Here is a 72,089-nt window from a genome sequence, read left to right on the forward strand (position 1 = left end):
GTGTCTTCCCACAGTGTAGGTACAGTAGTAATGGTGAAAAATTTATTTATCAAAGTATGTGATAAGTGTAGATACAAGCATCGAGGACCAAGTCTGGCTTGAGTTAAGCTGTGCTCCAAGCGTTATGTTTGGTTTTTGTTATATTCCTCCGAGCGATTCCCCTTACTTTTCAAACACTTCATTTCCATCTATCCAGGAAAAACTATCGGACAATGAAAGTATTAAGAAGTATGTGATAATTGGTGACTTTAATGCAATATTTGGTGATTCTGTTAGTGAGTTCCCTGCCCGTGCTGGGATACCTGACTCAGATACTCATACCCCTATATTCCTGACCAGGTACACAACCCAAATAATAATGCATATGTGCTCTCAACCTTTTGTGTGGACAATAAATTAGTTGTGGTTAATAATCTAATGATGAGAGATAGGGTTTTTGCCAGTAATTTAACATACAAACAAAGGGACAGATGGATTTCGGAGATGGATATATGTATGGTGTCATATGAAATGTTAGATTATAAAGATAGTTTTTGTGTACATCAATCTGATATCTTACCTTCAGACCATGCTCCAATATCTTTAAAGTTATTCTTGCCAGGGATAGATATTGATCGTCTCTTTTCTCAAGCCTCTCTCCTTGGTGATTGTGCAGTGCCATAAATTCACACCAAACCTCACAAACTAAGAAGCCTATAAGATTTGCCGGAATTGACCAAGAAAAACTTCTTAACACTATTTCTGATGTAAGACTGAATGATAATCTCACGGATGTAAATGTGTTCGTTGACCATGTAACAGAAGTATTATATGAAGCTCCAAGGCAAGTAGAGTCAATATAGCCACGAATATTGTAAGTACAGTATGGACCGATGAGACACAATACTTCGGGACAGAGACGATGCAAGGGTGTGGCAGGCTATTGAATGGAAGGGAAAGCTCCATGATGGCCGTACTAAGAATGTTGTACCCAGTGATCAAGAATTTAAAGATTATTATATGAACGCCCTTAACCCTATATTAGATGAAAACCCTGACGAAAACCTGAACTCACAAACAAACATTCCCATTCTTGATGAGTATATAACTCCCACTCAAGCAGAATCGCAAATAAAGAAAATGAAAGCAGATAAGGCGTGCGGCCCTGATGGTTTTCCCAGGTTTAAGTTGCTACCTGTCCATTGGGTCGTAACTGTCACTACTTTGTTTAACTCTGTTTTCACATCAGGGAGTTTTCCTATAAACTGGACCGGAGCTAATTTATTTACTATTTACAAGAAAGGTGATAAAATTGAACCCAGGAACTACCGAGGGATATCTGTAATACATAGTATTACTAAACTCTATGACATGGTTTTGTTCAAGGTTAGAAAGTTGGTTTAAACCGTACAGAGAACAAGCAGGGGCACAGAAAGGACGAGTGTGTTTAGAGCATAAAGTAACCTTACGACTTGTGACTGATTTTGCATGGAAAAAGAAGAAGACTTTATTTGTGACTTTCGTCGATTTTTCCCAGGCACATGACTTAGTACCTAGACGAATATTATTTATGATATTAAAGAGGTTGGGTTGTGGAGCTGTGATGCTGACTGCCCTGATTGGAATGTACCGTGTTACTGATAGCATTCTTGGGACAACAATTATATCAGCTACAGTTGGTGTACGTCAAGGGTCGCCCACTTCCTGCCTTTTATTTATGTTATATGTCAATGATTTGATAAAACTTATTAGGGAGAACTGTAGAACAGATGGATTCCTGTCATGGTTGCATCTACTTGTCTTAATGGATGATACAGTCTTACTGGCTACTAGCAGAGTAAATATGATAAGGAAATTACAACACATAAAGGATTTCTGCGATGATTATGGTATGGAAATTAATGAATCTAAGACAATTTTTTCTTTTTTATTTATGGCACCGTAGTAGACAAGCAACCATTATTATTGGACGGGATTGTGGTAGAGTCGTGCAGGCAGTACGTATATTTAGGTTCACCATTCACTTGCGATGGTTCTGTATCTTCTGCAGTCAAGGTTCATGTCAGTACTAGGATGGCTCATGTTAATAAATTTGTCTCATTTTTAAGAAAAAATAACGATATCCCATTTACAGTTAAAAAACGAATTCTGGATGCTGCACTTATGTCGGCCATCTTGTATGGGTGTGAATCTTGGCTAAATGCAGACCTAAGGCCAATTGTAAAACTGTATAATTGGTCAATTAAGAACTTACTTGGTGTCAGGACAACAACTTGTGCTATATAGAATCCGGATATCCTCCACTTTAAGATTTAGTAAGAAGTAAGGAAAGGAAATTTTTTAGGAAAGCGTGGTATGAGCGCTCACTTATGAACGATGAGCCCTTAAATTTGCTATTACCTTAACCCTTAATACTAGATATTCTACAAGCATCTATGTGTCAGAACTTATAGATAATGATGTAGATGACATAGCTGTGGCAATGGAAACCCTTAAGAATAACATATCTCAGTCTGTTTCATCAAGAAGATGTACTTATAGAGATATGAACCCGAACCTAGGCGTACATGATATTTATACTACTAGGCATACAGTGCGAGAGGACCATAGAACTGCTTTCAGTCGTTTTCGGCTGTCAGCACATTGGCTAGCAGTGGAAGTAGGAAGGTGGAGTAGGAGGGGGCAAAGCCGCCTACCCATTGAGGAGCGGCTATTTACATGTGGACAGGTGCAGACAGTTATGTAGTACAGGACTGTCCACTCTCCCAACATATTCGTGACACTTATCAGTTTACAACCCATAGTGACTTATTTACGGGTAGATTTGATAATGCATCCGTGTGCTCAATAACTAACTCAATCCTAAGTCTGTATTCTGCCTCAAATTACTAGCTCTCCCTGTGTAGGCATTTTAATTATTTTACTCTTTGAAGCGTATGGCGCGTGGATATACTATCTTTTTATTATTCCAGTTATTTTCAGGCAATTTTCCTTCAGCTTGTGTAGCATTTGTGTAATATAAGACCCATACACATCCTTTCTGGGATGATAGAGTCGTTTACGAGTAGACGAGTAAAACCTGTGGGCGAGTTGCTTGCTTTAGGGGTTAATGTTCCCTTAACATAAAAATCAGATGATATTTGACGAAAACTTGATCTGTGACAATGCAACCATTTTATGTCAGTCAACGTTGCCATAGACAGTACTGATACTTTTTTATTGAGTTAATACCCCCAGTGGTGAGGGGGACACAATCTGGCCGCACTATGGAGTGGTACTACTACTCTGCGGCCAGGTTGTGTTAGGAAGAATACTGCCACCGTATTCCCTGTGTGCCGTAAAAGGCGACTAAAAAGGGCGGGGTGAGGGGACTAGACCCCCTCCTCTGTTTTTTAGTTCCTAAAAAGAGACAGGCCAGAGAAAGGGATGGGTGATTCAGTTATCCCCGTACCCTGAAGATTGGGTCTATGGATGAGCGTGGATGTAGTACGACTGAGGCTAAAAGGGAGGAGATTGGGAGAATGTTTGTGAGAAGAAAGTTAGACGTGTTAGCTTTGAGAGAAACGAAGATGAAAGGGAAGGGTAAGTCTATGTTTGGAAGTGTGAATGGAAGATTGTCAGGTGTTGATAGAGGAAGGGCAAGAGAAGGTGTGGCGTTGTTAGTGAGTCCAGAAGTACAGCAGTGTGTGATTGAATGGAAGGAGGTGTCATCGAGACTGATGTGGGTGAAAGCGAAATTTGAACGTGAGTTGTGGGTGTTTGTGAGTGCATATGGGCCTGATAGTGAAAGGGATGAAGAAGAGAGGGAGTCTTTCTGGAATTATGTTGATGAGTGTCTACAGAGTTTTGGAGCGAATGTGAATGTGGTAATGATGGGAGATCTGAATGCTAGAGTGGGAAATGTAGTATTTGAAGGTGTAGTTGGTATGAATGGTGTGCCTGGAAGAAATGAAAATGGGGAACGAATGATAGGGATGTGCGTTGAGCAAGAGATGGTGATTGGAAATACCCTGTTTGAGAAGAATGATATTTATAAGTATATATGAAACAGGAGGATGGAAGGGCTGTTGATAGAGCTTTGATGGACTATGTGGTTGTGTCCAGGAATGCAATAGGAAGATTGTTGGATGTGAGAGTTCTGAGAGGGGAGGGTGGAGGTATGTCTGACCACTACCTGGTGGAGGGAAAGTTAAGAGTAGGTAAGAGATGGGTGAGAGCTGGAAGGGTTAGGTGTGGCAGGGAGGTTTTGAAAGTGAGTGAGATGGATAAAGGAGAGAAATTGATAGAGTATCAGAAGAAATTGAAAGACGAGTGGAACGCAGTGAAAGATCAGAAAAATGGCAATGTGGAGGAGGAATGGCAGTTGTTTAAGAGTGCTGTGGTGGGGCATGCAGAAGAGGTGTGTGGTGTGAGACGTGTGAGTGGTGGTGTAAGAGAGGAAGTGAATGGTGGTGCGAGGAAATAAGTATGGCTGTGACTGAGAAGAGACGTGCATATGAAGTGTGGTTGCAGAGGAAGGATGAGGTGTCATATGAGAGGTATAAGGAAAAGAGGAATAGGATGAGAAGGGCTGTGTGTGATGCTAAAGTGGCAGCAGATGAGAGGTGGGGTAGGCAGCTGACTGAGAATTTTCAACAGAATAAGATGTTCTGGAAGGAGGTGAAAAGGGTGGGAAAGAGAGAGTCTGGGAAGGAAGAGCGAGTAAAAGCAGAGGATGGAAGGATGCTAATTGAGATGGATCCAGTAAGGAAGAGATGGGCAGAGTATTTTGAAAGATTGGTAAATGTAGAGGAGGAAAGGGTGGCTGAGATTGTGGTGGATGGAAGGGTGCAAGAAATACATGTGTTGGGAGAGTTGAATGATTCTTTGATCACGAAGGAGGAAGTGGAGAAGGCAGTAAAGGAGATGAAAACAGAGAAAGCTGCAGGCATGGATGGGTGTGCTGTGGAATGCCTGAAGGGTGGTAGAGTGACTATTGTCGACTGGTTAGTAAGACTGTTGAATGTGTGCTTTGTGAAAGGTATGGTGCCAATTGACTTGGCAAGCGCTTGTGTGGTCCCGTTGTATAAAGGCAAGGGTGATAAGTATGAATGTACTAGCTTTAGAGGTATAAGTCTGTTGAGTGTTGTAGGTAAGGTGTATGGTAGTGTTAATTATGAGAGTTAGAGAGGGTACAGAGGAAGTGATTGGTGATGAGTAGTGTGGCTTTAGGAGATGGAGAGGATGCGTGGATCAGGTGTTTGCTGTGAGACAAGTATGTGAAAATTATTAAGCGAAAGGCAAGGATGTGTTTTGGGCATTCATGGATTTAGAAAAAGCGTATGATAGAATTGATAGGGAGACTTTGTGGACTGTTTTAAGATTGTATGGACTTGATGGTAGGTTACTAAAAGGGGTGAAAAGTTTTTCTGTAAATAGAAGAGCGTGTGTAAGAGTGGGAAATGCTGTGAGTGATTTCTTTCCTGTGAGAGTGGGGCTGCGACAGGGATGTGTGATGTCGACTTGGTTGTTTGATGTTTATATGGATGGTGTTGTAAGGGGGGTGAATGCAAGAGTTTTAGGTGGAGGTCTGAGTCTGGTGAATGTTGATGGTGGAGAGTGGAATCTGAAGCAGCTGCTGTTTGCAGATGATACTGCACTTGTGACTGATTCAGAGGAGAGATTGAGACAGTTGGTAGAGGAATTTGGAAGAGTGTGTGAAAGGAGGAAATTGAAAGTAAATGAGAATAAGAGTAAAGTGATGAAGTGTACGAGGTTGGTAGATGGTAGGGGAATGAATATAGTTTTGAATGGTGAGTTGCTTGAGGAGGTAGAGTGTTTTAAATATTTAGGGTCACATGTTGCTGTGGATGGAAGAATAGATGCAGAAGTAAAGTTTAGAACGAATGAAGTAAGATAGGTGCTGGGAGGAATGAAAAAGGTGTTTAGATGTCGTTCGCTTAGAATGGATGTAAAGAGAAGGCTGTGTGAGGGTGTTGTGGTACCGACTGCGTTATATGGGGCTGAAACATGGAATATGGGTGTAGCAAAGAGGAAAAGTTTGAATGTAATGGAGATGAGGTGTCTGAGGAGTATGTGTGGAGTGACGCGTATGGATCAAGTGTGAAATGATGAAGTGCGAAGGAGAACTGAACTTGTTCGGGAGATGGCTGATAGAGTTGAGCAGAGGGTGTTGCGATGGTTTGGGAATATGGAGAGAATGGATAATGAGCGATTGGTGAAAAAGATAACTAGATCTGATGTGAAAGGTGTAAGGCTGAGAGGGAGACCACGAATAGGATGGATGGACAGTGTGAAGAGAGCGCTGGAAATGAAAGGATTGTCTGTTGAACAAGGAAGAGTGGCTGTGTGTGACAGAAATAAATGGCGAGAAATTGTAAATGAATAAATGATGGTGCAGCCCTGAGGGGATATTCTCCTGCATTTGGTCTGATCAGCTAGTCAGATCAGGTGCGGGTAAGGGGATGGGTCTATTATAATGTGGCAAGGGTAAACCAGCTCTGCTGTCGGGCCCTGCTGCGGATGTCACTGATTGCAATGCGCAGTTGACCCTTGTGCGGTGTGGTGCGGTGAGGATCTGTCCCTTCTCCCCTTTGGGGCTAAGATCCGAATGAATGTGTTTGAATGGATGAGTAAATGGGGAGTGTGTCGTCCTGTCTCGGCTACCTCCCTTTCCTTGGGGGAAGCAGCCTAGGTATATAGATATAGATTGTTGAGTAATATATGTATATAGAATGTGTACCATTATAAACACTGTATAAAGTTAAGGACAGTCCTAAAAGAATCAGATTAAGTATTATGTTGGACCTCATATCATTGTAATTACCTCAATTATCAGTAGTAATGCATTGTTGTGGTCAATCAAATATCTATCTATCTATCTACCTGTAAGCCGAGAGTGCCCAATGCGAAGCCTGGCAAGAGCCACCTCCAATCACTGAGACATGGAGGGGAGAACCCTTGGTGCAACAACTCTGTGAAAGATCTCTTTTAGCTTATTATGAGCAACACCATCCCAGTGTCTCTACCAGCAAGTATGAATCGCATACTGTAAGTAAGGTGTTACATCAGAAGCAGGGAGCAGGTAGTCGGTTGAGGGCTGTTGAAATAACGTAGCTTTAGCTGATGTATTTACCCTCTCATCGCCGATCACAGCAACATGTGAGGGAACCCAACAGAATCCACATGACGGCCACGACGGCCAAGGAGAGAAGGCCACTTTAAAAATTATATAACCAATGGATGGGATGCATTAACTCGTGGATTGCGCAATTACCTTTTTTATCCCACCCAATGGTGTGTAAAAAATTAAGGAAAAAAAGTTTTGTTTATAAGTTTTTGTTTATTATCAACATGAAAAACTTGAAGATAAACATCCAGGGCATCATCTGGTAAAAAAGAGATAATTTCTCTTCGTCTTTGTGTAGGGCCATGTGTAAGTTTACACAGGGGAGTGGTGAAAAAATAAAAAAATATATATTTTTATTTGTTTTTGTTTATTATAAACTTAAATACAAACATCCAGGGCATCATCTGGTGAAAAGAAAAAAGAATCTCTCCGTCTTTGCATAGAGCCATGCATAAGTCTGCGTAGGGGTGGAGTAGCTAGCAGTGATTTACGGCCAGCAAAGCCTGAACTTTGGCTCACAATGGTATGTTTCCCAGCCTGAGCTGTGGCTTGCAATCCACGAGTTAAAAGACTCACGCACAGACAGAGCACTAACGAAGTCACTGAGAATCAGAAAAACAGTTTGGGAGAGTAAACATGATTTGAAGAGCATATAAAATCGCAGTAAATTCCGCCATATACACAGAAGTAATACCAAGAAGGCATCCCATTGACATATGGATACGTCACCACGTTCTGTCACTGTGACACCCCATGACATATCCATACCTTTTGCAATTGTGAGGTCCATCATTTGCACATTTTTCAAGTTTCACAGGTGATTTTTGGTAGCTATATGTGGGAGACTTTCCTCTACCCAACGCCAAGCGGGAATAATGCCTGACCCTAACTGAACCCCCCTCCCTCCCCTCACGCCATTTTCTCGGCAACTCACCTGTTAGTAGTGACCTGGCCAGTAAAGACATATCACACCATGGTCTCTCCAATGACGAAATTCAAGGCGAAAGTGATTCCCGAGGTGGAGGACAAGGAAGAATCAAGCCAGTGGAAGAAACAAGCTGAAGCGATGAGGCAGTAACATCTTAAAGGAAGGTACCATATGTTGATGTGTTTGATGAGTGAACAACGCTTATATCGCCTATATTAGTGTGTGAAAACCAATATACTCTTGTACTAGATATAAATTCTTATCAAATAAATAAATATATACAATAATGAGTGGTTTGGAATAGTTACCCCTCCCAAGAAAACGTCTTCTTTGGAGCCTGGCCTGAGAGAACATGGTACCATGGTGAGGGTACTGTTATCTGTACTGGTATTTCTAAATTCAACTGAGCACTTTCTCCCTAAACTTTCGATGTTTCTCATCAAACGCGGAGGTTTTAGCCAAAAAAAAAAAAAAAAAAACTACCAGGATGGGGGGAGGAGGATTGGTGAAAAATCTACCGGAATGCGGCACGTTAAAGAAAGGGAAGACAACACCAAAGCTCATTCCAGTATCAGTCTTAGACTCGTCAATATAGATCGGGGACAGAAGCCTCATGAGTGGAGACATGTTCTAAAAAGAGACAGAGGGACACTTGAGAGGGAAGTGAGCCCTTTTTTACACACAACGGGCTAACAAAACGTCACAAGTGGAAGTTATTAAAAACCCACCCTTGGGATCCGATGTGGACAAACTGCCAGTCTCGAAACAGAGATGGCTAATGTACAGACTGGACCCTGTAACCAAAGGGCATCAAGAAACTAGGGCAGGTTTCATAAAAAGAAGATTGAGAATCCCGGAAGATGATGGTACAAGAAATTAAATCTGGAATGCAGTGAAGACGATACCAACGCCTCATCATCAACGACTGGCAATGCAAATCCAAGGGAAGTACACCAGCATCCACCAACAAACTTGACATCGGAGATGACCTGAATGCCCCGGTTGCCAGACGTGTACCAGCATGATGCAACAATTTAACAACCACAGACGGGTATCTGTTGCATAGGAACAGACATCACACCCATATTCAAGTTAAAAAAAGAATAAGAGACCTATGCAAGAGGAGGAGGGTCTGATGGTCAGCACAACAAAATGTATGAGCCAAAACCTTCAAAAGACTCAAAGCTTTTAGGCAAGCTGCCTTGACAGAACGAATATGAGGAACCCAAGTTAGTAGTCTGTCAAACAGAAGACCCACAAACCACATCTCTTCCACACAGGACATTCTCCGACCATAGAGATACAAGTCAGGGTCTGAGTGAACCCCCTGAAAATGAAAAAAAAATGCAGAGTCACTGTCTTTGTTAAAGAAAAAAGGAAGCCACGAGACTCTGGCCAGTCAGAAATTGTATTAAGCAGCAGCTGCAACTTCCTCTCTATCAGAGAAATTCTAGATACGGTGGAGGAAATTGACAGGTCATGGGCATATAATTATAGAGACTCGTACATCATCAGGAAGTTCACTTATTACGCTGTTGATGGCCACAGCAAAAAGAGCAACATTAAGGATATTTCCCTGTGGGTACTCCATCTTCTGGTGCACGGGCATTAGAAAGCACTCCTCCTGATGTTATTTATTTAGTTAGAATATAACATTTATCATGAAATGTGAAGTTAACGGTAAACTCCCTTTTCTTGATTTATTGATACAGAAGTTAAATGGTACTTTGGCTAGTCTGTATATCGTAATCCTACTTTCTCGGGTTTGGGTACCAGCTTTTTTAATTACTGTCCATTTATTTTTAAGGTCAATGCAATTAGAACACTTTTGTATAGAGCTTATAACCTAACTTCTACCAACAACCTATTCCATACGGATGTTACATTTTTGAGGAAATTTTTTCCTAACAGTGGTTTCAGCACTGCTCTTTTTGATAACTGTGTTAAAAAATTCTTAGCCAAAATTTACATTCAAAAGCAACCTGTATGTACAGTGAGTAAGGAGGAAATGTATCTTTTTCTACCTTTTCTTGGTACTGTATCAGAAAAGATAGAGAGGGCACTGAAATTTAACTTTTCTATTTTCTATCATCAAATAAATTTTCGATTTGTTCATAAGAATGATCTTAAGATTCAGTAATTTTTTCATTATAAAGACTGACTACCGACTGCCCTCCGCTCCTCAGTCGTTTATGTATATAAGTGCTCTAATTGCCATACAGCGTATATTGGAAGCACAATACGAGCTTTCCAGCAATGGGTTGACGAGCATAGAGGTCAGTCGAGCGGGTCAGGTCTCCCTGTGAGCGACCCTCCTCACTCAGCGGTAAGGGAACATTCATATCATTGTTATACTTCTGTTGATCCCAAGATTTTCTGTATAATAGACTCATGTACTAGAAGGAATCTAAGAATACTAGAATCCATTCATATTTATCAACGAAAACCGGCCCTAAACAATTGTCTGTCTGCTGCTCCTCTGAATATATTGTGCATTTAAGTCCCCCCTGTAATTTAACACTACGTTTTCCCTTTTTTATTTAGGTACGTTGAGCTCATGCTCAAAAAGTTCTTTTAGGATATTAAAAACCTTACAGGTCTTTTTTTTTTTTTTTTATCTTTTTAGATCCACTGAAGATGACATAGATGAATATGTTGAAACGTCTGGACATATTGAATATGCTGTTCGTTGCAACACTGGTATTGCTTTTCCTGTATAAGTTGCGGTTCCCTCAGAACAAGCCTGTCTCGATAATTCTTTACACAGTTCCACACTTGAGTTATGGAATTCCTCGAACTGATGAAGGAAACATAACCCTTCCAGGATGAATACCTGGCCTCCTTTAAAACCCGCCTCATATGAGCTCGTGCCCTCCAATGCACCATCAAATACTTAGGATCCCCACGATGATGAAGTCGAGAGGTGACTCGTTTGGCTCTCACTGCTGAACTGGAGAGTTCCACCAAGGAACCGGAGGTTTAGGAAATTGACCCCTCATTCTTGGAATAAAAAAACAGGACTGCGAAGTGCAACACGTCAGTGAAATAAGACACCGCCTCAGTAAGACAGCCAAATTCACTGAAAGAAAGGGCAATGGAACTTAAATCCCTGAAAAGTGGTCAGTCAGCCTTATCTAGAAGCCAGCGAGGAAGACGCGGCTGATGTCCACATGCACTAGCAGTTATGAATAGTGGAAAATGGTCACTGCCATATATCTGGTAACACATCCAAGGTAAAATCTAAAACAGCATCAGCTGAACATAAGGACAAATCAATGGCAGTAAAAGTCACAGTCTAGCTATAGAAATAAGTCATTGGAGTTTAAAATGCCCAACTCCTCATCTTCCACTAAAGAGGCCAGCATAACACCCCGACGGTTGGCTTCACTGTTACCCCATAGTGGATGGTGACCATTCATATATCCTAATAACAGAAAAGGAGAAGGAAGGCTATGAATCAGACGTCAACCCCCACCCCCGTTACAAATAGGCTTAGCGAAAGAGCTTGGAAGGGTATAAGAAACTAAATTTAAAGGTGAATGTAAGGGAGAGTAAAGTTGTGGTCTACGAAAAAAATTAAGTCACTGAATGCAGTTATTTTATGCAAGGAAGAATGAACTAAAGGCCAGAAGCCTGCAAGATTGTTCCCTCCAAGTAAAAACAAAAACAAGAAACAGAGAGCCGTATCCAAGATCAGTTCATTTCGAGATGCTAGGACACATTCATTCATTCATCCATTCATTGCCAGACGCCATGTATCCCAAACGGGGTGGCCAAGGGCTTAGAGTTACAGTAATTGTTTTACAGGGAGGGGCACTAATCCTTCACCAACCCCACTTGACACGTAGGGAGAACATTATGCCAACAGCATCTGGTGTTCCCAGGCGGTCACCCATCCAAGTACTAACCAGACCCAATGTTGCTTCACTGCATTTAAATGATGGGCAGTAGGAAATACAGAAAGAGGGAGACAGTCCCTGAGTCGACCTGTTGCATACATGAAGGAGTAACGGTTAGCTTTTGCATTAGAGAGCTGGATAGAACATGGATGAGACCTTGTTGCTAGATGGGTGCTACGCACCATCCGTGATGATGGAGGGATGCAACAAGAAAGTTCAGAGGAGAAATGACCATTGAAGTAACCATGAAAAGAGACAAGATGCAAGAGAGCAGTGAAGAGGCAGAGGTTGAAAGGAGCCAGGGAGAAGCGGAGAGTTAATGAGATGAAAACCTTTGACTCCAGCTTGTTGAGAAGAGCAATGTGTGGGAAGCCTTCCCACATGTGAGAGTTGTACTGTTCGCAGGAGTGAAGAAACTTGTGAAGAAAGTCTACAATTGTGTAGGGATAACGAAGACACAGAGTTGGCGTACCACACCTAATCTCTTGGAAGGATATTTTAGAAGAGAGGTAATATGATCTTTCCAAGATAAATCCCGAGAGAATGAAACCTGAAGTATGTTTAAAGATGATGCAGGATCGAGTTGGATGTTGTTATAAATTAGAGGATACTCCTGCAAAGTTTTTGTTGGGTTGAAAGATGTAAGAACTGAGTTTTTGATGCATTAAATAGAACAAGATTATTTTTACCCCAATCGGAGTTATGAGCCAAGTCAGACATTAAGTGTGTTATGGTCTCATCTCTTGTTTGCTGAAGTAACTGCTGAGATGGGCACTCAGAGAAGCGAAAGGAAAGGTGAAGAGTGGAGTCATCAGCATATGATTGGATAGGGTTAGATGTACAGCTTAGAAAGTCACTGACAAATAGAAGGAAGAGAGTTGGTGACAGGACAGAGCCCTGTAGAACACCACTACTGATGGCTCTATGAAACAAACAGTGGCCATCTACAACAACAGCTATAGAATGACCAGAAAGGAAGCTAGAGATGAAGGTGCAGATAGAAGGATAGAAACAGTTAAGAGGGCAGTTTGGATATTAAAGAGATCTACCAGACTCCATCGACAGCCTTTGAGATGTCAAGTGCAGTGGCAAAGCTTTCGCCAAAGTCAGAAGAGGAAGATGACTAGGAGTCTGAAAGGCAGGTTAGAAGATTGTCAGTGGAGTGTCCCCGTAGGAACCCATACCAACGATCAGAAAGAAGCTTGTGGAAGGAAAAATGCTTTAATTTTTTATGTGTTAGGAATAGATTAAAAACCTTATAGAGATACAGGGTGTTAAAGCAACTGAGCGATGGTAAGTGGGCTGGGAATGGTCACTCTTCATTGGGACAGGGTGACTGAGAACAAACTTTCAGGCAGAAGGAAAGGTACAAGTTGGAAGACAAAGGAGAAAGAGTTTACCTAGGCAGTGTGGCTGGATAGTGAGTGCATTTAAGTACCTGGGAAGTGTGATGAGTGAGGATGGAATTTTGGAGGATTAAGAGCTTGAAATGGTACAGCAGGGAATAAAGGTCTCTTATTCCCTGACAGCAATAAGTGAGTATGGAAGCAAAAAAGGCGCTGCATGACAATATTGTGATCTGCACTCTAACGAAAGGAAGCGAAGCTGGGTCCTGGTTGGAAGGAGACAAGTCAGGAGTGACAGCAGTGGAAATGAGTTATCTGAGAGGAGCATTATGAGTTACATGGAAAGACAGACCGGCAAATGAAGTGAAGGGGCGTTATGTTGTCGATGTGGATGTGATAGAAAGCGTTAGGAGAAATACATTAGGGTGGCTTGGCCATATGGAGAGGATGGTGAGGAACTAACTTGGAGTGTGTACGGTAGTTACGTGGTGCGGGGGCGAGGGAGGAGGAAACCGAAGATCGGATGGATAGATTGAGTAGAGGGGTATACGAATTAGAGAGGGGGTGTAAGTTGGAGGGAGGGCAGCAAAATCGAAGGGGACAGGGCGACCTGGTGGAGATTTGTCTCTGGCCACCTCTTACGGAATAAGGCATCTGGCTATAAATAGATAGATAGATTGATAGATTTTTTGCCAACACTTTCTAACTCCCTTCTCATCTTTCATCATTAGCTTAAGCCCGTCTTTCCTCCTAAAACCCAAAATTTCAAACCGATACCATCCCTTTATGACGTGATGGCAGAAAGGGCACAGTAGAGCAGTGGTAGTTGGGTCAGCTTTACCGACTGGGACTGTATAATGCTTAGTTCTGCAAGTGGCATGAAGACATTTTAAACAAAATGGTTTCCAAGTTCAGTTGGTTATGAAGTCGAAGTGAAAACGTTTAAAGTTTTGAAATACACCTAAAAACTCATTCACGTACAGTGTGAAACTTGGTAGATGTTAAACAGAAAATTAACAACCCTTGTTGGAGGGACTCAAGTCAAGAGAGAGAGCAGAGGAAATGCGTTATTTGAGAGGAGCCTGTGGAGTCATATTCAGAGACAGACTGACAAATGAGGATGTGAAAGAGCGTTGTGGTGTGGATGTGGATGTGATAGGGAGCAGTTGGAGTAACACACTGAGGTGGTTTGGCTATGTGGAGAGGACGGAGACTGAAAGACGGACGAGGGGAGTGTATGCGAGTGAGGTGTAGGGGAAGAGAGGGAGGGGAAGGCCAAGGATGAGACGGAGGGATGGAGTGGAGAGGTATATAAGAGGGGGGGGGGTTAATTGGGAGCAGGGCAGTGAAATGGGGGGGGCAGGGTGATGTGGAGGAGATTTGTTTATGACCACCCCGTATAAAGGATTAAGGCGTCTGACAATAGATAGATAGATAGATAGATAATAACAACGTGATACATGAAGCTCTGAACAACTTCCTTATTAAACTGGTGTCATTTACAGCTGAGAGAGGTGGTTTGGTGCATGACCGTCGTGGTGGTGAGTGACGATCCAGACTTCCTGTCCACTTTTGCCGAGTCTTCCTTCAAAACTCACCTCCTGATGATTCGGAAAACGAGGCTGCTTGCCTTCACTCGCCTCCCTCTCCACCGCCTCCACACCCTCCATCACCTTCACAAGACATTCTCTCGCACTGACTCACTCATTGCTATTATCAACGATGATCTGACAAAACTCAGGTAATCTTTTTGATACGATATTAATCCCTCCACTACAGGGATTTTCTCACCTGGGTGCCCCATTTGAAGAGATTTTTTTTTTTTTTTTGTCTTTCAGAAACCACCATTTAGGCTTCAGAAATTTTGAGTAAGTCGCACTGATTAAGAAACTGTACCGTCATTCCTCGCACAGGAATTTTCCTGATGTTTTGACATTTTTAGCACTTCTTGCTAGATTAGCTGAAACTGCCGTTTCACGTGAGTTGTATTAATTCTGTTAAATCTACATTCCTAAATTCTCAGCCAATTTATGCTGTATGTTCTGTAATTTTACAGCCGGCCATACCGGCGCCCCCAGGAGGCTTAAATTTGGGGTACAGAGGTACCTTAGCATGGGAAAGAATATAGGCATTGTGGCATTGGCCTCCGAGGCCATTTTGAGGCCGCTACTGTTATGGCCTCGAGGCCAGAATGGCCAGAACTGTCCTTAGGAGGCCGAATTTGTGGCTAATCACTGAGGCAATTTTCAAATTTATCTTTAGATCTTTCTGTTTTCCATTTATATTCTGACGCAATAGCCTGAGCAAGTGTGTCCATGTTCACGTGGTGACAACGATTCCCGAGGTCGACCATTTCCGGTGAGAGCAGCGTGGCATCAGGGAGCATGCGCACATGAGAGAGAGAGAGAGAGAGAGAGAGAGAGAGAGAGAGAGAGAGAGAGAGACCACAGCTGCTCCCACACAGTAATTTTCCACCATATTTTGCACACGCCTGTGGATGCTCCAAAAAACGTTACATGCAAAAATTCATTCAACACTAGTCACTTTGATTTTTTTTTTTTTAGAGGGTTAAAGAGTGTCACCCCTTCTTCAGCAAATGTCCGCTGCCCAGCGTCAACAGGCGTGTCGTCACCGTGGCAGCCAACAGCCGTGCCGCTATCTTGATATTCCTCTCTCTAATGATGGCCACCACACCGTAATTCTACTGGTCCCCTGCCGGCTGAGGACATCCAACTTCCGAGCTTCATACCTATTCTAATTTTATTTTATTTTATTTTTTTAACAGTTTATGACGACTTACTTATTGTATTGACTAAAGGGTGAAACGATGGAAGTCTGACATTGCCAGTATAAAGGAAGTGGAATAGATAGGTGTTTCAGGAATAAATGCGAGCGAAACGGAGTGTATGAACAATCGGAGGCGAAAGCAGTGGGCGAAATTCTAATAAAACGCACAGAGAAAACGCTTTATGAGTTACGAGAATTGTAGTGGGATCAGAGAGCGTGTGCGTTAGACACAGAGAGAGGGGTATGGGCGGCCAATTAGCCACCATTCGTAACTGAGCCAGTAGAGCTGGTCATCTGTGTGTGATGTGTATTGAGCACTAAAACAGTGCATGCCAACATCTTACCAGTTCATGGTGCATTACAAACACTCAGAATAGCTTGCTACGGCAAGTCTGTGTTTTGAGAACCACAGTGCTCCAAAAATGCAACAAAGGGCAGATTGCTATCACACTGAAATTTCTTGGACTGGTGGCTAATGTCTACGCCAAAGGGATTTCCTTAATCCCACGTTACTCCTGTGGGGTGTTTTGGCACCCCAAATTTTTTTTGAAGCTCATATTTCCTAGTTGGCAACTTGATTAAATTTTCTCTCCATTCCAGTACTCGCCTGATTCAGGGAGTGGAAGGGGCACGTGGAGTTGCGCGGTCCTGCCTGTGCTGTAGTGAGAGGCACACACACTTTTTGCCCCCTTGGGATGTCCAGTCACCCCACCAGACTAACTAAGGTATATTTTCACGATATATGAATTTTTTAAATTTCAATGGGGAATGAATATATGTAGATTTGTTATGGAGAATATACATCAGTCCTCTCTCTAATACATGTTTACAATGAATTGCTGCTTTAAATGTATTATATTACTCATTCAGTCATATAATTATGAGTTTAGCTAAGACAATAATGCATAATTTCATATATTTGTTTTATAGAAACTTTCTAATTGATCAAAATTATCCATCTTTTAAGGTACAAGATGAATGAAGCCGAGAGGCTAAGGATTCAAAAGATGTTGGAGGAGACTGTTATAAGCAGCTTAGAAGATTAAGAAGATGTAGAAGGGGATGAGTATGTTCCAGCCTCCGACACTGAAAGTGACGATGATGTCACAGAAGAGGATGAGCATGTTCCTGACTCCGACTGTTATGAATCAGGGCCAGATAATCTACCAGAGGAGCCCCAAAAGAAAGAAAAAAACAAGAAGTGAAGGATGGATGGGAAAAGACAAAACAACATGGTGGAAGAATACTGTTCCTAATTTAGTCGGTCGTACCTGTGCCCACAATGTTATAAATTTAGAGCAGGGCCAGAAGGACCAGCCCTAAATTCCCATTCACCTACAGACCTCTGGGCACTCTTCATCACTCCAGAAATATTTACTTTATTGGTCGAATATACTAATTTGGCAGTCAATGAGAAGAAAGGGAAATATGCTGAGCCCTACAGAAAACGAAACACTGACATAGTTGAAATGAAAGCATTGCTTGGCCTATTTATGTTAGCTGGTACTTATCACGCCAACAGGCTACACCTTGCTGATATATGGAAATCTGATGGTACTGGAATAGAGATATTCAGGCTATGTCACTGAATTGCTTACGCTTTTTGTTGTGTTGTCTAAGATTTGACGGCAAAGCAACACGCGAGGCAAGAAAGAAGGTGGATAAGCTTGCCCCAATCAGACAAATATATGAGATGTTTGTAGAAAATTGTAAAAAGAACAACACTCCATCAGAAACTGTGACTGTAGATGAAATGCTTGTAGCCTTTAGAGGCCATTGTTCCTTCAGGCAATATATCCTCAGCAAACCAGCCAAATTTGGCATCAAAATACATGCACTGTCTGATGGAAAAACTTTCTATGTATCTAACATGGAGATATATGATGGAATACAGCCAGATGGGCCATACAAGGCTGACAAGAAATACAGTTCACCTCAGGCCATGGTCACAAGCCTCATCACTGAGATCTCCGGATCTGGCAGAATTGTAACATTTGACAATTGGTATACTACCTTTCCACTAGTTGTATCACTGCTATACTTCACGACCACAAATTGACAGCCGTGGGGACACTCTGAAAGAACAGATGTGAGATTCCCCAGCAGTTCTTGGTGACAAAGGATAGACCTTCTTGTGATGGTATGTTTGGATTTAGAGAGAACCTTACATTAGTCTCATACATACCAAAGAGTAAGAGTAAAAACAAGAAGAAAAATGTTGTTCTTATGAGCAGCATGCACCCTAATGACAAAATTGACCCAAGAACTGGCGATGATAAAAAGCATGAAATCATCACTTTCTACAGTTCAATCAAAGGAGGGGTTGATGTGGTCGACATGAAGGTAGGGAAGTATGACACCTCCAGAAACAGCCGTCGTTGGCCCCTAACTATGTTCTTCGCTCTCCTCAACATCTCCACAGTAAATTCGCATGTTCTGTATGCTCACAACCCACAGAATAAGCTGAGGTGCCGCTAATTCTTCAGGAAGTATGTCTGGTGCTTATTGAGGACAGTCTAAGGAGAAGACTGCAGACCATGCATCTCCAAAGATATCTCAGAGCAGGAAATAGAAAATTGTTGCCCACAGCTGTCGGATCTTCAACAACCTCCCAGCCACAGTCATCACAGAGGACAAAGCGATGTGCATTTTGTGCCAGGTCACAGGACCGAATCGTGAAAACAGTGTGTAGCACTTGTGGGAAACATGTTTGCAGTGATCACAGCAAGGTGATTTTCAGTTGCACTGAGTGCCAAGATACACTATCAGGTGGTGAATCAGAGTGATCGGAAGTGGTGAGGATGTTAGGCAAAACCAATGTCTCATCCATGGCTTTGTAATGAGCTCACATAGATTTTTCCTGCATATCATTTTTGTTAGAATATTCTGTGGCTATTCTTGATGAGTGATATGTTTCTTTATTATTGTATTGATGTGCTTTAGATAAAACATACAACATATGTTTACGTAACAAATTTATGTTAATTATAATTACACTGACATATATGTTTAGTTATATTTGTGATTTAGGTCATAATGTGAAACGGATTGGATTGTATTTTGCTTTCCCATATTGATTATCATAATACTGAAAAAAAAAAAAAATAAACAGCAAAATGTATTATCCTGTGGCTGTTTACCTAATAAAAGTGTTTTGAATCCATATGGTATTTTCTCTTTACTATTTGTATAATTTACTGAATTCTATTGTTTTAAATTAATAAACACCAGCTACTAGGCATTCAATCTGTTCATTAGTAATTGCAGAGATATGCAGAAGCAGCAGTATGAATACATTTAACATGCTGGTAACATTACATGTATTTTTGTATTGGGGTTTTGTAACACCCCTCCTAACCAACCGTGTTTGAAAACCCCACAGGACTAACGAAGGGATAAAAACGACCACAGGAAGACGCTCATGGGCGGAGATGGAAGTCTTCCTGACTGTCAGGAAGTAACCACTATAAACATGCAATAATTGCGTAATAATCATAGGAACACTAAAAAAGCTTTACGTATCATGATTTCTTCATATAGAGCGGGAAGGTGTGAAGTGTGTAAGTTACATGCATGCGTTTGTGGAATGAGGGAGTTGTTTTATTAAAGAATGATGAATAATAATGAATAATGGAAGACTGCTAAAGCATAAAAATAATCAAGATGTATATCACGTCAAGTTCAATCTTAATTCGATGAAAGTGGAATTGATCACTGCAGGTACATCTAGTTCTACTGTAGGTGAAGAGAAGGACAGGTTTGGGGATCAACTAGGCGGAATGATCACCCGGTTTTGTGACAGCAGACTTAAATGAGGGAGTGCACAATGGCCCTGTGAAAATAATGTAATAGGCTGTTCTGGAGTGGAACGCAGGACGGACAACGGACATTGACTGAAGGCTGTTTATTAGGATTAATTGTTAAAATATTTAAAGCACAAAGAACTACACAAGTACACGTGATACTGTGAGACTGGTAAGAATGATCAAAGGTGCCTGACTGAATACATAAAGAAAAATATGTTTGGAAGTAATGTTGACATTAGAGTGGGGGATGAATTATGCTGAGGTTTGCTGTTCATATGATTTTTCTATGCGTGGTAAAACCGATAAGTGTGTCGTGGATGGAGGGAGAAGGGAGTAGCCTACTCTGAGAGAATAACTAAGAGTGAAGAAGCTGAATATGACCACCAATGTGTATCATCATTATCAACAATAATAGCTGTCACATCTTCTCTTGGTAAGGTATTTGAAACTTTAATTAATAAGCACACTGTTAAATATCTTGAATCCAACAACTTAATTAGTGATAGACAATATGGTTTTCGCCACCAAATATCCACCATTGACATACTTAATCTTCTAACTCATACCATCCATCAATCAATTGATCTACACGGAGAAACTCATGCAGTAGCTCTTGATATTTCTAAAGCTTTCGACAGAGTATGGCACCATTCCCTGCTGTCCAAACTCCCTTGCTATGGACTAACCACTTTTGTTCCTTTCATTTCTTCATATCTTAGTGACAGGAAAATAAGAGTAAAAGTAGATGTTTTGTACATTCCAATTTCCACTCAATAAACGCCGGCGTGCTGCAGGGGTCAGTTGTGGCGCCAACCCTATTCCTGGTTCATATTAATGATCTCTTATCTGTCACCCACAATCCCATCCACTCATACGCAGATGACTCAACACTGCATAGTTCATTCACACCCAGACACCTATTCACAAAGTGTAATATCTCTACATCTCAACTCAGTACAGCCATCTCCATAAATCAAGACCTATCTATGATCAGTGAATGTGGACAAAACAACTTTGTCTCTTTTAATGCTAGTAAAACTAATTATATACAATTAATAATAGACGAATATTGCCAGATTCGTACAATACCTTCAGTGCTACTAATATTCCCATCCTCAAAAGTATTGAAATTCTTGACATCTCACTTAACAATGCCCTCAGCTGGACCTCTCATGTTAGATCACTTGCTAAAACCGCCTCAAAGAAGTTTGGATTATTGTACAGAATTCGTAACTTCGTCGCTGATGAGCAGTTAGCTATAATTTATAGGAGTCATGTGCGCTCTCAGCTTGAATATTGCTCACCCTTGTGGAATGGATGTGGAGAGGTTGCATTAAAACAACTAGACAAAATTCAGATCAAAGTTGTTAGAATTATTAACAACCCTGCCATTACAAATAAACTACCTCCCCTGCAAGTAAGAAGGAATGTTGCCTCCCTTGCATTATTTTACAGATTTTTTTGGCAAATGCTCAAATGAAGTTGCGTCCACGGTGCCACCTCTCCATGCCTTCCTCGTGCTACACGGGCATCTGGTAGCGCTCATGACTAGAATGTCACTCAGCCATATTGCAGAACTTCTGCCTGTCAGAATTCTTTCATTCCCCGAACTGCATCTCTCTGGAACTCGCTTCCCCAGAGTTGATTCCCTTCAAATTTCAACCCACAGCTGTTCAAGTCTAACTTTTACAGATATTTTATGAATAGGGGAGACCAGTAATCTAGTGTATGGATTATTTTTGTTTATTCATTTGTTTTTCCTTCCTGTGTTGTGTTATTTAAAAAATAAAAAATAAAATAATCATTACTGTCGCCTTTGCTGCTATTTTTTGCTGCTGTTGCTAGTGTTATTATTCATGTGGTCTTCATTTTCTTTCTTAAAGCATAACTTTTGTTGATGTTTTCAGAGTGCAGCTGTACTCGTCCTTGCCGTACAGTGATTCATCTACTTTACCACAAAGAGTGGCCACCTGGACTGCTGACAGAGGCCTGGTTCTTGCCTCCACCACCCATCTCTTCCCTTCAAAGTTTATGAAGTAAGTGATTTATCCCCAGGTTTGTCAAGAAAATGATGTATACCTGTAGAAAGAGAAAATTTCCAATCCAGTACAATTTTCAACCCATATGAGGAAATACTTTACTTACAAAACTCTACTTTACCAGTTAAATTTTACCTGCGCAAATAAATAGTTAACCTATTACTGTTGAGTAATAATTTACTTATATAATCATGTAGTTACACAGAGCAATACAATCATGTAGTTACACAGAGCAACAGTTTACATTTACAAAGCATTATACTCCCCGCCTTAATCCAGAGACTGTTGGCCACAAACAAATCGCCCTTTACGACATCCAGTTCATTGTCATTTACCTTCCCCCCGTCCAAATTCCCCCTCTCTCATATGTATCTCCATTCCATCCCCCAATCTCATCTTTGGTCACCCGTTCCACGGCCAGTCTCTCATTCTTCATCCTCTCCCCATGACCAAACAAATATTTTTTGCGGACAGCAGAAACACATGAACATGGCACCAGATCGTGCACACAGCTGTGATTCGGCACCAGATCGTGGACACAGCTGTGATTCGGCACCAGATCGTGCACACAGCTGTGATGCGGCACTAGATCGTGAACACAGCTGTGATTCGGCACCAGATCGTGAACACAGCTGTGATTCGACTCCTTACCTCTTAAAGCATACTGATACACGATTAACCTTCAATTGATATGCGATTACTGTAGACTTCAGTGATATACGATTAAGCCTCAGGTAATATACGATGACGAGTCAACAAATGTGCGATTATGCTTCAGCTGATTCGATTAGGGCTCAAGTGATATACGATTAGGCCTCAACTGATATACGATTAGACTACAATTGATATGCGATTAGGCATCAGCTGATTTACTATTAGGCATTAACTCGTATATTATTAGCCTTAAACTGTTATACAATTATGCATCAACTGATTTACGAGTAGGCTTCAACTGATGTATTATTAGGTTTCAACTGATACACGATTAAGCTTCAACTTAACTGAAAATCATTTGATCTTAATCATATAAGCTTCAGCGGCAGTACGATTAAGATTAAATGATAAACGATTAGGCTTTAACTGATATACGGTTAGGTTGCAGTCATTTATACGACAAGAATTTTCCTCTTGTAAGACACTGGGTGATATCCATATTGATATAAAAAGAAAAAAAAAACTGGAAGAGGTACCCGGCGTTGCCTGGGTAAAACCCTATGATCGGCATTACGTGGGACCTGGATGGCCACTCCTTGCGAGGGAAGACCCTCAGGTTCCCATTTCATCCTTGGGCCCACATCCCCAGGGTTATATTCTCCATGGACCTATTTCTACCATGGACGTATTTTCTCACTATCCACCCACCCACCAACACTGCCTACTCATCCCACCAATCATTTGACCTACCAATCAGACCCTCTGTTGCTAATATTATGATTGGAGAAGAAATTCAACGGTATTTGGCTGCCATCTTTCCACCACGCTGACTTGAATATTTCCAATTAACTATAATCTTGGCCATCAGAGGGGCCACTTGAGCTTATGGAATGTACATGTTTAAAAAGACTGAATTCACTGTAAGAAGTTACACCTGTCAGAGCTGTTAAAGGTGTTCTAGTCGCATCCCCTTTGATTTCCATAGAGGACAGGCAGATTGGCAGACAAACACAAACACACACACACACACACACACACACACTCTCTCTCTCTCTCTCTCTCTCTCTCTCTCTCTCTCTGCAGAGACATGAAACTCCACAGATATACCCTGCCGCATTTACCTCATAATATAACATACAGACGTGTATTACTTAACATTTTGGGTAACTGGAGGCCCATTGCACCTGTTTTATTTTTGCGCATTCTTTAAGTTAGGGCATTTTAGGTATATTGTTTCAAAAATTGTTGTGCTGTAATGAACCGTTTTGGTTAATCAGAGGGTACAAACAAACAGATAAACAGAACGGGAAGTTTAGTAGAATATAGGAAAGGCCGTGTACCACCCTCGAATTCTAAAGCACAGGATAAAATGCAAATCAGAAACAAAGAAGATAATACTCGGACACTTTCATCTATACTGTTGCTGATTTCCATTCTGTGTATCATTGTTGCACTTTTTTTTAATCCAGGAAAGTCTAGGTTAGGCTAGGCTTGTTTTCTTAGAACCAGGTTAGGTTAGCTTATTAGTCAGTTAGGTTAATCTGTTAAGTGGGGCAGGGTAGGTCACGTTAGGTTAAAAAAAAAAGTTAGCATGACCTTCTGCAGTATATACAGGGTATCCTAGGAAATGTCTGTCAAATTTCATTTTCTTCTAGGGATAATTTTGAGCAGAAAATGCTATATATCAATACGGACTGTATTCTCAGCCGATATGAGGGTACAGTTATTATTGATGACCATATCGGTGGAATGGTCTCTAAGATTATTAACCCATAAGATTATCAGTCAAAGAATTTTCATATCATTAACTTTCGTTCTCATACTGACTCCTTTCAGCTTCTGTCTCTTTGCTGCACTGTTGCATCTTTATCTCATTTCTATCGTTACTTCAGTGGTCACAGCTCCTCTGAACTCTCTGCTTGCATCTCTCCACCACTACGACGGGGCTGTAGCACAAATCTAGCAGGAAACTCACCCCTTTTCTGTCCAGTTTTATTTTGCACAAGCTAACCAATACTCCCAGTCCTTCATGTATGCAACAGGTCAACTCTGTACATGTCTGCCTATGACCTCCAGTCATTTAAACTTGTTATGTCCAAGGATCTTGAAATGAACGGATGTCGAATTTAGCTCTCCTTTACTCTTTCTTAAAGGAAACACTTTTGTGGGCTTCTAGCCGTTGACTTCTCCTTCCTCAGAAAAAAAAAAGAAAGAAAAGCGCTCCATTATGGTCGCGAAGTGGACCCACGTTGATAGCATTTTTGACTCAAACTCTCCCCTAATATATCTTCCTGAAGTTTGGCAGACATTTCTTGGGGCACCCTGTATAATGACCTCTTTTAAGAAGTAGTGCCTATGAGCTAAACATTAAGTACTTATAAAGTGAGGACGGTTTCTAATGTGCAGATTATGTCCTTGGAATTATCAGCATAAGATATGGACTTATTTCAGAGGCTTCGATTGTTCATTGTCTCTGGAAAAGTGTCTTAAATTTCAATCCACATAACCTCGACAGTTTCTTTTCGTGTCCTTCGTGGTCACTGGACTTTGTGAAGTGTGAAAAAATTAGTGTAGGGTAGATGGATTGTGTAAATAATTAGTGACCGGGATTCACTCAGTCTAAGATTGTTAAAGGAGAACATACCCAAGTTGACACAGTCCACATCCCAGTAGTATTTCCTATTCTTTCCTCATACAGGTGTGTTGAGTATACTCAATTCTCTCTAACTTGGCCAAAAATTGCCATCGCTCCATCTTGACTGCAGAGTTGTACCAAGATGTTAGCATTTAAGTATGGCACTAGTCACGAAGAAGTGCTACGGAAAGAATGCAGAGCCATAGTGTGGTCTTATATTGCCAATGGACTACCTGGAGTAAGCTGAAAAGTGTCGAAGATCTGGCCCAAGTTAATATAAAAGATGAATAAGAATATGCTCTCTATATTTTGATTCCATTATACCATTAAGCACTAAAATCCAACTGGGAAAGCCATTCCATCCTAGGTTCCCTCATCAACCTCATCTGGTGGTATCACAAGAAGAGTTTCCGACACAAGTAGCAGTGATGGTGGACGACCCCACAGCGCCGGGGGGTAAGCGGCTCACCTTTATGGGACCCATGCATAATGCTGTGGACTTCCTTGCGAAAAGGATTAATTTCACGTAGGTCACACTGGTAGTCTAGTTTAATCCACTGAGCCCAGGAATAAAGTTATTACCTCCGCCAAGGAGGTTATGTTTTTCCGGCATTGGTTTATTTATCTGTTTGTCTGTTAGCACGATCACTCAAAAATTACAAACATATTTTGCTAAAATTTTTTGCAGGGGTACGGTATGGCCCAAGGAGCAGTTCATTAGATTTTGATTGTCACCCGGATCATCATCCGGATCCCGGAATTTTTTTGTTTTTTTGTCCACACAATAATTCCAAAAGTACTCAATGAATTTCACTGAAATTTTGTGGACGAGTGGGCCTTGGACAAAGAAAGAATTGAGTACATTTTGTGACGGATCCAGATCCTGCAATGTCATTGGCGGAGGTATGCGCTCTCTGTGTGCTTTCTAGTTCTTTATGTTCTTTTGTCCTCTACTGATGATTTTATTAAGCTTGGGATAGACGTTTTCAACAAGAAGTGTTAGATCTACCCTTTAGAAGCCTGTTCAGCATCAGAAGACTTTCTTTACTTGTTTTTTTTATGAGGTTGCAGCAAGAAATAAACTAAATAAAGGCGTCACCCGGATTCAAGGCAATCTAGAGAATATAGGAATGGATTTATCTATGTTTCCGATCTTTTGTCTCCTGAAAGTAGGAAACATTTACGGATATAGCTATATTTCCATTAATGTATACAGGATTTACAGTTCTCCCGTAAATTGTATCATTCATATATTATTATTCTTTTGCAGTCTGAACCATACCCTTTACAAATATAACATTGCCGTACGTGAATATGATTAAAAAATATAGTGAATGAACTACACAGAATATTAAAAATAGTTATCTAGAGTCTGACCTTTTAGCCTATTCTGATCATATGACGGGGCAATGGCAGGTTGACAATAAATAAATGAATAAATAAATAAATTAATTAATTAATAAAATAAAAACATGAGATCGAACACTGGCTGGGAGAGGAAACAGTTTGGGAATTCGAGATAATGGGTCATCCTCATGATAGGTCCGTCATTAAAAAAAAAAAAAAAAAAAAAAAAGTGTCTACTATTGTCGTAACTTGGAGCATCTCGAATCTTTTAACAGTATGACATGTAGACTACCATTTTGTTCACATGTACGAGCCACACCTTGCCTTTGACGACATTGAGGAAATAATCCTTGGAATGCAACACGGCCAGAGAGGCATGTGTTATTCCAAAAGGGAAGACAGTCTACCGATAGTGTTTTTAACTTTCATGTATATTCCGCCTCACTGAAAGTCAATGATTGAAAACCGGTGCACCTCAGGCACCGTCTCTAAGTAGCCAGATCATAAGGCAGAAGTTTAGTGCATCCTTGATAGTGCCAGTCATCCTTATTGTACACGATCAGTAGATGGATGACCAAGGAAAACATAAGGGCTCCTGATTACTTGTGTTAAGCAACTCCTGAACCTGACCCTCCCCTCTCTCTCTCTCTCTCTCTCTCTCTCTCTCTCTCTCTCTCTCTCTCTCTCTCTCTCTCTCTCTTCTGCATGCGCCTTTGTGAAATGGAGGTCCTCTGGTGTCGATGTAACACACTGACCACATGTGACCACATCATTCTCACCATTGCCTGTGTTCAATACCTCCTAAGGAAATTAAGGGTGAGTTTGTTTAGCTTTTAACACTATGGATGCACATTTCCTTAGACTGATAACCTTCACTATACCATACTGAACAGCCATGGCGATATCACAGATCCCTGTCCCAGTCCACTATAGATATGGAACCAGTATCTCAAAGGGCGCCGCCACACCAAGGCCGGAACCACATTTACTCTGACGTGAATTGTCCGATTATGTACGTTAGGAATAACACTGGAATAAGAACACCTGGTTTCACTGAGTCACATTCTGACCAACCCATTTTCACTGTTAGACATGATGCACGTAACAGTGAGAAGCATTATGGTCAGAATGTGACCCAGTGGCACGAGGTAATCTTATTCCAGCATTACTCCTAACGAACATAATCAGACAATTCGCGTCGGAATAAGTCTTGTTCCGGCCTTGGTGTGGTGGCACCGAAACATCCATCTACTTGTACTCTTAAACAAGACTTGTGTGACTCTCTATTCTTGTAATAGGTGAGTCTTGAGTTTTTATTGTTATTTTGATGATTGAATAGCAGGAGGAGTTAAAGATGAATACAGGGAGTTGATCTTAATTTATTATCTTCAGAGAAAGTCTTAAGTTGAGCAGCGTATGTATTACAGAGACTTAATATACTAAGTAAGTCTAGTTGGACCCCTCTTCTTGTTCACGCTCTCCTTCTTAACTCTTAATATATAATATTGATTATAATATTGTACAGGTATAATATTCACGGTAAATTGCAATGATCTAGTAATATTACATTTTAAACAAGTTGTATACATATTTGAATAAATGCACTAAAGTTAAACTATTGAACTATAATACAGTTTGTAAATTGGTTACTGTAGTAAAATGCATACATGCAAGAAAAAAAAATAGTTTAAAGTTAAGATTATGGTAAGAGTTATAAATATTTCATTTAAAGATAACGGTATAGTATACTTCTATAGCATAGGTCATTCTCCTTTGTATTTTATATATATATATATATATATATATATATATATATATATATATATATATATATATATATATATATATATATATATATATATATATATATATATATATATATAATTAATACTATAGACAAAATATGTACACTTCATTCAGGGGGGTTAACTTGGATGTTAACTCTACCCCCACTAAATACTGACTCCAAATTTGCAATTCTTGCATGCATTCTGTGCATTGCGAACAGCAGTACTGCAAATACAATGCAGAAGATTATAAAGACAGTAGGTGCTGGGCTATACACATAATATGGGTTGAACATACTCAAACTCAAATCTTCCCAGGGCTTCATTGTTTCATTGATCAGTTGCATAGTTTCAAACTTAAGTGAAGTCAACTTAATACTTGTGCTCATGTTTAAGTCCATATCAGGCAGTGGGTGGAAATGTTTGTGTGTATGATTGAGGATGGCGTAGTGATTGATGGTGGATAAAGTGGACATGGATGGTGTAAATACCGCACAGTAGTTTGGTGCTATAATTCTGATGCTGAAGTATGAGATGGTGGTATATCTGGAAAGACTACGTAAACCGATGTGTTATGAGTGAAATAAAAAAACTGTGAGTGTCCGATGCGTTGATGGTGTACAAGCTTATCTGGAGCGAAAGTGAAGTTACAATGATGATGCATATTGTTATTTCTGATGATACCCATTTCACAAGGGACTGTATCAGTAGGCTGAAACGTGAAAATGTACGCAGGACAAAGGTGAATAGCATGTAAGGATGTGCGGGACTCTCGTTCAATCGTTGATTCACTTGCGAAAGTGACAGTGTTCCGTCTCTTGGAGACCATGATGAGTTCGGTGTCTGTGTTGATGTTGATGATGACCAAAGTGTTATTATTCTTAGAAGGGAAGGGGTGTATTTCGTATACTGTGAACAGGTCTTCAGTTATGAATGGTACATGAATTACTACTGATGTTGGTGTTAGTGTTGCTTCTAAATATGGATAATATTGCATGAATTCCCTACTTCGGAACAAAGGCTTCAGTTTATGTTTATGTATGCCTTGACTAACTATCTGACGTAGCTCATGAACTGGAAGTAAGTCAGTTGTGATCTTGCCATCACCAGCATTCGAAATTCCTTGCATATATAAGTGCCCTGTAACGAACTCTAGTGTTGTCTAATTGAAGTAGAATTGTGTCAATATGTTCTGTGATGATGGAGAAGTGTTGGAAAAGTGTTATGTTACCTTCCATTTCATTTATTTTATCTACACGTTCGAGAGCTATGTTTTCTGCCTTTTTCAGATTTTTCACAATTGTCTTCATTCCTGAGTTATGTCCTGTGATGAATTTATCTTGGTATATTAGTACCTGAGCTATTTTATTAAATTTGTTGTTTATTTCTTTAAGGTCTTCCTTAGTAGCCAATCCAAAGATGTTCCCAAGAACTGCGCCACCAAGGTCGAACAAACCACGCTTTTGGCGAGTACGTGTGATGTTGTTCTTGTTGCTCAATACCTCCGTTCCATAAGATGGGAGATCTTGGATCATGATGAGCATAGTTGACTTAGCCTGTTCTATTTTCCATTTCGCTAACTTCACTATTTCATCCACTTCCTTTGTGTTATGTGCTTGTGAAACATAGCCTCCTATCATGAAGTCCAGGGTTCTCATGGCTCTTGCAATATTTTCTAGATAAAAAGGTAATTCATACAAGTAATCCAGACTTATTTCAGTACTCATGACGTCTTTTACGATTGAAGTCGTGGCCGTTGGAGCTATGCGGCATCCTTGCCGTACTATGTGTCGGGGGTCTAAGTGTGCATATCCTCTTGCTATGTAGAGGATAATCCATAGCATAATTCCCTTCATCGCTACCTACCGACAAAAAAAATCTAGTAATTTCCGAATATGGTCATGCTGTGGTCGATGATAGTGATGATGTGCGTTACGGTTGATTGTTATTTCATTTTACAGAAGGAGTTTAAATCGGTATTTAATTCTCGTAAATGATGTACTGTAGATTTTATTGGAACAGTTGCACCTATGTTTGATTGTTTGGTATATGACCTTAATTTATTTTTGTAATTATTGTTGTTTTCTTGATTGGTTTCATGAGTTACGTTCGCTTGTTCGGTTGTATCCGATGCTGAATAATTATTGGATAGTTCCCTTGAAACTCGTTTTAAATGGTCAATATGAACTTGTTTCTTTTCGCCACTAGACAGTGACTTAATTAAAACTTTGTTTGCTTTAATGTTAATTACTCTGTATGGGCCCTCAAATGTTGGGGATAATTTATTGTCTCTCGTATGAATGATACCATAAACAATGTCTCCTAAGTTGATAGGCGAGTCTCTTGTCTTTTTATTAAATGCCTCCGTCATTTCTTTCTTGGACATCGTTAATTGTTTTTTGACTCTTTTGTGTATGTCCTGGAATTCACGTTAACAGAGTTTAGAGTAATCATCGTAACTGTATATGGGCAGACTGTCACCTTCTAGGAGTTCATATGGTAGTTTTTTATCTGTGCCATATATAATGAAATGTGGTGTGTCACCTATGGATTTATTTATAGATCCATTAATTGAGGCTTCTACTCTGGGAATCCAATCATCCCAACTTGCATAATTTTCATTGAGAATGTGTCGTAGCACATCTAATACTTTTTTGTTTTGTCTCTCTACTAACCCATTAGATGCAGGGTGACAGGCTAAAACATTAACCTTTTTGATGTTGTATTGTTTACATATTTCTTGTAAGATATCAGAATTAAATTCTCCTTCATTATAACTTATTAGTACCTTTGGGGTAGTAAAGCGACATATTACATTATCTGTTATTGCATTTGCTACTGTCTCTGCTGTTTTATCTTTAATTGGAGGTAAAATGACATAACGGGAAAAATGATCCGTTGCTACGAATAGGTATTGGTTATTATTGCATGATAAAGGCATCTTGAGTAAATCAACAGCGATAACGTCCCATGGTTGATGTGGTACAGGGTAATTACCCATCGGTGCAGGTGTGATTGAGTATCCTTTGTGTTTTGCACATGATTCGCATCTGTCTATATGATTGTTTATATCTTTTCGTAATGAAGGCCAGTAATATAACAGCTGGGCTTGTTTGAATGTCCTATCCTTTCCAGGATGTCCTGCATGTGGGCTATCGTGTATCGTTCGTAATACTTGGGGTATCATGTCATTAGGTACTACCAACTGGTTAGTATTTCTTTGGCATTTTGGTTGTTTCAGGTTGATCTTGTATAAAGTATTATTGACTGTTGTGAATTGTTCGAGTGGTACATGCAGTTTGGGTAATTGTATGTCATCTCCACTTTCTAACTTGTATATAACTTTAGACCATATTGGGTCAAGTCTTTGTGCTTTTGCGATATCATCGTGGTTTGGGATATTTCCTTAGAGATTTAATGCCGCGACCTGAATTGTCTTCGGGTTCCCAGATAATGCGTTGGCTACTATGTTCATTTTACCTTGTGTATAATGAATTTGTACATTGTAGTTTTCAACTGTACGTTTCCATCTTGCTCTCCTCCCAGAGAGGAGTTTTACTTTAAGCATACCCACTAGTGGTTTATGGTCGGTGAATAAGTGTATTTCGTAACCATATACCAAATCTCGATACTTTTGTAATGCAAAAACCACTGCAAGTGCCTTTAAGTCTGTTGTGCAATAATTTTTCTCTGGACCTTTTGTTTGTCTGCTGGCAAATGCAATTGGTTGATTCTTTCCTCTTTTATCTTCCTACATCAGTTCAGCTCCTAATCCTTTAACTGATGCGTCTGTACAGATAATAAATGATTTTGTGAAATCCGGATATGCCAAACAAGGTGCATTTGTTAGTTTAATTTTTAGATTGTTAAATGCTTGTTTTTGTTCTTCTTCCCATTGGAATACAGCATCTTTTTTGAGTAGTTGGAATAGAGGAAAGGCTATATGAGAGAATTGTGGTACGAATGACCTATAGTACCCAGCTAGACCTAAAAATTGTCTAACTTCGTCAGTTGTTGTAGTGGGTTCAGGAAAATCTCTCACTACCTGTATTTTGTCATCAGTGGTGTGAATACCATTAGAACTTAATTTGTGGCCTAAGAAATTTATTTCCTTAAAGCAAGATTTGCATTTAGAAAGCTTAATTTTTAAACCAGCATCACTAAGCTTTTGTAAGAGTAAGTCTAATTTCTTGAGATGTTCTGTAATATTTTTCGTTGCGATTATAATATCGTCAAGATAAACAAATATTCCTTGTCCTAAAATTCTGGACAATACGTAATTCGTAAGATAATGGAATGTGCCTGGGGCTGTCCTCAGTCCCATCGGCATCCTTGTATATTGGTAGTGTCCTCTATTTGTGGAAAAGGCAGTGTATTTACGTGACTCCTGTTCAACCCGTATTTGGTAATAACCATTTAGTAGATCGATTGTGGAAAATACATTATTTTCTGGTCCAGTGTTCTGTAGAACGTCGCTTAGCAATGACATGGGAAATCGGTCTGGGATTGTGTGATTGTTTGGTTTACGGTAATCTACAACCGCACGCATTTCTCCACTTCGTTTGGGCACGAAGAATAATGGGGCATTCCACGGGGGAGACTGATAGTTCAATAATTCCAAGTTTTAACATTTCATCGACATACTAGTTTGCAAGTGTACGTTGAGATTGTGGGATGCGGTAGGCTGGTACGAAAATTGGTGGTGTTTCTGGGTGCACATTAATCTTGTAATTAATTAGGTTAGTACACCCTACTTGTTCTCCGGTAATGCTACGGTGTCCCTGTGTGTTTCCAGCAGGGTAACAAATCATTTTCTTCATCAAATTCACCAGAGTGAATTAAATTCTCTTTTATGCTTTCTCTAGCCGTAGATTTTATCTCACTTGTCACTCCAGCTATAACTATTTACTTCACAGGGGCGGTACATTTTTCAATATTAACTATGCAAGTCCCCTTTTTCAACTACTTCCCCATTCATGTGATTAATTATGAATATCTGAGTTTGCCCTTCGTCGTTCGCCTGACATAATGCGTTTTCTACTGACAATCCCTTTACTTTACATAGTTCTTCTAAGACTAGAACAGTACTATTCCGTAAATTGCTTTTTATGGTAACTTTCATATAGGAATTAGGTGGTATAACTAAATCATTGGTGAGATGGGCGGGAAAAACTGATAAATCAGTACTGTTACCTGGGTCTCTAATCATGGAGGCTGGGGCTGGTGGTGTAAAGTAGATCTATACACTCATCTGTTTGTGTATGTTTGTTTAAACTTTGAATATTACCAATTCTTTTTGGTTCTCTTTTACTAATCGGTGAGGGCTCTGATGGTATTTCCTGTATGAAATTATTCATTGTCATAGTCTATTCCATTCATTTGTGGAAGTAAAGTTATTTTCTCTGTTCTCATGCATCTTAAGCCCAACAACATATGAGCTTTAATTGCTAAGTTTTCAACGATATAGAAAAATGCAGAGATTGGTCTTGTAGTCTCTGTGAAACTGATATTTAACCTTATCATACTTATCACTGATTTTTTTTTCCATCTACTGTATATAAATCTAAATGAACTTCTTCTAGAAAAGTTACTTTCTTCTTATTTTTAAAAATTCTATTTATTTCTTCTTGTGTTATTAAGTTCACTGGAGAGCCTGTCTAAAAATAAGGGAACGTTTTGATCCTCACATACAGCTGGTATCAAGATATACTCATTTCCCAACATGCCTCCTATGTGAAGCTTAGACTTGCTTTTCTTTACTTTTGTTCGTTTTTTGTCATGACTTGGTCTTCCCCCGATTTGAACATAGACACAATTTTTTTCTACTGTTTTGTAGTTACTGGTCCAGTGCCCTTGGCATCTATGATGCCTACAGTAAGGACCAAATCTTTGTGTCTTTTGTCTATCCTCTTTTGTTTTGATAAAGCATTCATTCCTTGTGTGTCCTGGTTTTGCACAATAATGACACAGAATGGATCTACTCTTGACTGTGATCTACGAGGTGACTTCCCATATGTAGTGTTGTTTGTGGCGCGAGATCTGCTCGGGCTGCGCGAAAACTTATGAAACTGCCTGTACAGTAGCCTGGTGTTTGTGATCGAACCCTCAACACGTTTAGTTGTTTGCTCAGCCTGCTTTCGGGTCGCGATCGATTTTGTTCTCTGTTTGGGGTCGTTGTAGGTATTTTCACAGCTGATACTGTCTCGGGTACTCTCATTCTACTAGAATGTGCTTGTGTGTCGATCATCCCTGCTTTACTGCACTGCATCTCTACCTCATTCATTAAGTTTAGTAAGCACATGCCTGGGGTGTACGCGGTCGTCTTGGCGATCTTAAGGGTCCTATCAGGTAATTTACACAAGGCAGCTACATAACCAATGATGTCCACGTCGAGGTCTGGGAACATCTTTCCATCATCTGTTATCAAGTTTGAATTTTCCAAAGTAGCTAATAATGTTCTTTTGATTGTGGAGACATCGGCAGTTATTTCACTGAGCACATGGTTTGTAGTGTGCTCCCTTACAAGCTCTACAATCTTATGTAATTCTGGAATTATACCTGGCAAGAAGTTCATACCTCCAGGAAATTTCTTCAAAAATTCAGTTTTAAATTCATTATATGTCTTAGCCTTGAGAAGCTTATCTGACCTTAGTAAATTGCTTGCTGGACATCTTTCCTGGCTTATGCAAGATGAAAAATTGGAAATTTTCTCTTGTTCATCTAGTATATGTCTTTTGATAAAGATTTGTATGCACTGACTGACCAATGAAATGACGTCAATACGATCTTTTTCTGTGCCAGAGAATTTTGGGGCAGTTTTATCTTCATGATAAACATAAACATGAGGTAGGGATGTTTGATCCGCATTATTTGTTGCGTTATTCATTTTCACTGTTCGCTCTGTTAATTTAACTTGGACTTGTTTATCGTTGTGTGAGGGAATAGTGGAATAGGTTCGGCCTGAACGATGAACCCTGCTAAGTATATTGTCATATGTGTGCAAGTCAGAGACAAAGTCCTCACTTGCTACGTCAGAGGGGGTTTCCCACTCATCATCTAGAACTGACGTATTTGTTTCTTGATCTTTAGTTTGTGTTGAGTTTTGTACAATGGGTGTGTTGCCTTGGTGCTCTCCTAATTGTGGATCCGCTGTGGGCGCTAATTGTTTATCATCTGGTATTAACGTGGATGGTGGCGAAAATATCCCTGTCATTAAGGTATGGTGTTATGAAATACGCCATTTGTTTATGTCCTAACTAAATAGATGAGTAAATGAGTTGTAATAAATGATAGATAGTGAGTGTATAAATGTATAATAAGTAATGGAGTTGAATATACCAAATTTTAGCACTGAGAAGATGTGAGTACTAAGTATAATTACATCCACTTGATACAGATCGGAGAGGCGTGTCGATGCAACTGTCAATCTCGGAAGAAAAATGCAGGGTTGAGTGAAGATTTCTTAATAATTCTAGGGCTGTGTTGATGGACGATATTACTCAGGAAATTCCATGGCCTGGTGCATGTGGTGGTTAACAGCTGTAGTCACAGGGAATCATAGAACGTTGAATTTCCAACTCAATACTGTGGAAATAAATGAGTATGAGCAGGAGCTATGTGAATAATGAATAATGAGTAGTGGATGAGAAGTGCCTTGTGTCAGTCACACATTGATTGACGTGGCATTGTGTCAGCAAACTCGCATGGTGATGTCGTCTCAGCAGATACACATGTTGACGTCAGCTTCCCACACTGGTAACTGTGGTGAGTAACTGAGTAACGATGCATAACCTGGGTGAAGAAAGGTGAATAAGATGCGTTATAAATGTGGCTCTGGTGTTTTGCTGTGTGTCTTGACCTCTGCGTCAGTGATGGAGGTAGGCTGGAGAGAGTGTCGGGGTTTTGTGTGCTTGTTGCTTTGGTCTTTCTTTTCCTTTACTTGCTTTTTTTTATTCTTCTTGCTGCTGCTTGAAGTTGGATGAAGATTATAGAGTCGTTTTGTAGACTTGTTATTTGTAATTCGTCGTTGCTACTGTATGCTCGTAGACTCATAGACTCGTAGGTGCATAGACTCGTAGGCTCATAGGCTCGTAGACTCGTATGCTCGTAGGCTCGTTGACTCGTAGGCTGCCACCAATGTGACTCTCTATTCTTGTAATAGGTGAGTCTTGAGTTTTTATTGTTATTTTGATAATTGAAGAGCAGGAGGAGTTAAAAATGAATACAGGGAGTTGATCTCAATTTACTATCTTCAGAGAAAATCTTATGTTGAGCAGTGTATGTATTACAGAGACTTAATATACTAAGTAAGTCTAGTTGGACCCCTCTTCTTGTTCACACTCTCCACTACCTGTCGGTTTTATGCCTAACCTCCTTCTGAGCTCTGCTTCCTAAATTCTGGTGTAGCAGGGGCCGTGTCATGTGTGTTACACAGTTGTGGAAATGTTCTAGAAGCCTGTGTGTGAGTATGTGTGTATGTGTGTGTATGGTCACTAGGCATTGTTTGTGTGCTTATCTTGCTGACACACTACCTATCTCATCCCCTGACTTGCTGCTTCTGGTGTATTGTCAACATTTCTTCACTTAGACTTGCAAGCTCATATTCCGTTCCCAGGCTTGCCTGGTGCTCTCTGTCTATCTATCTATCATATTTTCTATAATTAATTGTATTTATAATATGGAGTCCTTACACTTGCTACTTTCATGGAAACTTAATAGAATTAGTTTTCCCTCCCCTAATACATACGAAAGATGTCATCTCCTTTAGATTTACTGTATATAGTAAATTAAAGAGATATTCTGTTAACAACAAAATAACTTCAGGTACTCGTACGTGAGGCCAGATGACAGAGAGTTTGGCTCGCGGTTGAAGGACGGCTCCTGGACTGGTATGTTAGGCCAAGTATTCAGGGAGGTTAGTGTTTCAGCATATTAGTCTAAGTCCATACAAATGAGAAAATAATCCTTTGGTATTATTATATACCTTCAAAATTTCTGCTCCTTCCCCTTCAGTTCAGTAACGCATAATTCTTAAGTAGTTTAGGTGAAACTACATAAAGTCACCACAGTTTTTCCGGTTTGTTCAACAGTTAGTTTGAATCAACAGTGAGTTTTAATTACCCAAACTAATACAGTGTTATAAGTTACAGAAAGGCAGGAAGGGGAATGGAACTTTTGGAGGTAACAGTATAATAGTCTGAAATGCAGGATTGGGTGAAAATGATTTGTTGTTCACCTTCAAGTAGAATCCCTATGAGATGAAGTGCAGTATATCTAGTGTCACGAGAGATGGAGATCGGTAAACCACATGTAAAAAATCCTGACTACAGTGACCTGGCCTCAGGATCCTTCAATCTTTCAAAGTACGTGATGTATGGAACTGATTATTACTGTTTCACGCCAATATAGACATTCACAGTCACCATAAAAGCTCCTCTAAATTTAGTTTGTTCATCAACTCAGTAGTAGCTAATACACTATAGAGTTCCTGCCTATTTGCTTTGAAATGAAATTTTTCCAGATCTATAAATTCCATACATAGGTTATTCAATAAACATCCAATTCCTTATTGACCAATTAAGTGCGGTTTTTGAAAGCGTGACGAGCGAGCGAGCACCATGTTTTCACAATTTCTGTGATATATTATTTCTTCATGACGGTAGCTGAACAATAAAAAATGTACTGGAACGAAGACATTCAGATACTCCCCCCCCCACACACACACACAAGTAATGGAAGTTAACACCATCTTGATCATGGCCTTCACAAAGTTCTTCACCAAACAATGTTTCAAATGAAGTGGAGGCATGAATTCCTTTTCAGAGTCAACAAAAGGTTTGTCAAGACAGCTGAACCTTCCAGCCATATCTTTTGGTCGCACTGGCCATTCCTTTTGTGTGTAATGGTTAGCGTCTGCTCGGCCGTTCCATAAACAAAGAAAACACATGTCCTCTGTTTAACCTTCCTGAGGTCCTAAAAGCAAGCAGATCACCCTCAGGCCCCCACAGATGTCCACTGATGTGTTTTGTGGTCAGTAGCAGTCAGCAAAGTACTCAGTTTCATGATTTTCATTCATTCCATGGGCTTTCACTTTTTTTTTTTTTTTTTTGGCAAGGAAGAAGGAACCAAACGCCAAAAGCCCGTAAACTGTTCCTTCCAAGAAAAAAACACAAAACAATACAAAAGAGAGCCAAACTCAAGATCCGTTCGTTTGAGATGCCAGGACACATTGCATTTGAAAGACTGGAGATCATAGGAAGTAGGAAATACAGACAGAGGGAGACAGTTCCAGAGTTGATTTGTTTCACAAACGAAGGACTAGGAGTAACGGTTAACTCTTGCATTAGAGCGTTGGACAGAAAAGAGATGGGAGTTTGTTCCTAGAAAGGTGCTACACACCCGTTATAGAGGTGGAGGGATGAAAGCAGACAGTTCAGAGAAGCAGTGACCATTGAAATAGCGATAGAAAGGAAATGAAGATGCAACAATGCAATGAAGAGACAGAGGTTGAAGGGAGCCAGTAAGAGGAGAATAGTTAATGACACGAAAAGCCTTTAACTCCACCCAATTAAGAAAAGCTGTTTTTTTTTTTTTTTTTTTTTTTTTTTAATAACAGAGTGGAGGAAGGAAAAACAAGTGAATAAAAGAAAAATAATCCATACACCAGATTACTGGTGTCCTCTATTCATAAAATAACTGTAACAGTAAGACTTGAAGAGCTGTGGGTTGAAATTTGGAGGGAAACAACTCTGGGGAAGCAAGTCCAGAGAGATGCAGTTCGGAGAATCAAAGAATTCTGATAGGCAGAATTTCTGCAATATGGCTGAGTGACATTCCAGTCATGAGCACTACCAGATGCCCGTGTAGCACGAGGAAGGCATGGAGAGGTAGCACCATGGATGCAACTTCGTCTGAGCATTTGCCAAAAAAAAAATATCTGTAAAATAATGCAAGGGAGGCAACATTCCTTTTTACTTGCAGGGGAGGTAGTTTATTTGTAATGGCAGGGTTGTTAATAATTCTAATAGCTTTGATCTGAATTTTGTCTAGTTGTTTTAATGCAACCTCTCCACATCCACTCCACAAGGCTGAGCAATATTCAAGCTGAGAGCGCACATGACTCCTATAAATTATAGCTAACTGCTCATCAGCGAAGAAGTTACGGACTCTGTACAATAATCCAAGTTTCTTTGGGGCGGTTTTAGCAAATGATCTAACATGAGAGGTCCAACTGAGGGCATTGTTAATTGAGACGCCAAGAATTTCAATACTTTTGGGGATGGGAATATTAGTAGCACTGAAGGTAATGTACGAATCTGGCAATATTCATCTATTAGTAAATTGTATATATTTAGTTTTACTAGCATTAAAAGAGACAAGGTTCTCTTGTCCACATTCACTGATCGTAGATAGGTCTTGATTTGTGGAGATGGGTGTACTAAGTTGAGAGGTAGAGATATTAGATTTTGTAAATGGGTGTCTGAGTGTGAATGAACTACATTATGTAGTGTTGAGTCATCTGCGTATGAGTGGATGGGATTGTGGGTGACAGATAAGAGATCATTAATATGAACCAGGAATAGGGGTGGCACCATAACTGACCCCTGCGGCTTGGCGGTGTTAATTGAGTGGAAATTGGATTATACATCATCTACTTTTACTCTTATTTTCCTGTCACTAAGATATGAAGAAATCAAAGGAACAAAAGACGTTAGTCCATGGCAAGGGAGTTTGGACAGTAGGGAACGGTGCCATACTGTCAAAAGCTTTAGAAATATCAAGAGCTACTGCATGAGTTTCTCCGAGTAGATCAATTGATTCATGGATGGTATGAGTGGGAAGATTGAATATGTCAATGGTGGATCTTTCTTGGCGAAAACCATATTATCTATCACTATTTAAGCTGTTGGATTCAAGATGTTTAACAATGTGCTTATTAATTAAGGTTTCAAATACCTTACCAAGAGAAGATGTGACAGCTATTGGTCTGTAATTAGAGGGGTCAGAGGAACTTCCTTTCTTCGGAATTGGGTGGATATTGGCTTCTTTCCATGAATTTGGGAATAAAGTAGTACGCATGCATAGTCTGAATAATTTAGCTAGGACAGAGGCAAATTCAGGGAAACACTTTTTCAAAACAATTGGCGGAATTCCATCTGGGCCTGGAGCTTCGTTGGTAGGTAAATTGTCTAGGATGGATATTACGTATCATCTCTGTATTTTAAGTGGGGCAATTTCGAAAAGTCAAGTTCTAGTACTGGAACATTCTGGCTGGTATCGTCTATGGTAGAGTTTCTGGCAAAGGTACTGGGAAAAATATCCGCTTTCCCATGCGGGTCATTTGTAATGTTGCCATCTGAGGATTTTAGTGGGAGAATGGAAGATGACTTGTTAAAGTTGTTACTGAAAGAGTTAAGAGTTGACCAGAGTATTCTATTATCATCAGGATTGTTAAGTAGTTTTGATGCTTGCTTTTGAACAAAGTTTGATTAAGCTAGATTTAATACAGCTTTTGCATGATTTCTAGCAATCTTAAATTGAGAGAGTGATTCAGATCTTTTTTATTTTAAGTAAGAGTTTTATGCTAATGACTTTTGGGTTGTTGCTCTGGCACAGTTGCCATCAAACCATTTTGGAGAGTTCGATCTTTTAGTGAACTGTTGATATGGTATGAATAAATCCATATCAGCTAGTATTAAGTCGCAAATGTGGGACTGGGTAGAATTGGGATCACTAGAGAAGGAAGACTGCCATGGAATGTCAGCAAGATAATTTCTAAATCCATCCCAGTTTCCCCTATCAAAGTGCCATCGGGTCACCCTGACAGGTTCAGAACGGGGAGGTGTGGGGGGGTTAACTAATGAGGTTTTAATGAGATTGTGGTCAGAGGATCCAAGTGGTGACCGTACCTCTATCCTGTATTAATCTGGATTATTTGTCAAGAATAATTCCAAGAGATGAGCATTATGGTCAGGACTATCAGGCATTCTGGTTGGTTGCTTTACCAGCTGGGTGAGATTAAACTATTCTGCAAACAGCTCGCACTCTAGACCAGCGTCGTCAGTCCTGGCAGAATGCAATAACCATTAAACATTATGTATGTTAAAATCACCCAAAATGGTGATTTCGGTGCTAAGGGCGAGGTTAAGGTTACTCAACTGTGTGGATATGGAATCAAATACACTGGGTTCAGAAGAAGCATTGGGGGAGCGATAAACTACACAAATATATTTGGTAATATTTTGACAATTTAGTTTATATAATGAATAATCAAAACTAGATGAAGTGAAGTTTAAAATAGTGTCAACTGCATATTGGGATTTGATATAACAACAGGTGCCGCCTTTGTTACGGAAGTTTGTAAGGAGATGGTAACCGGGAAAACAAAATGGAGATATATCGGTAGAGGGTGAGATTTGTGGTTCTGTGAGGGAAAGGGCCAAAGGGGATATGAATTGAAAGAAAAAATGAACTGAGTTTAAATTTGTGGTAAGGCCGTGAATGTTGGTAAAGAATAAGGCCGCACTGTCACTTCTTCACCGACGAGCATTCCAGGAAATAGCAACAGTCGCTGCCGACACAGTCGCTTGACGGCGACAGGGAGGACCCTGTGCCGCCAGCCCTACCCTGCCGGTGGTGGCAATCCGAGGTACCACCTCATTTGATAGTAACATTGCAGCGGCCATTACTAAAGACGTGAATAGAAGGTGTGATATGTTATGCGCATGTAGTGTGGTGTAGACAGTTGAAGGTAGAGGTATTATGAGAGCATGCTGGCCTACTCTCTGTGTAAACGAATGCACTGAAAATGTTCAGCAAAGGGAGATGGTCAGGATCAAGTCCTGAGGGCTGGTGAAACGGGAGCTCCAGCTCTCCCTATCACCAGCTTACCATCAACCTCGGGAGTACTGCCCTGTTCGACTGGTGCTACAGTCTACTCCACTCATGGTTAGAGTAGGTTATTCATGCTTGTTTGTTACTTCTCCTCTATGTTATCCCTACAATATATATTACTTTGAGCAGACCTACCTGTAAGTGTCTGTAGTGCCACGTGTTATTGTGTTTCTAATTGAAATGCCGAGTGTTGTAACTCATGTTTCTTTATTATGAGACTTTCGCGATCACCTGAAGAGATTATTTGCATTAGGGAGAATAGTTATTCAACGTACATATTAATTTCTAGCAGGTCCCAGTGCTAGAGTCCAAGTCCCAGTGCGGGAGTCCAAGTCCCAGTGCGGGAGTCCAAGTCCCAGTGTGAAGGTCAAGGTCCCAGTACAGAGGTCAAGGTCCCAGTGTGGAAGTCAAGGTCAAGAATATCAGAAGTCCGGACCAGTGAACTATGAGCTCAGAGGGCCGATTATGGAGAGCCACATTTGACTGAACCTGGGACAAGGGAGCTAAGTTTTGTGGAATTTGATATTAGGGCCATATGTTTGTTGAATAACGTGCCAACTGATTCAGAATTATTCTGTAAGGCTAGTAGATGGGAAGATTCCTACCCTTTTCTTTTGGGTCTTGTTAATACACATTTCCTCTCACTTGAACTTTATTGTTTGTAAACACTTGGGAACTGGTGATACAGAGTTGACCTAAGAGCTTGTTAATGTGTAACCCAGGAGCATTTTGGGAAATCGCGAAGGTCAGGCTTGGGTTGGCTGAGTTGAAGACTGACCCCATCATTTTGGCATGCTACCATGCTTAGCTTGGCCACTCGAGAAGTAACAAACGCAACCAAAGAGGCCGCTAGTGGTAGAGTCTCCATCAATCTGAGTTTCCAATCATTCCAACATGCAGTGTGACTTCTTTTTAGTCCCCTTTTGACCACGCTAAAGTCTTGATCGCAGAGCGTACTCGTACACTTCTGTAAAAACTGATAAGAAAATTTCATTTAGTGCATCACAAATATCTTTCTCTTGTTTATAGATGATCCCCTCGTCTGTAATGGATTGTATTTTATCTTTTATTTTGGTTTTGCTTCGGATGTACCTGTAAAATAGCTTCCGTTGACCAGTAATTTTATTTATAATGTTTTCCTCAAACTGTCTTTCGGCTTCTCTCCTTATTCTTGTATAATCGTTTCTTGCCTATTTATAGTTATTATATGCCCTCTCACTATTGTCTTCTCTGTATCTGTTCCACAACACATCTTTTTTTTTTCTTTTTCTTTTTTACATTCTTTACTAAACCATTTCTTTATTTTCCTTTCTGCTTCTTTGTCGTGTGGGATGTAATTTCGGACTCCTATTTCATAAAGTTCACAGAATTTTCTATATACCTGTATAACATTTAAATCTTTTCCTCTAAGCTCTTTTTCCCAATCTGTTTCTAAGAAGTATTTCTTTAGGTCATGATCATTGCCCTTTTTGTAGTTTAGGCTCTTTTTGTAACTTTCATTACTGTTAACTACGTCATATGCAATCCTAAAGTTGCAATTTAATTCTGCATGGTCACTTTTGCTGAATGGAGGGTGATACATTATATTATCAATATCATTTCCTTCCCTTGTAATTATAAGATCTAGTACTGAGAGTACATCCAGTCCTCTTTTTCTGGTGTTTTCCTTTGCATATTGTGTTAGGAAAAACTCCTGCACAGCATCCAGGAGCTTTTGATCCCAACAGCTTTCCTGACATTTTTTATCTAGAGTAATCCAATTTGTATTTGTACTGAAATGTCCAGTTAGTAAAATTCTTTCAGATTTCCCCTCCTTCAATGCAGTAATGCTCTTTAACTCTGAATTTTACTCTCTGCCAAGTCTTCATATTTGCCTTTTTCCCATGTGTTTGATCTAGGTGGCTTGTATAAATTTGCCACAGTCACTTTCCCTTCAGATGTATTAATCTCTACTGCAAACAGTTCTACTTGTGAGAGTATATCTAGTTCTATTTCTTTGACTTGTAGATTTTTCTTTGTTAATATTATAATTCCTCCTCCTTTTTTTAAGTTCGTATCTCTTCTCCATATATTGTATTCCGGTAAATTTTTAGAAGTAACCAACGTTTTCTTTTATTATTATTTTTATGGTTTCCAATGCAAAATACCGTGTTTTAATTAGTTTTGACCTTCATTTTGGGGGGAAAATCCCCCTTTTGTAATTTTGAGTAAGATTTCCAAAAGTGGGTTTATCCCCCCAAATCAAGATCAAAATTAATTGAAAACACACTATTCTGCACTAACCTAAACTAACCTAACCTAACCTAACCTAGGGCCTGACATAGACCGAGTGCACTTTCCTGCACCAGCCAATATGGCGCTCCATTCATCCGCTACTGAGAGATAGTCTAACCTAACCCACTACATGACGACCCCTACCAAATTAGCTCCCCCAACTCAAACTAGCCTTAAAAGGTAAGTCGTGGTTAGAATAGCTCAGGGACGTAATATAATGAAAATCGGTAACGTTGGTTACTTCTAAAGTTATACCTGTATTTCTCTAGGTTTAGGGTATCGCATCATATCCTTGGTGTTAACTTTGTTTTAGTTAGGCAAGTAATATGTGGTTCCTTTTTATATATATATATATATATATATATATATATATATATATATATATAAATATATATATATATATATATATATATATATATATATAAATATATATATATATATATATATATATATATATATATATATATATATATATCATTCATCTCTAATAATTTAATACCATTCCATCCACATTTGAGTACATCATCTTAACCCGCCCCATCCCATAAACAAGAATTCACGTCCTCACGTGATTTGCACTCATATCCCGGAGACGTAAATTAACTCGGCAACATTGCAAGGTGCATAATTTTCACAATTTTCAAATTTCCCGCCTGATTTTTGGTTCGCCCGCCTATGCAAGCCTCACCTACTCGCCACCAGGCGGGCAAGCTCCTAGATCCAGCGTGACCCCGCCTGCCCCTTGTCTCGTCCACTCACCTCTCAGCAGTCACCAAGGTCAGACATGGCGCGTCGTGGTCTGTCAGAGGAGAAGATACAAGCCACCCTGGATGCCTTTACAGGCGACAGTGATTCCCCACTGGATGACGACACCCTTGACAAGGATTACATGCAGCCTGATGAGGTTACCAGCAGCAGTGATGAGGAGGTCCCTTCCCCAAGGAAAGTGAAATACATCACGTACCAGAAGGCAAGGGAAGGCCAGCCTGCACCACGTGCTGCATCCCTGACACCTATCCAACCACAACACAGAGAATCAGATGAGGACGATGACGATGACGATGAAGCAGGACCTGGTGTATCTTCATGGCTGGGGAAGGAGAAGATATCGCCACATGGGACAAAGGTAACATCACGACTGTTCCACAGGTATGGTCGTCCTATGTGTTCTGTGGCAGCAAGTAGTGGTGTGGGGATGGTTAGGGCAGCAGAAAGTGAAAGTGGTGGGGCGGGAGAGCGGAGAGAGATGCGTGAAAGCGAGAGTGGTGTGGGGGAGGCAACACGTACACGTGGTGTTCGTGTGGGGCGTGGAGGGGAGGAGCAGCCTCTCCCTAGCACTTCATTCGACCCCCAATATTCCCTTACTTCCTCCCCACAGCCCCAGGATGTTGGGAAAGGAAGGAAAGGGAAGGGAAAGGGTAAAGGAAAGAGGAGAGGGGCAGGAACTAGTGATGTGGGGATGATTAGGGCAGCAGAAAGTGAAAGCAATTGTCTAACATGTAAATGGGTAATATGTTATGTTAGAAGTAATATAAAAGATGAAAAAATAGATTCTGAGTTGAAGAAATCATGACGGAACATGATTTCACTTGGTAAATAAGCGCTCTTTCAACGCTAATTATTATCATAATGCCTCAAAATATGTAAAAACAATTATGTAAAGTAGAAAATGGTATGATGTATTGTGGAAGTAATATGGAACTTGAAAAAATACAATAGCTGATGAAATAACGATATTTGTTATCCATCGGTGACATAATCGACCGATTTCGCTAGGTTCGCACAGTGGTACATTCCTTATTTCTCATGTTTTTCTGTATAAAACCCAATATACTTCTGTTATACATGTTTTCAACTTTGTAATAAATGAAAATGTACGTAAACAGTATCATTTCAGATAGCCCAAGCAACCATAGAAAACGTGAGAGGACCAGACTACCGTGAGAGAATGGGAGTACAGGTGGAACTCACCTGCGTCCCCTAGGGCCATTTATCGACCCCGGTGACCACTTTCTTTGTGATTTTCCTTAGTTTCTCACCAAAAACAGATGTTTGAGCCAAAAAAAAAAAGTATAAAATTGTCGGGATTGGGGCGTACCACTGCCCAGAAAACGTTGGGATGGAGGGGGTTAATCATCTTGTATACATACTTGTCATGATTTGGGTCTCTAATGTACCTTCCTCCTTTTTATTCCCTTCTGGTTATGTACCACTTTCGCACCTGCAGTCCAATTACTTTGTAAAAAAAAAATGTGTTCTTCTCTACCTCTGATCTTCCCTCAATTCTTTGTTTTTGCCTCCTTCCTCTTCTCTTTTTGTTATCCCAGTTCCTCTTGAGTTAGGCATCTTTTTGTCCTTACGTTTTTGAATTTGTCTTTTTTTCCATAAGTTTGTTTGCATTTTTTAGTATCTCCACAGTGTTTACACTCTGGAAGGTTGCTTTCAGAGACCTTGACTTATCACCCTAGCCTTTTGTGTTCTTCTATGTCTTTATTACAGATTTCCTCTTATATTTCCTTCAGTATGCTCATTATATTTGCCATCTCCTCTTTGTCTCTTGAAATCTTGTTTTTTATTTCGTCCTCATCTAAATCATTGATTAGTAAAGATTTGTTGATATCTGCTGAATCTTTTACCAATTTTGGATAGTTCTGGATGATTTTTTTCACTTCTTTTTTAATGCTTTTTTCTTCGACTCTTGTTTCTAAGTCTTTCTTTATTTTCTTTCACCATTTCAGCATACGTAGTTTCCACATCATTTTTGTAGCCTTGCATCGCTTCATTCACATGGGTTATCTTCTCAATATCACTGTTCAGATCTATCAGACTGCTTGCTTTCTTGTGTGTGTGTTCTTACCTTACCTAATTGTTCTTACTTAATTGTATCTTTACAGGAATGAGTCAAGCTTGTACTGTCCCGTGTCGTAAACCATATTCATCGTACATATCCTTAAATTTGTGAATTGTTTTGGCACACACTATTTCATTCGGTAGTGAATTCCATTGATCAATTGCTCTGTTTGGGAAACTGAATTTCCTTACGTCTTTATCACCTCTCTTCTTATGCAGTTTTTTGCAGTGTCCTCTTGCTGATGCTTCTCCATATGTTAAGTAATCATTTATGTCTATTTTCTCCTTCCCTGATATGCACTTCTATAGCATTATCATGTCACCTCTTTCCCTTCTCTCCTGTAGTGTTGGTAGATTCAGTTTATTTAGTCTTTCTTCGTAGCTTAGATCCCTTAAGCTTGGTATCCATCTTGTAGCGGCCCTTTGAACTTTTTCAATCTTGTATATGTGTTTTTTTAGATAAGGACTCCAGACTACTGATGCATATTCCAGGGTTGGTCTAATGAATGTTATTATCCTTCTTAGCATGTCTTCATTTATGTATGTAAATGCTATTCTCATATTTGCAAGCAGTGTATACATGTTCCGTACCTTCTCGCTGATGTGGTCAGCCGGACATAGTCTGTTATTAATAATCACACCTAGATCTTTCTCTCTTTCTGATGTGTACAGGGTTTTATTTCCTAACTTATAATCCCAATCAGGTCTTTTTCCACTTTTACCAAACTTGATTACATGACACTTGTCCACATTTAATTCCATTTGCCATGTACTACTCCATTCATGAAGTTTATTTAATTCTTCTTGTAGCTCTTTACAAGAGTCTGTGTTAGTAATTCTCCTTTGTATTTTTGCATCATCTGCAAACATATTCAGATAGCTCTCATTTCCAGTGTTACTGTTTATATCATTTATATAACTAAAAACATGATTGGTGCTAGCACTGAACCCTGTGGTACTCCACTAGTCACTTCTTTCCATGATGAGTAGTTTCCTCTTAGTACTGTTCTCATTTCTCTTTTTATGAGAAAGTCTTGCATCCAACAAAACAGTTTGCCTCGAATTCCTCCTTGATGGTACAGTTTCCATAAAAGTCTATGGTGTGGTACTGTGTCAAAAGCTTTCTTGAAATCTAAATAGATACTGTCCACCCATTCTTCCCTTTCCTGTATTGTGTTTGTTACTCTGTCATAGTAGCTCAACAGATTAGTAACACATGATTATCCTTTTCTGAAACCAAACTGTCTTTCTGTTATCATACTGTGTTCTTCTAGATGATTTAGCCAAGCTTTTCGTATTAGATTTTCCAATACCTTGCTTACAACACTGGTCAGTGATACTGGTCGGTAGCTGAGTGGATTTTGTCTATTTCCTTTCTTGAATAAGGGGACAATATTTGCTCTTTTCCAAATATCAGGTAGTTTACCTTGACCCAAGGATTTCTTGAAAATTAAAAATAATGGTTTACTTAACTCCTTTGCACATTCTCGTAGTACCCAACATGAAATTTCATCAGGACCACTTGCTTTTCCTCTGTCTAATCTACTTAACTCCTCCTGTATTACTTTTTCTGCTATTTGTATATCTGGTACTATGTGTGGACATGCATGTTCGACATAGTCCCTCTCAAAATTTTTTTCTTCTGTAAAAACTAATTGGAAATTCTTATTTAGTGCTTCACAAATATCTTTCTTTTCTGTATAAGTGATTCCCTCGTCCGTAATGGATTGTATTATATCTTTTACATTGGTTTTCCTTCTGATGTAGCTGTAAAACAGCTTTGGTTGATCATTCTTTTTATTTATTATATCCTCCTCAAACTGTTTTTGGGCTTCCCTCCTTATTCTTGTATAATCGTTTCTTGCCTGTTTGTAATTATTATACGCCCTTTCACTATTGTGTCTTCTGTATCTATTCCACAACAAATCTCTTCTTTCTTTTGATATTTTACATTCTGTATTGAACCATTTCTGTATTTTCTTATCTGCTTCTTTGTGCTGTTGGATGTACTTCTGGACTCCTATTTCATAAAATTCACAGAATTTTTTATATACAGCATTTAAATCTTGTCCTCTAAGCTCATTTTCCCAATCAACTTCTGAGAAATACTTCTTTAGGTCTTGATAATTTCCCTTTTTATAGTTTAGGCTCTTTTTGTAACTGTCATTGCTGTTAACTATGTCATATGCTATACTGAAGTTATAAATTAGTACTGCGTGATCGCTTTTGCCGAGTGGAGGGTGATATATTAAACTGTTAATATCATTTTCTTGCCTAGTAAATATTAGATCTAGCACTGAAGGTACATCAAGTCCTCTTTTTCTGGTGGTTTCCCTCACATGTTGCGTCAGGAAAAACTCCTGCACGAGATCCAGGAGCTTTTTGTCCGAACAGCTTTCTTGGCTAATTATATCTAGAGTATTCCAATTTATATTTGTATTAAAATCCCCAGTTAGTATAATTCTTTCCGATTTCTCTTCCATTTTATGTAGTAATGATCTTAAACTCTGAATTGTACTCTCTGTCAGGTCCTCATATTCATCTCTTTCCCATGTGTTTGATCTGTGTGGCATGTACAAATTGGCTACAATTACTTTCCCTTCAGATGTGTTGATCTCTACTGCAATCAGTTCTACTTGTGATGGTATATTTAGTTTTATTTCATTGACTTTTAGATTTTTCTTAGTTAATATTATAATTCCTCCTCCTTTTTATAAATTTCTGTCTCTTCTCCATATATTGTATTCCTCTAAGTTTAGTATGTCATTGGATATCCTTGGTGTTAATTTTGTTTCAGTTAGGCATATTATTTGTGGTTCATTTTCTCTGACATAATCATTCATCTCTAGTAATTTAGATACCATTCCATCCACATTTGAGTACATCAGCTTTATCATCTTGTTTATATACTTGTCATGGCATGGTTCTACTACCTTCCTCCTTTTTCTTCCATCCTGTTTGTGTACCACTTTCGTACCTGCAATCCTATTACTTTGTAAAAAAAAAAATTCTTCTTCTCCTCTTATGATCTTCCCTCATTATTTGTTTTTGCTTCCTCCCTTTTCTCTTTCAGTAATTCCAGTTCCTCTTGTGTTAGGCATCTTTTTATCCATACATTTTTGAACTCCTCTTTTACCATAAGATTCTTTGCATTTTTTAGTATCTCTTCCACAGTGTTTACACTCTGGAAAGTCACCTTTAGAGGTCTTGTCTTGCTTTTCTCGTATTTCCCTAACCTTTTGTGTTCCTCTATGTCTTTACTACAGATTTCCTCTGATATTTCTTTCAGTAACCTCATTATATTTGCCATCTCCTTTTTGTCTCTTGTGATCCTGTTTTTTACTTCTCCCTCTTCTATACCAGTGATTACTATAGATTTGTTTATATCTAGTGAATCTCTGACTAACTTTGGATTATTTTGGATTATTCTTTTCACTTCCTGTTTAATGCTTTTTTCCTCCACCCTTGTTTCTAAGTCTTTCTTTACTTTCACCATTTCAGCATACGTGGTTTCCACATCATTTTTGTAGCTTTGCACAGCTTCATTCACCTGTGTTGTCTTCTCCTCAATATCACTGCTCTGGTCTATAAGACTGCTTATTTGCCTAATTGCCTCTGTGTCATTTTTGAACTCTTCCATAACACTCTCGTGATTGACTACTGTACTTGCCATTTCACTCATTTTCTTCCTAAGTGTACTCAGTTCCACTGTTAGTTCACTGATGGTTGTGTCTTTCTTGTTGGCCTCCCTTCCTAGTTTTTCTATTTCTTCCTTTTGCAAGTGCATCTGCTTCTTTATTTCATCAATTTCATATTTGAAAGCCATTTCTAGTTTGTTTACATGTTCAACCAGTCTATTGTGAGTCTCCACTTTAACCAGTTCTTGGTAGAAATCATCATTTTGCTTTCTACCTTTAATCCTTTTCTTTTCCAAATTTGCTTTACTAAAGTATGTAACCATTTTGCAATACTAAAAGAACAGAGTATGTACTTACATTCCCCGTGCAGCTGTAGTCTAAACAAACCTCAACTGACTCAGCACATTCTTTCGTCTTGGTTCTCTTTTCTGTTTGAACAAGTCTTGTTTAAACTTATTTTTTTTTTCTTTTAATAATGAAAAACCATTTAGTCTAACCTGGTACAGAGTTTGACTCATACAAAGATACTAATTTAGGTAATGCCACTGGCCGTGTTGGTTCGGTACGGAGCTCCGATGTCGCACGTCTGCCTTGATTGACTCCGTGTGTGTGTGTGTGTGTGTGTGTGAGCAAAATAAGCAAAGAAATTTTGATCTCTTTTGGATCAAAATTGGTGGATAAGTTGACAGTCATCAAAGAGATTATTATTATTATTTTTTTTTTTTCAGATTAATAGGTTTAAGGTCAGGATCACATGGCAAAGTCAACTTACAGTTTTCATCTGATTTGCACAAAACATTGTGGAAGGGATGAGGTTAACACACGGACAAAGAGATCTATTTTGAAAACAGTCAAGGTCAAGGTCAAAGGGAAAGGTCACCGGGCAAAGTCAGCTCAAACAATCTTGCTCTGACTTGAACCTAAGTTATTGGAAGGGTTAAGGCTTAGGCAAGCATGAAGTTATTTGATTCTGAGAGTTTTTTGTCAAAGGTTAAGATCACAGGCCAAATAAATCTATTGCCCATAGACCAGCTGTTGGCCGTGTGTACTGCATTCTGTTAAGTGTTCTTTTTTGTTTGATCGGTGTGTCTGGCAGGTTGTTCAAAGACTGACATGTTCCTAAGGGAGTCCGTGTAACTCTCCCAGCAACTATACATGGACAATGGGTATACTGAGGTCACATTGAGCTAATTGTTTCCTTGATGAACTTAAACAGAGTACCATCAACTAAAGACGTGTCATCTGTCCTGCTTTTCTGCTTATGATCTTTGAAAATTAGTCTCCTGAATTTGAAGCAAATGACACAGATGACACTGATCTATTGTCAAGTAAATTATTCAGTGTCAGGTGCTGTAGAATCACTGGACTGAATTTTAAAGCCCATGGGGAAGGGAGTAGGAGAGGCGACGGGGATTTTGTCAAGTGCACAGTGCCTAAAAAAAAGTATCGGAACAACTTTGCGGTAAACAAACTGAAAAACTAAGAATGTGATCCTAAACACGACTGAGGCCTTGTGACACATGTTGGTAGCCCTGAAGATCCCAGTTGCCATGTGACATATCTATGCTATGTGTTATCATAGGCATTTCCTACAGTTGTGACACATCAATGCTATATCTAATACCTGCGTTTAATTATTATAGAGGTGAACGTATGATTTCGAACCTATTAACTTCCAAGTGAGGATACAATTTTTAGGGATTGCACATAATGAAAGAGAAATAAACTGAGGTGGTTTGGACATGTGGAGAGAATGGAGAATGAAAGACTAAGAGGGTGTATGCAGGTGAAGTGGAGGGAGGGAGAGGGAGGAGGAGACCGAGAATGAGGTGGAGGGATGGAGTTGAGAGGTATATGAAGGAGGGGGAAGTGAGTTGGAGGGAGGGTAGTCAAATGGTGGGTGACAGAACAACTTGGAGGCGTTGTGTCTGCGGCCACCCTTTGCAGGATTAGGGCGTCGGGCTATAGATAAATAGAATAGACATAATGAAAGAGACTATCACTTTAACCCAATATTCAGTTTTCTTTCATTCAAAGGTACACATACTAAATTAACAAGAGTTTTCTATATCAGTCAGCAGAACACACAAAAATGGCAAGGCTTACACAGTACCCTATACATAAAAAAATACTGTGTGTTTATTTGTTTCCTGATGAACAGAGTAATTACTAATGATCATATTTTGACCTTTATGTTTGTTTTCACCCGGCCGTTTTATTAAAGAAAAGGAATATTTTAATAAAATTAAACGGGACCCATAAACTGCGCTTCACTAAAGTCCCATGCCATTATTTATATGTTGTGAGAATGACTCAGTCGGCTAGTGTGTGCTTGGTTGTGGAAGTAGGTGTAGAAAATTAATAAATGATACAGGATAGATACTGATAACGCTCACTACTCCATCCCCAAAACACACGAGATATCACCCCACTGAGTGCAAGTGGAGCGTTATATACGGACCAGCCTGTATGCTCAGCTAACTGCACATTTCTTCAGTAACTCTTCTCTGTTCTAGGAGGCTGATATGAGTGGGCCATATGGCATCATAGAGGAGACGAAACAGGATTTCCACTGCGGTCCGTGTTTCTTTATGACGCACCATAAAATTTTCGCTGCCCGTGGTCGCCCTGAGGTGGACCCGTGGGGCTTCCTGCTGCCTCTGTCACCGGTAGTGTGGATGGCTGTGGGGTCGGCACTGCTGGCTGTGATCACTGCTATGCTACTCCTTCCTTCTTGCCTCCCTCCACACACTAACCACCCACCAAGACAAGAGACCAACATATTCAACTGTATTCGCATCCTCCTCCAAGAAGGTAGCGTGAATGTCCCAATTGAAACTTGCCCCCCTCCTTTTTTTTTTTTTTTTTTTTTTAATATGCCTCCTTTAGACGTCACTGAATTAATTGCTTTTGTTTTAAACAGATGTGTCTAATTCGTCTGGGTGGTGGTGGTGGGAACGTGTGGTGCAAGGGGTGTGGATGCTGATGATGGTGGCGTTAACACAAAGCTACGTTGGTAACCTCATGTCCCTCCTGGCTGTCAGACACATCAGTCATCCCTACCAAACCCTCAGAGATGTCATTAACGATCCTAATATCAAGATACTTCTCATTGCTTATGTTACAGAAATGACATTATTTAAAGTAAGGACAACACCCTTTTATTTACAGTCAACAGTTAAACTATGGATATCGACACTGCAATACTCCTTTTACCTTATCTTAGTTCAAATAGTCCTCCTTTCTTTTAGCTTATATCACACAGTTTAGCAGCAGAGAGATGCAGGTCTAGTACATTCTGTCCCTTGCACTTCTTCGTGACCAGCATCATAATGCCGTTTTGATTTATTGTTACAACTAATCAGTGAAGAACTGGAGATGGAGAGATAACAGTTTTAGGCCAAAGTAGTGAAAATTTATTCGGGCAATATATATTGCAAAAATAAGGTTTAAACTTAAAAATCAGAAGAAGGAAAAATCTGGTGTTGGTAGATACGATATTGTTAAGCTTAGAAGGGAAGGAGAAGAAAAGGAGGAATTCAGATTAGAATGCAAAAATAGGTTTTTGGTGTTGGAAACGTTGGAAGAGGGGGAGAGAAGTGTAGATGAGATGTGGGAGGATGTGAACAAAGTTTTGCATGAGACTGCTGAATGTACGATTGGAAGGAGACATAGCTTCAGGAGAAAGAAATGGATATCAGAGGAAACGTGGGATATGATAAAAAAGAGAGGTGAGGCTAAATTGAGGAGTGAGATGCAATGCGTTGATGAACAAGAGATTGAATTAGCAAGAGCTGCGTACTGGAGTTTGAATTCAGAAGTAAGAAGGTTAGCTAGGAGAGATAAAAGAAGATGTGTGGATGAAAAGGTTGCAGAGACTGAAATCTTAATAAACAAAAATGATGGACAGAGTCAAAGAATAGCATATGAATCGATTAGAGAACTGAGTGGTAATGCAGGTAAACGCAATGAAATACCAGTTAGAGACAGGGAAGGAAATTTATTGACCAAAGATGGAGATATTAAAAATAGATGGAAAGAGCATTTTGAGACAGTTCTTAATAGACCAATACCACCAGAAGAGGATATACCGTCTGCTCAGGAAGATTTAAATATAGAAACAGGAGAGTTGAGGCTTGCAGAAGTGGAGAAAGCAGTAAAACAGTTAAAGAATAATAAGGCACCAGGGAAGGATGGTTTATTTCCGGAAATGTTTAAAGTGGAGGGGGATAGATTAATAATGATCTTGACCAAGCTATTCAATAAGATATGGGTGACGGGGTTACTACCATCAGTTTGGAAGAATGGTGTAATTGTTAAAGTTCCGAAGAAGGGAGACCTGAGTGAATGTGGTAATTGGAGGGGAATCTCTTTGTCACCGATAGCTTTGAAAGTTTTCAGTAGAGTGTTGTTAAATAGGTTGGAGCCAGTGGTTGAGGGTATTCTGAGGGATGAACAGGCTGGTTTTAGAAAGGGACGTGGTTGCAATGATCAGATCTTTATAGTTAGGCATTTGATGCAGCAAGTTAATGAAATGAGAGTGCCGTTAAGTCTTTGTTTTGTTGATTTTGAAAAGGCTTTTGATAGTGTTTCGAGAGAGACTATGGGGAAGATCATGAGACATTATGGAATACCAGAGGAGTTTGTGAGGGTCATTATGAACATGCATGAGGACACATTTTGTAAAGTGATGGTTGATGGTTGTCTGAGTGATTCGTTTGAAGTCAAGTCCGGAGTAATTCAAGGTGGTGTTCTATCGCCTTTACTATTTATATTGGTCATTGATTACATTATGAAACGCGTTGGAACAGAAACCGGTGCAGGTATACTTTGGGGAGAGAACAGGAAACTTTTGGATTTAGATTATGCAGATGATATAGTTTTGATTTGTGATGGGCCAGAAGAGATGCAGAGAGTGTTGGACTGTTTGGTGAGTGAAGGTCACAAGGTGGGTTTGGTTATTAATTGTGGAAAAACTGAAATAATCAATATGAATATGGAAAATGCGCAGGAATGTGTAATTGGAGGTATGGTTGTAAAGCAAGTTGATAGGTTTAAATATTTAGGTACTTATTTAGCCAAGGATGGTTCTTTGAACTTTGAATTCGAGGAAAGGTTAAAGAAGGCTAATCAGGCAATGGGAATGCTTAAAAATATTTGGAATAATAACAATTTCTCTGTGCATACAAAAATCAAACTTTATAAGGTAATGGTTAGGAGTATCTTAATTTATGGACACGAGTCTTGGTACAGCACAGTGACTATGGAAAATAAATTCTTGGTGTTTGAAAATAAAGCACTTAGAAGAATATTAGGAGTTAAGTGGTGGGAAAGGATACCAAATAGTAGAATTAGAGAAATAACGGGAGTGCAGCCGATCGATGAATATGTTAGATTCTCACGATGGAAGTGGCTAGGACATGTGTATAGGAGACAGGGAATAGTACGAGGTACACCAGGGTGGGTGGCACTTGGTAGGAGAGGTAGAGGAAGGCCAAAAGAGACGTGGGTGAGGACAATGAGACGGGAAGCTGGAGATGAGTGTTGGGGAGATCTTGAGGAGTTAGCACAAGATAGGATGTGGTGGTGATTTCATCGAGGCCCTATGCATCCCCGAGGGTGCCACAGGAAATGATTGATTGATTGATTGATATAATTTAGGGCTCCTTCTCTTCGGCGGGTTTCCTCCTTATCATCAAGTTGTTTTTTTCTATGTGGGATGATTTGATGCCGCAGATTGTCGGAAACACGTTTTTATATACTAAACAGACTTTATCAGTCCCTGCATAAGATAAAGGGAACGAAGTGTTTTTGGTGAAAGATGGGTGACATTTGTTGCGCAAGACGAAGTAGTACCGTGTGAATATGATATAATTCCACTGATTAGGTCAGATGAGGCTAACTTAATATCTGACAAAGAAAAAAACAAGGTTTTATTAACCTTCCACATTAAATCCACCATTCACAGGATAAAACAAGCTGGTGCAAAAGAGAAAACCACAAAAAAACAGTGGAGAACGTAAAGCAAATATTTACCAGGATCTCGATCAGTCTGTCCATCGATGTCAGCACACTGAAATCCCGGAGAGGGATGGTAACAAATGAATCGTCTCTGCCATTCACACACACCTCTCTCTCATATACCGTACCACTCCTCCTACTACTCTATCTCATCAGAAAAAAGTATATATATGTATGTATGTATGCATATACACTTTGTGTGTGCACGAGTCTAGGCACAGGCATAACAGCCCGTTCCATGAGGCCCAGCAGTCCTTCCACGTATCGTACACTTCCACGTCACCACTTCAGCGCTAAGCACCCACCGTCGATACTGAATACATAATAGGGCTGTCTCTTACAGGACTGGTGTAGTGGTATTGGTGTTTTTTTTTTTTTTTTTTTTTACATGGCGAGTCTTATGATAGATCAGTAAAGTCTGCTTAGCGAAATTTAAATCCTTTAAACCGTTCCCTGTCCCAGCCGGGATTCGTACCCGCTTCCACTGGGACCTCTCTACTGACACGGCGATATTAAATATATGCACTCACAGCAAAAAAAAGAAAAAAAAAATCAGAGGTTAATATTGTAGACCTGTTCACTGGACCTCTTCAATGTATAATTTATGGAATGGTAGAGTAGCATTTCAATGTTACTTACCATATTTGTTTATTAGGACTTGGTTTTCATATCCTGTGCCCTCCCTGTCTCCCTTCCCCCCTCCCTGTCAATAGACAAAACAAGCATCTGCCGACTTTACTGAACAAATATCCGTTTGTGATCTTCCAGTTTTTTCTTGCGGTTCCATAATGTTTGAACCCTCTAAGAAGGGAGGCCTTGCGAAAACCCAGTTCTTATGTATGGAGTCTATTGTCCTTTATCTTATCCTGATCAAGAATTTTGTCCTTTTACAGCTTATTCTACGTAGATCAGTTTCAGCATAAAACAATATTTTACCTTTAAATAGGTTCCATAGCACTTTTTTGTGACTAGCATCATATTCAAGTGTTAATCTGTTGGTAGAAGTCAGTGCCCAAGATGGAGAGATTTCAGTTTTAGCCCAAGTTAGAGTAAAAAGGGTAAAGTGGAAGGTTTCTTGTAGTGCACAATTAGTTTACGTCCAGGACTTAGAAACTCGAGCATATTCACAACCGATTTGGTGTCGTAACTTTGATATCATTTCCAGGAAGAATTAGAGATATGACAAGACTGTTCCTTTCCGTGTGCTTCCTGAAGAAACAGTAACAATGTACGGCAATTGTTCTTCTGGTAACTAAGATTTGTTTTTTTGTAGGATTAATTCGAGATTTCAAAATATTCTGCACACTTTTTTCCTTAACCTTCTTACGAAAACAAATGTAAACTATGACAGGGAGGCGATAGCAAGCTCGTTTGAAGATCACACACCGGATGAGCATGGGACTGAAAGAGCAACAGCAATAACGTCTATACCCTTTTTACTTTAACTTGACCTAAAATTCCTCTTTTCTTACCTTAATTGTTGAGCTACAACAAGGGGTTAACAATAAGATATAATGCTAGTCATGAAGCAGTGCCAACGAAAGATCGCAGATCCATACTCGTTTTGTAATTTTGCTAAGCAGAGTTTACTGATCTACCACAAGACTCGCCAAGAGAGAGAGAGAGAAAAAAAAAGCCAATACCACTACATCAGTCCTGTAAGAGACAGCCCTACTATGTATTCAGTATCGACGGTGGGTACTTAGCGCCGAAGTGGTGACGTGGAAGTGTATGATACGTGGGAGGAATGCTGGGCCTCACCGATCGGGCTGTCATGCCTGTGCCTAGACTCGCGCACATACAAAAAGTATATACATACATACATACATACATATTATATACTTATTTGTGATGAGATAGAGTAGTAGGAGGAGTGGTACAGTGTATGAGAGAGGGGTGTGTGAGTGGCAGAGGACAGAGTGACAGACAACTCATTTGTTACCATCCCTCTCCGGGATTTCAGTGTGCTGACATCGATGGACAGACTGATCGAGATCCTGGTAAGTATTTGCTTTACGTTCTCCACTGTTTTTGTGGTTTTCTTTTTTTCACCAGCTTGTTTTTATCCTGTGAATGGTTGATTTAATGCTGAAGGTTGCTGAAAACGTTTTTTTTTTTTTTTTTTTTTTTTGCCAGATATTAACCCGCCCCGTCCCGACGATGTATAGGTACGTTGCAACGATTTGCATTTGCCAGTCCCGGCGACATACCAGTACGTCGTGCAATTGCAATGTGCATAATTTCGACAATTTTCAAATTTCGCGCTTGATTTGCGGTATGTACCCTCGCCTGACCTTCCCCTACCTGCCACCAGGCGGGGACACTCGGCGACCCCGCGCGACCCGCGCTAGCCCGCCACTCGTCCACTCACTTGGTAGCCACAGTCCTGCTCAGACATGGCTAAGAGAGGTCTCCCAGAGAGCGAGATTCAAGTCGCCGTGGACACCTTTACCGGCGACAGTGATTCCCCACTGGATGACGAGGAGATGGACAAGGATTATGTGCAGCCAGAGGAGGAAGAAACCACCAGCAGTGACGAGGAAGTTCCGTCACCCAGGAAGCGGCAGTACGTGACTTACCGTGCTGCTAGAGAGGGGCAGGAGGCAAAGAAGGCACGTGGTATATCATATCCCTATCCCCAGCGTGCTTTGGAAGCAGAATTCGAGGACGAGGACGAGGATGGAGCCGTGGGACGTGCTGCCACGTGGTATGGACGGGAGGTGATTACACACCGTGGCCCAGAGCGCACACCACGTCGTATGAGCAGGTATGGGCCTAGCATTCTGTTTGGGGAGCTAGGAAGTCAAGTGGAGGGAGTGGGGAGTGAAATGGAAATTCCTGGGATTAGGGAAAGTGAGAGTGACGTGAGTGAGTCATTGCTCTCCCTACGTAGTGTGAGGCGGCAGAGTGGATCACGTGGGCCAGTGCTGGTGCGTTCATTATCATGTGGGGTTGTGAGGGAGGGGGAAGGTGGGGAAGAACCACTCCAAAGCACGTCTTATGCTCCCCAATATCCCCTAACATGTGGTCGAGCAAGGTTGCGTGAGAGAGCACGTGGTGTGGTAACGGAGGGGGAAGGTGGGGAGGAACCACTCCCCAGCACGTCTTCTGCTCCCCAATATTCAACAATTTCATCCCCACAGCCCCCTAATGTTCCTCAAGGCCGTACGGGTAAGGGAAAGGGAAAGGGTAAAGGCAGAGGGAAGAGGAGTGACAGTGGGGAAGCCCTTCGTACTCCTTCTCCCCCACCTCCCCAACCAGGATCACCTCCCCACCCAGACGAAGGCGGTGATGGGGACGAGGGATTTGTGTCGTGGGATTGGGAGGATGGGAGTGATTTTTCTCCCCTCATTCACCCCTTCACTGAGCACGGGCGATCTGGCTGCATTGCACCAGGTATTCACTGTAATTCAACCAGGTTGGATTTTTTCCACCTGTTTTTCAGTGAGGCATTCGTAGATCAGATCGTTTATCAAACAAACCTGTTTGCAAGCGCCCAGCGCCTAGAAAGTGAAAGATTGGGAACAAGGAGTAGGCATTCTATGATCTATGATTACCCTGTCTCCATTCCAGAAATGTTCTTATTTTTTGCCCTTGTCCTTTTGATGGGTATAATAAGAAAGAATAGAATTCCTGCTTACTGGACTAGGGACCCTGTTATGTTTACCCCCATATTTGGTCAAGTGATGAGCCGTAATCGGTTTCAACAAATTCTAAGTCGCCTCCATTTTTATGATGCTCATGACCCTGCAAATGCAAACAACACTGACAAAATGAGGCGAATTCGGTTGGTCTTTGATCACCTCAGGCAAACCTTTCGATCCTCATTCTATCCCTATAGAGATCTCGTCATAGACGAGAGTCTCGCGTTGTGGAGAGGCAATATTTCATTCAGACAGTATATACTCAGCAAAAGGCACCGTTTTGGGTTCAAGATCTTTGTTATGTGTGACTGTAGGACTGGATACGTGCAAGACATAGTCTTGTACACCGGTGCACAGACAGACATAATAGAAGATCGAAGTATAGGACTTTCGGGAGCAGTGGTAAAGACGATGATACAAGACTACCTTCATCGTGGTCACGTTCTCTACCTCGACAACTGGTACACTAGCCCTCTTCTCGCTCGTTATCTTCACACTCATGAAACGGGAGTCTGTGGAACCGTAAAGGTGAACCGGCGTCACATGGTCAAGGTAGGGCGGAAACTTGCAAGGAGTGAGGTTGTCTTCTTCAAAGCCAACAACATCCTTGCAACAATGTGGAACCACAACAGAGAAGTAAGCCTCTTGTCCACGGTTCACCGCCCCTTGATGCACCGTACTGATTCTGTTGATTACCATAGCGAGAGCAGGCGTCGTGTTTGGAAACCTGAGTGTGTAATGGATTACAATATAAACATGCGCCTCGTGGACCAGTCTGACTCCATGATATCGACGGTAGAGTGTGCCAGGACCACGATGAAGTGGTATAAGAAACTGTTCTTTCACTTACTAGATATCACTGCTCTGAATTGCCACCACCTTCACGCCATGACCACAGGAGTTCAGGAAACATTTGAAGGGTTTGTGAGGGAGCTCACACGAGAAATCTTTGCTAAGTATGCTGTTGAAAGGCCCCAACAGCGCCCCCGCACTGCCCATATTACCCACACTCCCCAGAGAATATCCGGCCGCCATTTCCCCACTCCTATCCCTCCCCAGCCCAACAGACCTAGGCCCCAGCGCAGGTGTCACGTGTGCAGTAATTCCCAGGTGAGACTCACGACACAGAGGAAGGACACCCGCTATGAGTGCGTGCAGTGTGACGTGGGTCTGTGTATTCACCCATGTTTTAGTGAATATCACACGTTGCTGCAATTTTAGCATGGTGTGAATGCGAAAGGACGCTGAAATTATGAGGTAAATGCGACAGACAGACGCTCAGTGAAAATATCAGTCATGTGGATCTCCAAATATTAGTATAAAGTGCCTACGGGTAGAACATATGTGAAAACATTGGGTGTAAGTATATAAATCTGCCCTAAGTTGAAACTTACATAGAGAGGGTTGTTTGATGCGATATTCTGTCGCTCAGTGCAATAAATACGGCCCGTTATTATATATTTATTATTATGTGACATTCTTACGGGTATAATATAAGTTCAAATTATTGTATATGATGATGTATATTCTAAGTCAAATATTCATAGCGTGTCTATAAAGATAAGATTTCCTGATGCTTAGTCGAATGAATAAGGCACGTATTAGTCAAAATAAAAGTCAGCAAGTGATAAAGTGAATAATTAGTATATAAGTGTGTGAGTGAATTAGTATATAAGTGTGTGAGTATTATGTATGACGTAACATTCCTTGCGAGGGTATTTTCAGGCGATATTCTCACGCTCACTTGAATAAATAATGGCAGTAAGTATGTACAGTGCATTGGAGGGGTGTAAACGTGTGTAATGTAAGTGGGAAAATATAATTGGAGTGAATAAATAAAGTAGATGATGAAACACGAGCGTTTGAGATCGTGGTTGCTACGTGAATAGGCGCTAGCATATCGCTAAATGCCCTCGTAATGAATGAAAATAATTGAAAACCTTTACAGTGGTGGAGGAAAGGTTCTATGTAAATGGGAAAATAATTGGAAAGTGATAAAACAATTTGGTATGTTGAAATACGAGTCATAGCGAGTGCGCTTACTAAGCTGATGTGCGCTAAACTTATGCTGCATGTCATCATAATGAATGAAAACATCTGAAAACACTTACAAACAGTTGTAATTGGTAAATTGTCATTGAAACAGAAGTATACAAGTAGAAAAAATGATAGGTTGACTCATACCAGAAACTTAGCATATAGCATGTTACGAATCGGACCCAAATTGCTATGCTCGCGCGATGGTACAATGCTTATTTTTCCTATATATGTGTCTGAAATCCATTATATTGTTACTGTTATTGTTTATTAGTTCAAATTCAATAAATGTAGAGGTGTTGTGTGTTGTTTCTCCCATTATTCCTTACCATAGAAAACGTAAACGCATATCCAGCCCATTACAGAATACGATACCTGCGGGGGGAAACCGCACCTGTACAGACCACTTATAGACCGCAGGGACCACTTTCTTCATGATTTTAAATCGTTTCTCGACCTAAGCGGAAGTTTTAGAAGAAAAAATTTTTTTCCAAAAAGGCTCGGGACAGGGGGATGTCATAGGTGCGGAAAGCCTCAGGACGTGACGGGTGAAGCTAGCCTTATCTAACCTAACAAATGGGATCATAGCATATTCACACGGCACTACTTCGTCTTGCACAACAAATGTCACCCATCCCTCACCAAAATCACTTCGTTTCCTTTATCTTATGCAGGGACTGATGAAGTCTGTTTAATATATGAAAACGCGTTTCCGACAATCTGCGGCATTAAATCATCCCACACAGCATAAAAACAAGGTGGTGATGAAGAGGAATCCTGCCGAAGAGAAGGAGCCCTAAAAGTAAATATTTCCTGAATTGATTTTTCTCTACTTTGGCCTAAAACTGTCATCTCTCCATCTCCAATGCCTCTTTGTAACAGTAAATTAAAGCTGTATTATGATGTTGGTAACGAAGAAGTGCAAGGGACAGAATGTACTAGACCTGCTTCTCTCTGCTACTAAACTGTGTGATATGAAAGAAGCTGCAAAAGGAGGAAAATTTGGACCACGTTAAGATGAAAGATTTATAGTTCGGTAAGTACAGGAAAAATAACGGAATTAAACTAAGAAAATAAACATTTCTGTAGGCGCTCGCTTAAGCATGCTAATATTAACCCAAAATTGCATTTCAGCATTTTATGTTATAAGCATAGTCCAGCACGGCAGCTTTTTTCATTAACTAATCACTGGATAGGATAAGTCAGTAAAATCCAGCAGGCTTGTTGTTCTGCTCAATTTTATGCAGCATATTTCAGAGACAAACACTTGGAGGGAAATACGCACAACGCAATAAACGTATTAACAAATGTGTTTGCCGACTGAGTGACCTGCATGTACCACAGACGTTTTCAAAGTGGGGATGATAAAAATAACTGTGGAAAGCAGAGATATTGTATAGGTAAGGTCAAGTGAACATTTGGTAAAAGTGGAGCTGAGACAGGAGAGTACTTGGGCACTGTCAACGTTATTTTCACATGATAATTTTCTATTCCAAACCCGATTTGTGCTAAAACTACCAAATTTATAAGTGTCGACATTTTCAAATACCTTGTAGTTCACAAACTCGCAAGTAGTTAACTGACTAGATCTGTTGAGTTACTTTAGCTCTGTCAGTGTAAACAGTGCTCTTTTTAGCAAAATAGTGCATCAGATAATCATTAATTACACAAAAAGCTTAATTGCAATAAAATGCAACATCTTACAACATATACTGGAATTATAGACAACAGTCATATGAAAGGTTTCATTACTAAACAATCTAATTTCTGTTCTGCTCTGAGGTATATTTCTCTTCAGACTGTGGAATCTGGAGTGTACCGTGAGCTTGCAGACCTATTTGACACAGAGAGAGTGACCGTCTCCACGTATAGCAACTTAGTGGCAGACATGAACAGGTTGGCGAGGCCTGGTACTCATGTCGTCTTTGATGTCGATATCAACTTCTGGAATTTCATGGCTGTAGATTTCTCTCTGACAGGTTTGGACTCACTACACCCATGTTCACGGATTGAGAGAGGGTGTCATGACTTTAACCGCTCCCGCACGCGTGCGTACGTGCGAGCGTGTGTGTGTGTGTGTGTGTGTGTGTGTGTGTGTGTGTGTGTGTGTGGAAACAATATATATCAAACGGTTTTTTTGCAGTTTAAACCAAACTTTGTGGAAGCGTTTAGGGACAGCCCTCGAGGGCACTTATACTTTATTACACTTTTTTCCAGTACATTAGATCAAATGTCAAGGTCACAGGGCTATGTTAAACGATGGCAAGATCACTTTAGCAAGCTTTAATTCATTCCAGACCGAACTTGGAGGAGGGGTTGGGGTATGTCAAGAATGAAATGGTTTATTTCTTATAACAATCAGTCAAAGGCCAAGGTCACAGAGCAAAGTCAACCTAATCTGCCTTTTATCGAATGTTTGCGGAATGCTTGCAGATAAGGAGAAAAAATCAATAGAACAATAATCTGTCAAACGTCTCAGTCGCAGGGAAAGGACGAGAGCCAAGTGTACAAGACAAGTATAGGCTAGTTAAAACATGTCTGATGTGATTTAATCTAAACACAATCGAAATATTAAGGGTCAAGTAAGAACGAAAGGATTCAGTTTTGAGAACAATTAGTCAGAAGTCAAGGTCTTAGGGCAAGGTCAAAATTCGATGTGTATGACTGTACATAAACAAAATAAACTACTACTGTGAACATTTGAATGCATCTTAGTTCTTAACTTACGATCTCTCTCTCTCTCTCTCTCTCTCTCTCTCTCTCTCTCTCTCTCTGTTTTTGCTAACTCCGAAACAAAATTTTTCCGTGATCCTGTTGGAGTGAAGGCCTAAAATGCGATCTCTATTGAAAACTTCCACATGTTTCTAAGAAGCAGGACTGCTAGGTAGGTGACACTGGAAAGTTCTCGATGGTTCGTGCATTTTGAGTTGCCAGGCAGAGTTGCCAGGTACCCTGCTGTTGGAATCGGAGCTTTTTTATTAGGTTATACATTAATTTTTTTCTCTACAATGTTGTATCTGGATGATTGTTTGTTAATTTATATCATTTAATTTCAGTTTGTATGACGAAGTATTTAAAGTGCCACGTAATGTATGAAAGCTCTGAAATATTTTTGATGTTTCCGACTTGGAACTGTTGTCGCTTGGAGCACCTAGAACAATCGACTAGCGACGAAGGTTATAAAAGGATGAGGGATAGAATAAAGGAAGTTCAGTCAGTTTTACTTGTGGTCTTGTGAAGTTACTGTAGCTCTGGAGTTGTGAAGCAGACAGCGTAATTCCTTGGAAACTGAAAGAAAAGCATTCGGGAGCTGAATGCTAATCGCCAGCCAGAATATGCTCTTTACTGAGCCCAAGAGTTTGACCACATCTTGATACCCTGAAGGTTTCATGCTCATAACTCAAGCCGTTCATGAGATATAGTGGTGCTAAATGTGAGAAATAAAAAATAGTTGACCTTTGGCAGCTATTTTGGTGACCTTGGCCTTGACCCCAAGTACCCATTTTCGAACTCGTCCAAGGTCGTGGCAATATATTGATACCCTGAGGGTTTCATGTTATAGCTCAAGCTATTCATGAGATATAATGGTGCTAAAGGCAGGCGATAAAAACTAGCTGACATTTGGCTGCCATTTTAGTGACCTTGATATTGACCCCGAGTGCCCATTTTCGAAACTGTCCAAGATTTTGGCCATATCTTGATACCCTGAAGGTTTCATGTTGATAGCTCAAGCCATTCATGAGACATAATGGTTCTAACAGAGGGTGATAAAAACTAGTTTACCTTTGGCAGCCATTTTGGTGAACTTGACCTTGACTCCGAGTGCCCATTTTCGAACTTCGCCAAGATTTTGGCTATATCTTGATACCCGAAAGGTTTCATGTTGATAGCTCAAGCTATAATGGAAACACACACACACACACACACACACACACACACACACACACAGAGGTGGACAAAAACATTATCGCTCTGCCTTGTCTATCTATCTATCTATAGCCCGAAGCCCTAACCCCGCAAAGGGTGGCTGCAGACAAAACGCCTCCAAGTCACTCTGTCACCCACCATTTGACTACTCTCCCCCCAACTCACTCCCCACTCCCTCATATACCTCTCATCTCCATCCTTCCACCTCATCCTCGGTCTACCCCTCCCTCTCCCTCCCTCAACCTTGTAAAGGCAGGAGATAATAAAGACAATGAATGTCAGAAGCCTGTGTTATTTTGACGCCTGAGTTTATCTTGTGTACACATTGAAAGGCTAACCCTACAAAGAACGACTCACTGGGCGATGTCCTTCCTATATTGAACTACCGCTGTTGGAGCCTGTGGCAGTGTGGGACGAGAATGTAACAAGTGGTATGAAGAGTTGGGATAGAAATGTGCTGCAGAGAGCCAAATCTTCGACATGGAGCCAGAAGGTGTGCAGACAACAAGCCGTGCTAGTCAGGAGGAGGCATCTCCGGCTGCAGTCACGAAGTTACTACAACCGCAAATTGAAAGAAACAAAGAACTCTGTGAACAACTGCAAGCACAAAGTGAACAGCTACAGGTACAAAATGAAGAGAAGAAAGAGCTCAAGAATGAACTCAGAGAACAACTACAGGCACAAAATGAAGAAAAGAAAGAGCTCAAAAAAGAACTCAGAGAACAACTACAGGCAAAAGTGAAGAACAGAAACGATATGAAAGACTTCAAGAGTCATTAAAGGAGCAACAGGAGGAGTTACAACTGAGGATGCAGGGACAGTATGACGCTTTCATGGGGGAAGAAAAGGAAAAACAGCAACAGTTGAAGGAGGAAGTATACACTAAGTTTCAGCAGGAAGAGCGTGAGGTATGCAATAACGGAGTGCTGACAGCTTTTAGGTGACCAGTTGAAGTTAATTTATGAGAGAAATGAAGCCATAAAAAAATCTTGCACTGCTGAGCCTCAGCATAGTGTACAGGAAGCAAATAAAACATGGATGGTGTATGGTGAATCTTGACGAAAATGAAGCACGTAAAGGTACCATTACAGAGATGAATAGCTTTCCAGATTTACAGGAGTAGGCTGTAGCAACAGTTGATCAGGGCAGTACCCCCAAGGTGGATGGAAAGCTGAGGACAGGGAGAGCTGGAACTCCCGTTTCATCAGACATCAGGACTAATTCCTGACCATCCCCCTTTTCTAAATTTTTTCAGTGTCTCAGTAACACAGACATGCTCTCCAATACAAGTTTCTCTAACTATCAGCACCAAACTACATTCACAGTTCACACTACACTTCCTTTTCCAAAATTCAAAAAAAAATAAATAATGGCTACACAATGCATAGCCTTGCAGTACCCAGGGTGGGGGGACCAAAAATGTTCCCGCCTTCTGCCTCTCTCCCGTTGATAATTCGAGCTGCCTGGAACCACTGTCTGACTCACTTCTTCTCCATTTCTTCAAAATTCGCAGCCTTTCCGCTAACTTTAGCTCTGTTGAGCACCACCTTTCCTCCTCTAAACCTCACATTCTTTTCCTAACTGAGACTCAGTTGTCTGAGGCAACTGACAACAAATCCTTTTCTGTATCCTTCTACTTCCTCTATACTCATTTCAAAGCCAAAGGTGGCTGTTGTGTATATATACGTAACGACTTACCTTGCACTTGTGTTCCTGAACTCGATTCTTCTGAATTCTCTACATTCTGGCTTCGGTTTTCCTGTTATTCTCTGACTAAAAATATCTGCACTGTTTACTTATCTTCTGATTCTACTGACAGTCATAAACTCTTTGACTATCTTACATCTACTATGGAACACATTTTATCCATTTCTCCTTTCTCTGAAATCTCTGTTTTAGGAGATTTCAATGTTCACCACCAACATTGGCTCTCCTCTCCTTTCACTGATCCACCTTGTGAACAAGCCTACATCTTTTCTTTCCTTAATGTCCTAGAGCATCTTGTACAGCACCCTACCCATATCCCTGACCATCTTGGAAAGAGCTCCAACATACTTGATCTTTTCCTTACAACTAATCTTTCTGCTTATACTGTTAATCTTTCAGCTTTGTTGGGCTCCTCCGATCAAAACTTTATCACCTTAACCTGTCCTTTCACCCTGGTGCTGCCTGTGGACCCTCCAAAAAACGTCGACTCAGGTAGTACTTCTTTGATTTTCCCTGGAATGATTATTGCTTCCATGGCTGGGAGCCATCTGAGTGTGCCTTGTGCATTACAGAGGTTATTCTCTCGGGCATGGAAGCATACATTCCCTTCTCGTATCGTTTGACTAATGTGAGAAAGCCTTGGTTTAATTGCGCTTGTTCTAATGCTGTCCACAACAAGGAGAGGGCCTATAAAAGGTACCGGAGCCAACCCACCACTGAATCACATCCTTTTTACATTTCTGCCCGGAATCGTGGTAAGTCTGTTCTTCACTGTGCTAAAAATAATTTCATCCATACTAAATGCTCTCAACTCTCCATCTCAAATTATTCCTGCTCCTTCTGGTACCTTGCCAAAAAAAACTTTCTAACAGCTTTACCTCATCATCCTTCCCTCCTCTTTTCTACTCTAATGGTTCTGTAGCTACTTCTTATTATGATCAAGCAGATCTCTTCGCTCAGAATTTCTCCTCCAATTCCACCTTAGATGATTTCGGTGCCGTTCCTCCATCACTTCCCCCCTCTGACTTCCTCATGGCTGACATTAAAATTTCTTCAGCTGATGTATTTTCTACCATCACAGGCCTCAATACTAATAAGGCATATGGGCCTGATGGAGTCCCTGCTGTTGTCCTCAAGAACAGTGCTTCTGTACTTACACCCTGCCTAGGTAAACTCTTTCGCCTTTATCTATCAACTTGTACTATCATTTTTGCTGGAAGTTTGCTCTCATTCGCCCAGTCCCAATGAAGGGCCACCATTCCCAACCATCTAGCTATCGTCCAATTGCTTTAACATTCTGTGTCTGAAAAGTAATTGGGTCAATTATTAATAGAAAAATTTTAAAGCATATTTCCTATCACGACCTTCTTTCTGATCGTCAGTATGGGTTCCGTCAGGGATGCTCCACGGGCGATCTTCTCACCTACCTTTCAGACTCCTGGTCATCCTCCTTTCGGAACCTTGACGAAAGCTTTGCCATTGCACTTGACATCTCAAAGGCTTTCGATCGAGTCTGGCATAAATCTTTAATTTCCAAACTGCCCTCTTGCAGTTTCTATCCTTCTCTCTGTGCCTTTATCTATAGTTTCCTTTCTAGTCATTCTATAGCCACTGTTGTAGACGGCCATCGTTCTTCTCCTAGATCTATCAACAGTGGTGTTCCTCAGGGCTCTGTCCTATCACCAACTCTCTTCCTTTTATTCATCAATGGTCTTCTGAGCTGTACATCTAATCCTATTCACTCGTACACTGATGACTCAATCCTTCACCTTTCCATTCGGTTCCCACTGCGTCCATCTCAGAAGTTACTTCAACAAGCAGAGGATGAGGCTATGGCACACCTAATGTCTGACTTGGCTCGTATCTCTGACTGGGGTAAAAATAATCCTGTTTTTTTATTGCATCAAAGACTTAGTTCTTACACCTATCAACCCAACAAAATTTTCCACAGGTGTACCCACTAACGTTTAATAATATTCAGCCTAATCCTGCATCATCCTTGAAGGGGTTTTATTCACTCGGGACTTATCTTGGAAAGATCATATTACATCTCTTGTAAAATCTACTTCCAAAGAGATTAGGTATGCTAAGCCGACTCCGCTCCTTCTTCACCTCTGCACAACTGTTGATTCTATACACGGATTTTATTCGCCCCTGTGTAGAGTACAACTCTCATGTGTAGGGAAGCACCCCCATACAGCTCTTCTCAACTGAGTGGAGTCAAGGGCTTTTCATCTTATTAACTCTCCTCCTCTTACAGGCTCACTTCAACCTCTGTCTCTTTGCCTCACTCTTGCATCTTTATCTCTTTTCTATCGCTACTTCAATGGGTGCTGCTCCTCTGAATAGTCTCCTTGCATTCCTCCACCTCTACGACTGGTGCGTAGCACCCGTCTCGCAGCAAACTCTCATCCCTTTTCTGTCCAACTCTAATGCAAGAGTTAACTGTTACTCCCAGCCCTTCATTTATGCAACAGGTCGGCTCTGGAACTGTCTCCTTCTGTCTTTATTTCCTGCTAGCTATGATCTCCAGTCCCTCAAATGCAGTGTGTCCAGGCATCTCGAAATGATCGGATCTTGATTTTGCCCCTCTCTTGTATTTGTTTTTTTTCTTGGAAGGAACGGTTATTGCGGGCTCGTAGCCTTTGGTTTCTTCCTCCTAGCATTAAAAAAAAAGAAAAATCAGAATGTAGGAGTTATGAGTCATGGACTTAATTATAAGGCCACAGTTTTTAGGCCCTGTACCAGTGAAATGTATGGCTACGAGTATAATGGAGGTCCAATTAAAAAGAAACCTCGGGAATATGCTGGTGAAGTATCTTGGGATCCCTACCATGTGCAGTTTGAGTTACTTGCTGATCCGAATCGTTGAGATGATAGGCAGAACGTCGTGCAGCTTCCTACATGCCTCAAAGGTGCGACAATGAAGATTCTTGGCCAGATATTAGTGGAGGACAGGAACAGATATCAGTCCCAATCAGAAGTGCTGGAGCACAGATACAGGACCCTGTACCAGACTGAGGTATACAGAATAAGATTTTGGACCTGTAAGGGCTCGAGGCGAATCCCTTCAGCAGCTTGCTCAGTATCTGGAGAGTATGGCACACAAGGCGTACCCTGGATCAGCACCTAACCTAGTGGCTACTCTTCTGAGATACCAGTTCATTGATGGTCTGGATTGTGCAGAGTTGAAAGTGCAAATGAAGCAAGTCCTACCAAGAAGCATGCAAGAAGCACTAGCGAGGGCTCTGGAATCTGAATCCTACATCAGGTCCATTACATCCAGTTTGAGGATGCGAGGCAAGAAAGGGGCAGGTACGTGAAGTGAAAAAATTTGATGGATGTTGCTGGTTGCAAGAAGCCAGAATATAGGAAATAGGACTGCTACAAGTGGAGGAGGAAACAGAGGATCAGAGGAGGTTGCTAGTTCTGTGAAAGGTCAGGACATAGGAAGGAGGATTATTACAAACTGAAGAAGGACCAAGTACAGTTTTACAACAGTGCAAAGAAATCTGCAATTGTAACAAAAAGGTGTTGGGCATGAGGTGAGGTGGGAAACTTCAGTTCTGAATGTTCAGAGAAGAAAAAGGAGGATAAAAAGAAGGCTGCAGGGGGACAACTGGCAAATTGGATTGAGAAACTGGACCAGCACAACTACGAATTGCAGCACCATCCTGGGTGGGTACATGGCAAAGCTAACAGCCTGAGTCATTGGCCTTGAGACCCAGTTTGCAAGCAGTGTAGTAGGAATGAAGATCTTTG

The 72,089-nt window shown here is 40.4% G+C and overlaps 1 protein-coding gene across 1 annotated transcript; it reads left to right on the forward strand.

Annotated features, from left to right (window-relative positions):
• Window positions 1-25,630: 25,630 nt before the first annotated feature.
• On the forward strand, window positions 25,631-53,699 carry LOC145398711 (glutamate receptor U1-like; the record flags this gene model as incomplete). Its single annotated transcript, XM_080271512.1, has 3 exons — window positions 25,631-25,728; window positions 37,160-37,250; window positions 53,508-53,699. Coding segments are annotated over exons 1-3 (381 nt in total), but the record flags the coding sequence as incomplete, so codon positions are not given.
• Between the last annotated feature and the right edge of the window lie 18,390 nt (window positions 53,700-72,089).

Source organism: Coenobita brevimanus, chromosome 46 (assembly GCF_032717465.1).
Source record: "Coenobita brevimanus isolate Jiangsu-jjx chromosome 46, ASM3271746v2, whole genome shotgun sequence".
In the NCBI taxonomy this organism is placed as follows: domain Eukaryota; kingdom Metazoa; phylum Arthropoda; class Malacostraca; order Decapoda; family Coenobitidae; genus Coenobita; species Coenobita brevimanus.